This window comes from Citrus sinensis, chromosome 7 (genome assembly GCF_022201045.2).
Source record: "Citrus sinensis cultivar Valencia sweet orange chromosome 7, DVS_A1.0, whole genome shotgun sequence".
Lineage (NCBI taxonomy): Eukaryota > Viridiplantae > Streptophyta > Magnoliopsida > Sapindales > Rutaceae > Citrus > Citrus sinensis.
Window position 1 is genome coordinate 4,035,955 of NC_068562.1, and position 65,278 is coordinate 4,101,232.

The 65,278-nt window shown below is 33.7% G+C and overlaps 10 protein-coding genes across 24 annotated transcripts in view; 6 read left to right on the forward strand and 4 right to left on the reverse strand.

Annotated features, from left to right (window-relative positions):
* The window catches only part of LOC102622009 (probable indole-3-acetic acid-amido synthetase GH3.1), a 2,614-nt gene extending 2,221 nt beyond the window's left edge, over positions 1-393 (forward strand). The window contains exon 3 of the mRNA XM_006466464.3: positions 1-393. This exon is cut by the window's left edge and continues 1,453 nt beyond it. The gene's annotated coding sequence lies outside the window, so the exon portion shown is untranslated.
* Positions 394-1,553: 1,160 nt separating this feature from the next.
* LOC107178187 (agamous-like MADS-box protein AGL104) lies at positions 1,554-5,425 on the reverse strand. Its single transcript, XM_015533066.3, has 11 exons — positions 5,114-5,425; positions 4,907-4,960; positions 4,387-4,402; positions 4,230-4,300; positions 4,106-4,154; positions 3,949-4,010; positions 3,755-3,854; positions 3,613-3,660; positions 3,316-3,464; positions 3,011-3,203; positions 1,554-1,937 (listed from the first exon to the last, which is right to left on the reverse strand). The coding sequence occupies exons 1-11, from the start codon at positions 5,296-5,298 to the stop codon at positions 1,827-1,829; spliced, it is 1,038 nt and encodes a 345-aa protein (XP_015388552.3). The 5' UTR covers positions 5,299-5,425; the 3' UTR covers positions 1,554-1,826.
* Positions 5,426-19,077: 13,652 nt separating this feature from the next.
* On the forward strand, positions 19,078-22,544 carry LOC102621721 (metal transporter Nramp3). The gene is made up of 4 exons (XM_006466463.4): positions 19,078-19,719; positions 20,322-20,458; positions 20,569-21,221; positions 21,956-22,544. Exons 1-4 carry the CDS (start codon positions 19,184-19,186, stop codon positions 22,166-22,168), a joined length of 1,539 nt encoding a protein of 512 aa, XP_006466526.2. The 5' UTR covers positions 19,078-19,183; the 3' UTR covers positions 22,169-22,544.
* A 508-nt stretch (positions 22,545-23,052) lies between these two features.
* LOC102621235 (FRIGIDA-like protein 3) lies at positions 23,053-27,197 on the forward strand. 2 transcript variants are annotated; one of them, XM_006466461.4, is made up of 4 exons: positions 23,053-23,335; positions 24,894-25,962; positions 26,161-26,336; positions 26,433-27,197. In XM_006466461.4, the coding sequence occupies exons 2-4, from the start codon at positions 24,927-24,929 to the stop codon at positions 26,925-26,927; spliced, it is 1,707 nt and encodes a 568-aa protein (XP_006466524.2). In that variant the 5' UTR covers positions 23,053-23,335; positions 24,894-24,926; the 3' UTR covers positions 26,928-27,197. The 2 variants fall into 2 exon arrangements, with proteins under 2 accessions (XP_006466524.2, XP_052287511.1); XM_052431551.1 differs by lacking the exon at positions 23,053-23,335 and adding an exon at positions 23,346-23,497.
* A 564-nt stretch (positions 27,198-27,761) lies between these two features.
* LOC102620950 (aspartic proteinase 36-like) lies at positions 27,762-32,892 on the forward strand. Its single transcript, XM_006466460.4, has 12 exons — positions 27,762-28,516; positions 28,645-28,765; positions 29,040-29,467; positions 29,577-29,733; positions 30,023-30,105; positions 30,190-30,286; positions 30,441-30,513; positions 30,658-30,852; positions 31,456-31,580; positions 31,763-31,864; positions 31,949-32,046; positions 32,424-32,892. Exons 1-12 carry the CDS (start codon positions 28,266-28,268, stop codon positions 32,593-32,595), a joined length of 1,902 nt encoding a protein of 633 aa, XP_006466523.2. The 5' UTR covers positions 27,762-28,265; the 3' UTR covers positions 32,596-32,892.
* A 6,150-nt stretch (positions 32,893-39,042) lies between these two features.
* Positions 39,043-46,430, forward strand: LOC102619744 (U-box domain-containing protein 4). Of its 5 annotated transcripts, XM_052444575.1 has the most exons (8): positions 39,052-39,202; positions 39,493-39,578; positions 40,378-40,535; positions 41,214-41,381; positions 41,994-42,276; positions 43,218-43,334; positions 43,829-45,862; positions 45,970-46,430. In XM_052444575.1, exons 4-8 carry the CDS (start codon positions 41,371-41,373, stop codon positions 46,027-46,029), a joined length of 2,505 nt encoding a protein of 834 aa, XP_052300535.1. In that variant the 5' UTR covers positions 39,052-39,202; positions 39,493-39,578; positions 40,378-40,535; positions 41,214-41,370; the 3' UTR covers positions 46,030-46,430. The 5 variants fall into 5 exon arrangements, with proteins under 5 accessions (XP_052300536.1, XP_052300532.1, XP_052300535.1 ...); XM_052444573.1 differs by lacking the exon at positions 40,378-40,535; XM_052444574.1 differs by lacking the exon at positions 39,493-39,578 and having other exon boundaries at positions 39,069-39,202.
* Positions 46,431-47,104: 674 nt separating this feature from the next.
* LOC102619044 (uncharacterized) lies at positions 47,105-51,591 on the forward strand. 3 transcript variants are annotated; one of them, XM_006466452.4, is made up of 6 exons: positions 47,105-47,268; positions 47,930-48,394; positions 48,835-49,145; positions 49,235-49,291; positions 49,981-50,405; positions 51,147-51,591. In XM_006466452.4, exons 2-6 carry the CDS (start codon positions 47,982-47,984, stop codon positions 51,429-51,431), a joined length of 1,491 nt encoding a protein of 496 aa, XP_006466515.2. In that variant the 5' UTR covers positions 47,105-47,268; positions 47,930-47,981; the 3' UTR covers positions 51,432-51,591. The 3 variants fall into 3 exon arrangements, with proteins under 3 accessions (XP_006466515.2, XP_006466516.2, XP_052300537.1); XM_006466453.4 differs by lacking the exon at positions 47,105-47,268 and adding an exon at positions 47,282-47,431; XM_052444577.1 differs by lacking the exon at positions 47,105-47,268 and having other exon boundaries at positions 47,438-48,394.
* Positions 51,592-51,709: 118 nt separating this feature from the next.
* LOC102618565 (uncharacterized) lies at positions 51,710-52,877 on the reverse strand. The gene is made up of 4 exons (XM_006466449.4): positions 52,671-52,877; positions 52,378-52,492; positions 52,189-52,249; positions 51,710-52,110 (listed from the first exon to the last, which is right to left on the reverse strand). The coding sequence occupies exons 1-4, from the start codon at positions 52,699-52,701 to the stop codon at positions 51,814-51,816; spliced, it is 504 nt and encodes a 167-aa protein (XP_006466512.2). The 5' UTR covers positions 52,702-52,877; the 3' UTR covers positions 51,710-51,813.
* A 1,284-nt stretch (positions 52,878-54,161) lies between these two features.
* On the reverse strand, positions 54,162-60,514 carry LOC102618276 (protein DWD HYPERSENSITIVE TO UV-B 1-like). 8 transcript variants are annotated; one of them, XM_025098655.2, is made up of 12 exons: positions 60,493-60,514; positions 60,306-60,396; positions 59,907-59,973; positions 58,512-58,765; positions 57,841-58,151; positions 57,565-57,761; positions 56,603-57,244; positions 55,705-56,145; positions 55,184-55,378; positions 54,998-55,054; positions 54,601-54,663; positions 54,162-54,513 (listed from the first exon to the last, which is right to left on the reverse strand). In XM_025098655.2, exons 2-12 carry the CDS (start codon positions 60,335-60,337, stop codon positions 54,430-54,432), a joined length of 2,343 nt encoding a protein of 780 aa, XP_024954423.2. In that variant the 5' UTR covers positions 60,338-60,396; positions 60,493-60,514; the 3' UTR covers positions 54,162-54,429. The 8 variants fall into 8 exon arrangements, with proteins under 8 accessions (XP_024954423.2, XP_024954425.2, XP_024954424.2 ...); XM_025098657.2 differs by lacking the exon at positions 60,493-60,514 and having other exon boundaries at positions 57,565-57,722; positions 60,306-60,473; XM_025098656.2 differs by lacking the exon at positions 60,493-60,514 and having other exon boundaries at positions 57,565-57,749; positions 60,306-60,473.
* A 4,561-nt stretch (positions 60,515-65,075) lies between these two features.
* Positions 65,076-65,278, reverse strand: part of LOC102617997 (lysine-rich arabinogalactan protein 18) — a 1,529-nt gene continuing 1,326 nt past the window's right edge. Inside the window, exon 2 of the mRNA XM_006466447.4 lies at positions 65,076-65,269. Coding sequence (XP_006466510.2) covers positions 65,186-65,269 — 84 coding nt within the window. The 3' untranslated portion in view covers positions 65,076-65,185. The remainder of the gene's footprint in view (positions 65,270-65,278) is intronic.

Consider the following 65,278-nt stretch of genomic DNA (forward strand, 5'->3'; position numbering starts at 1 on the left):
CAAAAAGGTCCAGCTAGCAGCTTGAGGAGACCGAGATCAGATTCGGAGCAGCCTCTCTCTCTCTCTATGTCATCTCTTTGTTGTTAATTGAACTTTTAAAAGCGTCTTTTAGCTTCTTTTGAAATTTGATGGTAGTGTGTGTTTGTGCAATAAGTTCACATAATCTCCCTGTGCGCGTGATGTAAGTGTCTATGGAATGTCGATGGCATGTCGTTGTCGTCGTCGTGTCTCTTTTAATTTTCTTTCAGCTTTCTGAAAGTTGAGGAAAAGGGGTTGGAAGTGCTTGCCATGAACAGCTTTAGTTCCATGTCCTGTATTTAATTCTGGCAAATTTGTAATTAGATCCGGTGATGCTTTAAATTATTAATTAATGTATATTTTTCTTTTGTACTACTGTAGGCTTTATTTGCATGGATTTTTGCGCACATGCTAGTTATTCCTTTGTTGTTGTTATTAGGCTTTCATTTTGAAGTGACGAGTTCATTACCTCTTGCGCTTATTACTAGGTTTCTATTCACGTCTCTTTTGTTTGGAATCATATACATCACGTTACATATACTTGTGCTGCAATGGTTATTGCTCCTGTGGCTATGACAGCCTCATTCGGTGCCTCTCATTTCACATGAAATAAATAAAGAAGTTTATTCACTCAGTAAATATTTTTTTTTTAAAACAATTCATTCAATAAAAGAAAAAGATTCTCCAATAATTGCAAAAATTAAAAATATGACAAGCCAATAAGGTGACTTGGATCTGAAGGAATTTAATCAGTGACATCTCTTTATTCTTTTCTGAGTAATAACGAAGGTTACGAGAAGCACGGTGAGCGAAGATAAAATTATGAAATCCTGATCACAAAATTTGCTCAATTGGTGTAAAGATTGATGCTCAGTTCTTAGCTAATAAAATGTGGTATTTACTTTAACAAAATGTCTCATCCTAAAATTTATATGCTTGCACCATAGGCGCATATATTATGAGGGCATGTATTATCGCCTTAAACAAATACTGGGCGATAGAGAAATTAGGCCTCATTCCCTCTCGTCTCTACGTACATCAAGTACAAGTACAATAATATATACTGCATATAGATCGATTTCATTTTAATTAATCACTTGCCACCCGTACAAGTTACTTCATTAATTTATAACTAAAATTTCATAGAATTGGTCGTCTGAGGCATAAAGATTTCTCTTTGGCAATTTCTCGCCGGTAGGAAAATTAGAACTGCCATAAAGAACTTCGCGAGGGTCTCGAGGATAACTCAAATTCAAAAAAAAAAAAAAAAGTGTTTGCTGTAGCGCGGGGGAAATCACATGCTAATTCAGCTTTCTAATTACTTAAAAGCTTTCAAAATCCGGCTTTAACATGACAAGGCCGGTGGTCCTAAATTGGCTTACTTCTTAAAGTGACTTTAGTGCTTGCTTAAAGAATAAAAGTGAAACTTTGGGGGCGATAATGTTCCTCAAAGTGAAAATTTCCCTGTTAAAGTAAATCTTTGAATGTCACCCATGTCAGTTTAAACCCTAACAAAGAAATTCAGTCATCGCATATAAAGTTGGCACCATTTCCATCTAATGGTCTTGGTCTGAACACAGGTTGACTAAAAATACTAAATACAGAACTTAACTTTTAAATAATGAGTTGACCAACTCATTATTAGAAAGTATTATTTAGTTCCAACAATTGAGGCCACAAAAGCAACAGTATTTGTTTCAATTACCATATAATTATGATGATCAGGCGGCGCCTAAGGCAAACAATTAAAAGCTTTGATTATCGACAATGAATTGATCACCTTGTCTCCCTGGACCAAGACCTTGGTATCAATACGGAAAAGGCAAGCCACGATCACGGTACTGTGAACAACTGCCACGGCAGGCTAATGTGGCGTCGGCGACTTTGTTCTCTTCATGTTGATCAGCAGCCCTCCTTCCCTGTAGTCATTTAATTAATTTGGTCTCAGCATTATCAGGACCAAGATGAAGTACAGCTGGTTGCGTTAATTAATTAAGCCTAAGAGATTTGAAATTGTACGTCAGAAGTCCATGCATCCAATTTGGTAAAACCATATGCTTTATGATAACAATTTGCTAGTGTTAGGCATTGTAATCCACGGCACTAGTAATCTAATTAAGCAGTTTCCTTTATCATTGGAAATTAACATGCCTATGATATGATATATAAATATACATGTATGCGCGCACGACAAACTGTGCTAAAATAATAAAATAACAGATTTTATATCAATTCTCTTACAATAGAAAAATGAAAATAAAGAAAGCATTGAACGCATACATTGTCGAGATAATATAAGATCACTGTTATTTAAACAAGAAAAATTAAGTAAAAAGAAGACAAAATTAACTATGACACCATAGGTATAAGAGGAAAAATATAAAATAATCAATTAATGTTATGACTCCATGCGGTATTATATATAGTTCATTCTATCTTCTTTCAGTATCTTTAGTATTTTTCTAATAAAATGCTATATTGGTTCAATTAATGTGTCATATGATGTGACATTGTTATAAATTATCATGTGTTACTTTTTCATTTTATTATTGCATGGTGAATTGTATTAATTAGAATACAACTTTGTACATCAACTTTATAAGTATTGAATTATTCGAAGTCTTCAATGCTATATTAGGGATGACAATTTTTCCAGATTCAATCTAAAATAGATATTTGTATCTAGAAAGTAATCGTCACGAGGTGATACTTATAGATGTATACACTCTCTCGGTTGGATTATTTTCACATTTACCACTCAGTCAATTAGCTAAAAATCAAATACACAAATGACATGAATTCAGCAAAGAATGGAGTATACACTGGAAGTGCCAAGCACCCTCAGTGTTTTACTCAACTATTTTACTTCTTAACAGACTTCTGTAGCAAACATTAACACAATCCAATTCCAGTCATATATATATGATTAAGTGTCAAAAGGAAATAGCTAGTCAATCAGGAACATTAGTTAAATGAATGAAATCGGTTGTACCTGTTGAATATTATTCATCCCTTGAGAAAAATCAGCGTTATTGAAAAATTGGTCACGCGGCAGTTGGCGGATGTAGCCATTAGCCTCAGGCCTAGAACTGCTGCTCACTATATTCCCAGTTGGAAATCCAGTGCCATAAAGATTCGGCAATGCAGTTGGAAACACTTCAGCAAATGGTTGTGATGACTCATTTCTATAATTCAGAAAATTCGATGATATTGTAAAAGGTACATAAAAGTATTGAGGAACAAATAAATATTCAAATAGATGGTAATTTTGACTTGTTGAATGTAGAAATTAAGAACCTCAAGTGCTGAAATTGAGATGAATTAGAAAAATTTCTGGCATTCAGAAATCCAGCATCATACTGTTGTGGCCAATTACCCAGGCAATAATTTGAACTTCCCATCATGAAACCACTGGCAGCTGCACTTTGTGAATGCATTGGCCGTTTCTAATTGCCACAGCAAAGGAAAATGGTCAAATGTAATTTCTTTAATTATTTATGATAAAAAAATCATAGCAAAAAATTATATATGCCTTTTGATAAATTTCAATTTGGGAGATTGCCAGTTTCTTGCATTTAATTTTGTACTTCATACCTCTGAATTAGACGTTTCTTGGATGCTGTTATTAGTTTCCAAATTTTGCTGAGTTAACATAAAAATAGCAGTAAAATTATGTTAAAAAGATGCATTATCTGATATACAAATGTATTTTGTGGAAACTATAAATAGATCTTACCTTACGAATATAGACAAGTTTCAAGGTCTCTTCCAAGAAGCCCTCAAGAAATTCGGCCTCACTTGCTGATTTTATACAGCTTGGACTTTTTAAAAAATACCTGTGACAGTCAATTTTGCATTGATATTCTCAAAATTAAAGGTTATAATGCTTGGAAACTTAATGGTGCTGTGTGGTTGTAGTGATATGCATACTGCAATTGCTTCTCAACTTCTTCCAATTCGGCACAGAGCTTAGTGATTTCATTTTCAATTTCCTGAAATATTTCAAACATATTCATCAACTACTTCACCGCAGTGCTTCCTAAAATTAAATAAAAAATAAAATAAAGTGATTGACTCAGAAACCTACCTCTAACTCAGAATCAACACTCATTTTCCGGTCTCTGCCGCCGTTATTGCTAAATTTTTTAAAGATAAGAATTAGCGAAAAAATATTTTACAAATTCAAAGAACTAAATAATCAGATGACAAACCAATTAGTTGGAGCTAGGTGGTGGTGGAGCTCAGCTTCAAGACTCATCTGAGCAATAATCCGGCGGACCATCTGATTGTAATTTCACATTACGTCACATGTCTTATAAATGTCAAATTAGAATTTTTAAAATGTTACAGTAGTTTTGAGCTTGTTACCTCTTGATCACGCAGCCTTTTGTCATTGAGTGATTCAGGAAAAAGTATCAGTGGATTCAAGTTAAAATGAATTCAAAAAAAAAAGAAATAGACACATCAAAGTTAGTATCATGATCAATTATTTTTCACAATAACAATTTCATAAAAATTAATTACTTGACCTTGCGAGTATATACAATTTTACTTTTAAAATTATAAAAAATATCATATTATCCTTCTCCATTTAGTGCTTGTCACGTGGATATACATATTATCATGATTAGTTGAATAAAGCACATGGCAAGCACTAAATAGAAAAAGAGCAGTGCTCCAGGACCTCTCTAGACTTATCTCATAATTTTTTTGATATTCTACTTTACACATAAGAAACTACATCTTATTAGAAAAAAAAAAAAAAAAGGAATCTCAAGACATTGTATATCACATGTGCTTCAAATGATTAAATACTTTTATAAGTCAATTTTGGATTTTAAAGTAATATCATGAATGAACTAATAAGCCTCTGAAAATAATTGCTTACGCTGCACGTTGATGATGAGGAAGATCAATAAAATGCATAAGAATTTCGTCCAACCTTGATCATAAAATAGAGTAAAATTAGCGAAAGGACATCAAATAAGATTTCAGGGGGAACAAAAAAAAATCCTGAAATCTTATTTGGGCGTGATATACATCAAGAATTATAAATCGAATTAGAATATTGAAGGAAAAAAAAAACTAAGTGTACCTTTTCTTTCCATCAAACAGAATTAATTTTCCAGCTGGGGAAAAAATGATGAGAGCAACCTCTACATCACAAAGGGTTGAAATTTCATAAGCTTTCTTGACAAGCCCACTTTTTCTTTTGGCAAAGGTAATATGCCTATATGTTCTGTTTTCAATTTTCTTAATTTGTAGCCTAACTCTCCCCATTTTCTTTTCTTCTTTCTTCTGCCTCAAACTCACACTCACACGGGTTTTGCTTTTAATTAACCCTAATTTTCTCTCTTAATAAACCAACATATAGAATGCAGTTTGAGGATAGCAGGTCCACAAAATAATTAATGTTTCCACACTATCATTATCTTCATAGTTGTCGTCCTTCAATTACCATATGTGAACTAATTCGTGTAGATTTTCTATTAAGTAGCTATTATTAAAGACACAAAACCAGAGACTCAATTATCCAGATAATGCCAAATGGGAATTATACAACACTGACTTGTAATAATCATTTGTTTTTCCGCATCTTTCAGACCAGCAGTAAGCAAATACAAATATGAACACGATTTTAAAGCACGTGAGTATAGGAAGAGTATTATTGTAGTCTATATAAATTATCTGCTTGTATAGTAAAAAAAAATGAAAATATCAAGAATGACATTTCAAAAATATATGCATGCGTTAATTAATTTTTTGAAACGAAAAATCATTAAATGATTTTCCATAATAGAATTCAAATACTTTTTTATTTTTAGAAATATTTATATTGTTTTAGGTAGGTTGTTATTGAGGTTGATAGTTGTATCTTAAAAGTTATAATTTTAAAGTGTTTGTAAACATTAGGTGTTGTAAATCGAAAACTAAGTTGATTTGATCAACCACTTTTATGATGAAAAAATTATAATATTTTTACTATTTTTGACAAAATTATTGTTTAAAATTATGTTTACAGCATATTATTAACTTTTATTTTATATTTACAGTTTTTTTCCACAACAGGTATATCTAAAAATCTACACCACTTTAATACCAAATAAGATCTTGGTGAAACCAAGAAAAACAGATTCTTGCCAATGAAAGCTGTGGTCGAGTTGCACACAGTTTTTGGACAATGTTTTGGAAGTGTTTCATGCTTTCATTGCCAACTCAGTATATTGTTTTCACTCAAATCCAATGATATGTTAAGTTGTCACAAACAATATACATATTTATAGTTTTAAGTACCAATATAAAAGAGTTTTGGAAAATTTACCATTTAGCCACACTCTAACTTTCACTTCTAAAACAAAACACACACACACACACACACACACACAAACATCTCTATTTTTCTTATAGTATCAACCATTTACAAGGCAAAACTTAAAACAAACAAAACTCAACTAAAAACCCCAAACACAATAGCCATAATATGTCTTCACACTCTGACAAAACACTCTCCATTTTATCCATCTCACATTGATAAAAAAAAAATTATTATCCAAATATCACCCAACGTGGTTCCATTAAACTAGAATATTTATTTAAGTAATGACAACAAAATCAATCAATAATGTAAAGAACAACAAAACGTTAAGGTTATTAATTCTTCAATTTTTAACTTTTTTCATATGAGTTCATAGATTCATAAATTAGAAGAATTCCGACAAAATCCAATGAAATTGAGTGTTTAACAATATTGAAGATGAAAGCAGAATTTGGCCGACAAGTGTCTATCGCCCAGGCGATGCAAATGTCATCCAAACTGACAATTACCCCTTATTCGGGTGATCGGCAATTGTTGCCCAAATTATTCTATTGTATGTTAGGTGACTGGTGCCGCGTCGCCTAACACATAACTCAAGTTTGTAAACAATTAATTATTTAATTGATATAATAATAATAATGTTCAAAGTACTATTTCTGAAGTATTATTGTTGTCTTGCATCAAGTTTAATAGAGTCAATTGTCCTTAAGATGTATTTTGATGGAGTATGAGAGAATTTGACAGATGGTTCTATAGATTATGAGAATGGAAAAGTTACTACATTTTACTTCCCAAAAAATACAATATTTGAACAATGCTAATGGTTTTTTATAGCATATTTGAAATTTATCTTTTTTTTGGAACTTGTAATGTTGTTGATGGTAAAATACATATAATTTTGAATGACTTTAGGTAAGGACTTTTGGATAATTTATTATCATTATGTTGGTAATTAATGGTGTCTTGATACTGATTAAAAACCAAGTCGAAATTTAGTAATGAGAAGACGAAACAAGCAAGATGACAACTCTCGAAAACTCGGGTGATGTCCCTGTCATCTGAGCAACAGACATGTCGCCTAAGTGTCTTGAGCACAAGAAACATGGGCAACCGGTCTATCGCCTAGTTTTTTCGAGGGTTATCAATTACTTGATTTGGTGTTTGCTATATTTTTTATGCAACTCTTCCATTTGTTTTACTATGTCAGTTCCCTGTTATGACTCTAAAATTCATTTTGGAGCCTGGTAAGCTTGAATAGAAAGAATCAGGGCATTTTAAAATCAATCAATGATTTTTTCTATTCCAAAAGTGAATCACTTTTAAATGTTAGACAATTAAAATTCTCATTAATGTTTAAAAGTACGTCTTTCTATGCGATATCATATGTAAATCAATATTCTTCCTAAGCAATCTTCAAAATAACTAAAGCTCGAACTTTATTGTCATAGCTATCTCTTCTTGTTCGACATATCTAACAATTAAGCTAGGACAATAACTAAAGCTATAAAGATTTCCACGGTTTAGCCAAGGCTTAGCTCAAAACCCCACTACTCGTCATATTCGCACTTTCTTTTTCATTTAAAAAAAAAAATGAAAGTAATGAAAGGGGAGACAGCATGTTGTTGCTTATTTCATTATGGATAACAACATGTTGTCACCATAGGCTAATGCCCACGCCCACGCTTTTTGTTCACGCTGTTTGGACGGCACGGGGAGAAAAGCTTCAAATTCGAAGCAAAAATTCAAAACATTCACCAAAAATTCCAAACTTCAAGCTTCACATTTAGTTACACAGTTTAGCAATCTATATGTATATGCCATTTCACAAGCCCTAATCGTAAAGAATTTCGAAATTTTCATGCCTAAAACATATTTATGTCAACAATAATACACGACCAAGCAATTTACACAACAAATAAATGGACAAAACCCATGGAAATATTGATGAATATCATGAAGTGAAACCAAGCCATTGTAGAAAGAGGCTGTCAAATGTGTAGATCGCGTGAAATCACCATTGGAAGTGAAGAAAACTACTGTTGGAAGTGAAGCTGCTGCTTATGTGTGATTGGTCAAAGTGGGCGATGGGGCTTGGGGTTTGGATGAAGTAGGCGATTGGGTTTCAGGTTTGAGTGAAGTGAGATGATCGGTTTGGCTATTGCTTGGATATTGAGGTTTTTATTTTTTGGATAAAGTTTTAGGGGTATTTGGGTCCAAAATGCTTGAAAATTATTGATGCTGTAAGAAAAATGGAGGTGTGCCTTTTTTCAAAGTAAATTTTTCAAAAGTTTTAACTTATTGTTTTAAGTAGGTATAAGAATATTTGAACCCAACAAAATACTCATGGCATCTATTTTTAAATAAATTTTTTATCACTAATTAAAATTATTGTTATGGAAAACAAAAGATGTATATGAAACATTTTACTAGTTTTAAAAATAATTAACTATTCTCTATCTTCTTTTTGGTTAAGAGAGAGAAGTACATAAGAATTTCCGAAGCTCATTTTTTTGTATATTACTTTAAGGGGTTGTTTGATTTTTATCTAAAGTCTGAATTTTACTTATTTTCAAACATTTACAATTTTTAATTTGTTTGCTTTTTATCACTTATGTCGGATTTTAAGATGTATAGGTATAAATGAAAAAAGTTAAATATTCTAACTTTTATCTGAATGGCAAAACAACTTATTGGAACTTTAATATTCTCTCTCATTAATACTCTTATTAAATAAATTATTTCCTATTATATAAATCATTATTTTAGTACTTTCTATCAACTCTTTTTTTTTATTATATGCATATATTCAACTATTAATATTTTTTAAGTGAATGAGAATTTTAAACATAATAAAACTTTAGGTGAGCGTTTTTTATAATAGGTCGATCTCTTTATATTTATCTTTACTATTTTTATAATAGATTTTGAATCTTATTTAATACATTAATTTTAATTCAAATGATTAAACAATTCTCGATTGCCTTATGTAATTAATGAGGACAATTATCAATATAATATACCAAAAATAACATTATACGTACATATATTAATGTAAAAAAACACATGTATTAGATATATATTTTATTTTTTATGCTTTGTTAAGGTAAACATTATCTATTATTTTTAATAATCAAATAATTTATTTATAACTTTTCATGTGTTTAACCAATAAAATATAAGTATTGTTAATATTTATGAGGTTATATATGTTTTATTTTTGAAAAACAAACAACTTAACCCTTATATTCAAATTTTTTTAAAAAAATGTCATTTAAATATATGTATTCAGACCTATTCATACTTCAGTTAAATTCAAACCCATTTAGATTTTAAACTAAAAAAAAAATACACTACTTAAATTTTTTCTTCACTTTCTTTCTCTCTTGGACTGTTCATTCCTTTCCAATAGTTTGTTCTTGTATCTTATGCTTTCAATGTGTGGTATTATATATTTCAAGCTCCTCTTAATTGATGTCTCTTTTAAATTCATATATATATATATATATTCAGTTTTCCTTCATTTTTCAACAGATTTGCATTCTTGATAAAATCATAATATAATTAATTTATGTAGTAAATATTTTGATTTTTAAAAAAAAATGGCTTATGTTTAACAGATGAGGATGCTGGTTGAAGTGAAAGAATTGGAAATGAAATTCAGATTGGAATCAGCTGAAAACCCAATGAGAGTTATACTGTTAAGTTAAGCTTTTCCACATTCAACCAAAAATCTCTCCTGCTCAAGCTTGGACCAACGTTGTGAATTCTCTTGTGAATTAAAATTTTAAAATCTCGTATATATATTTTTCAGTTTTGGACCAACCTTGTGAATTCTGTGACTTTTAGAGTGGATTGTCGAGGGAGCCTAGGAGACAAACTTCAATGGGCTGGCCTGTCCAAAAGACGGAGACTCATTTTAAAATTGGTTTGATCTTTATTAATTATATATTTACTATATAATACATTAATGATTTATTTGCTTCTTGAACTAAAGAATGAGAATAATTCTTATTCTTAATTAATAGTATTTACTTACTAAAAATATAAATAAATGGAAATGAATTTTGGGCGGAGCCTACAAATTTGAAAATGAGGAATAGGAATCCTAGAGTATATTTGGGATTATTTTATATTATCAAATAATCCATTTTGGGATAGATTTTGAAATAATCAACTTTATAAATAATCTAACAAAATGTTTGGTAAATTAAGATTATATCATAATCACTTATCATATAATTCGACATGCACGTTTGGTAAACTAATCAAAAAAGGAAATGTGTAAATTGAAATGTTGAAAATGAACTAATGAATAGTTGGTTATATTAAAAAGAAATAAAATTTATTTCAAAGCAAATTACTCTAGGTAATTAATGTCTGTGTTCAACTAATAGGAACCTTTAAATTTAGCCACAAACGATTCAACTAATTAATTAATAGGAGCTCTTGGGCTGAACCAAAGTTGGTTGGTGTGAGAGGTTCGGCACTCTCACTCCTTAAGAGAGGTCAGGGGTTCAAGCCCCGCTCTCGTATGAAGTCACCACTTTGGCCAGCACTTTACCCCTTATGGGCTGACTCGATGCAAGCGAGGATTAGTCTAGGTTGTGGTATGAGCTTAAAGGTGCCTCTCACAGTTGGGATCCACTTAGAACCACCTTGTGGTTCAGAGAAAAAAAAAATAATAATAAACATATATACTTTTGACTTTGAGCAGAGACACAGTTAATCGTCGTACCAGATTACACGTATCTTTCCATCATACAATGCAAGTCCTCTGAATCTGATGAACTATTGCTGCCGCAATTTCCCGACTCCAAATCATTTTCACGGGTTCAGCCGCTGTTACTTGCATTTTCCATGCTCCTCTCGTCATCCAAATCCGCAGCGCATTTCAAAATTATGAAGAGTTGACAATTGAAATAATCTTGTTGACAATCTTATGCAGCATTGTTGGAAAATAAGACATTAAAGTCCTGGTTAGGCTGCTGTATGTCGAAGATTGATCCGCAGAGTTGCCGCATGCATTACATTATTTTCCCTCATTTTCTTACACGCACCCTTTTTTGATTTTAATAGACTTTGAAGCCAGGATTTCTCTTTACTCATGCCTGCATATGATGGCTCAGCGAGGAAATGGGAACAGCGGCTGCCCATTAATCTGATGGGAGCTAGAGGTACCCAAAGATTCATAGTGAACTTTGATGGGAGCTTCCCGCTGATTTAGCGTTTGGCGGGTGATAGGGCCAGTAGGAGAAATGGATTACCGGGGTGGGGACGAATTCCTGAAATTGCAAAACCCCTTCAACGCTTACTCGTCGTTTAGGGGGTCGGTCAGGAAGGCCTTCACCATATTTTTACATTTGTTATGATTATCTCTATTTTGGGTATTCAGGGAATCTTCCTTATTTGACGAAATGTTCCTATTACGTCAATGTCAATTGGATCAACGTTATTAGCTATGAATTCAAACTTTTAATGAGGTGATGAACTTGGAGATGTATTAATTAGACAAAAATAATGATCGATTGTAGTTTATGGCGATGATAGGAAGAGGATGATCTTGTTCAACAGTGTGTTGCATTGACTTATTTTGATAAAAAGGAAATTATTTTTACACCATCTTTCTGTTGTCATATTACATCTAACCACTATAAAATTTTGATACGTACTTTATACCACCTTTGTTTTTAAGTTTATATTAATCAACCACTTTGACACTAAAAAATAATTATTTTATCCCTAAATGAATTAAAAGACCATTTTATTATACCAAATTTTAAAAAATAAAAATTATAATTATAAGAATATCCCTAAGTTTAATAAAATAAATAAATCTTAAATTCAATATGTTAATTTTTTATAATTATAATTTCATTTAAAAATTATCATATTAATTTTTTGCAATCATAATTTCTTTGAATTTGTATGCAGAAGTTTCTCTTAATGTTAATTATAGGGAAGTTAACAATAATTATAGGGAGTTTTTCTCTTCACGTTAATTTTTGTAAACTTCCTTATACTTAATTTAATTACAAAAATTAAATAAAATTATAATTACAAGATGTTATTTTTATAATTATAATTTCATTTAAAAATTATCATCTTAGATTTTGATTTTTATTTATTGAATTTAGGGGTATTCTTATAATTATAGTTTTTTTATTTTTCAAAATTTTGTAAAATAAAATAGTCTTTTGATTTATTTAGGGGTAAAATGGTTATTTTTAATGTCAAAGTGGTTGATTGATACAAGTTTAAAAACAAAAGGTGGTGCAAAGTACATGTTAAGATTTTGTGGTGGTTAAATATACATATGACAGAAAAAAGGTGGTGCATAGATAATTTCTCTTGATATAATTTTTAGGTAATTGTTCTGGTTCTAGTTCGACTGCTATTGTTTTTGGGTGAGGGTGGGTAGATGACTTAGTCCTCTAATGGGAAGCTTATGTGGAAGAAGAGTAGAAGGGTGGTACAAAGATAATTCCCTTGATATAATTTTTAGGTAATTGTTCTGGTTCTAGCTCGGCTGATATTGTTTTTGAGTGAGGATGGGTAGATGACTCAGTCGTCTAATGGGAAGCTTCCGTGGAAGAAGAGTAGAAGGGGACCTACCCACCCTCAACCACCCAAAAAAGGAGAAAAAAGTATATTTGATAATTAAGTTAAACAACTAAATGTTGTCGGAAATTACATTATATCTTAATCTCTGGAAGTATGTAACCCAAGCCAGAAGATGAGAAGAATGGCATGCCCGGCGACCATCCTCGTGCTTCTGCAATGACGAGCAGGTTCCCACTCATACCAGGCCTAGCCCGTTTTAAATGTCTGAGTACATATTAACTATTTGAGTAATGCTCTTTACTCCCATTTAAAATCTTTATAAAATCTTTTTTTTAATCAATGATTGTTTTAATGGTAGAAGGTGGCCTTTATTTTTCTATATGAAATCTAAATAGATCTAATTAGTTGAAAGTCTGAATTTAAATAATATATTTATTTTTTTGTCTGAATCGCTTAAAAATAAATATTAAGTTGTTCGATCTTTTCAACTCAAAAAATTTGAAAACTAATATTTTTACATTTATGCCTTTACAAATTATAAATGTAAACAAATAATAAATATATCAAAGAATATAAATAAGGTAATATATTATCATAACATAAATCATATTCAATTGAATAGGTTTCTTTAATATTCTAATTTAGTATATGTTAATCAATTTTATCGTAGTTTATGATGATATAAGAAATATTTATAAAAAAAGATAAAAATAATAATAGTCTATTATTATATTATTACAAGTTATAGAGATAAGCAAAAGTATAATTATTAAATTTTATTTAGGTAATGATAATAATTAATTAATTAATTAGATAAGGATATTTTAGATAATAGCTTTTAATGATATCATTCAGACTTTTTAGATTAAGCAAAAAGATGAAAAAAAATGGTTTAATAACTTAATGACTGAAAATTTTCATTAAGTTGAAAAAGCAAACGGATTTAATAACTTAACTTATTGAAATTAAGGGATTGTTTGTTTTCTGTATAAAATCTGAATTTTACTTATTTTGAGAAATTTACAGTTTTTAATTTGTTTGTTTTCTATCACCTATGTCTAATTATAAGATGTTTAGGTTTGAAATGAAAAAATTAAATTATTCTTACTTTTATCTGAATGTGAAACATTTGAATGGAATTTTAATATTCTTTCTCATTAATATCCCTATGAAATAAATTTATTTCATATTATATAAATTATTCTTTTATTATTTTTTATTTATCCCTTACTTTTGTTATACGCGTGTATTCAACTATTATCAATTTTTTTTATGAATGAGAATTTTAAACATAATAGAGCTTTAGGTGAGTGTGTTTATAATATGTCCATCTCTTTGTATTTATATTTACTATTCTTATAATGGATTTTGAATTTTATTTAATACATTAATATTTTATTCAAATGATTAAATAATATTATAATTAAAAAATAAAAATATCAATATAATATACGAAAAATAACATTAGAAGCATCATAATTTAATAAAAATAACATTATAAGTATCATATATTAATATTAAAAAATACATGTGTTCGATATATATTTTATTTTTCATGCTTTGTTAAGGTAAAAATTATCATTTTTTTACTAATCAAATAATTTATTTATAACTTGTAATGTGTTTAACAAATAAAACATAAGTATTGTTAATATTTTTGAGGTTATATATGTCAAAACATCATATCTCATGTGCTTTATTTTTGAAAACTAAACAACTTAAAACTTGTATTTTGATATTAAAAAATTAAAGCAAACATTACATTCTAATATATGTATTCAGATTTTAAATAAATTCATACCTATTAAGATTTCAGAACAAAAAAAATAAAATTACGTCGTCTAAGTCAATTAAGTCATTTAGTCAAAAAAAAAAAATCAAGCAGCTTCTAAAAGTTACATAAAAGAACAAATATGAAATTTAATTAAACTAATAGCATTGCATTTCTAAATCATGAACCTTAGTATCTTACTATCTTTGAATCTTCACATATGATAGAACTAATTTTTTTCAGTAAACTCAAAAATATTTTGAAACAATTATGGATTAAATTCACGAAAGCGGGGTTTCATAAGAAATCTAAAGGGGTGCTAATTGCTTAACGCTAGATGTTCAGTTAATATATGGATTTGCTTACTTTTATGCCTATTACCATTACCGAAACTGAGCCTACAAGGGGACTTGCTACTTCGAATCCGTTTTGCCCCACTCCATGAGGTGAACCAAACTATATGGGCCAAAATCCTAATCGATCTAGCGTACCACAAGGGTGGCTGTATTTGAAATGTCCCCACATTTAGTGTAATCACACCCCAGTCAGTCCGAATAATTAAATCAAGGTCCTTAATTTTTTTATGCTTTAAAATATCTCTCTTGTTTACTGAATTAAAACAAACCAAAGAAAACGAATTCTACAAGCACAAGTATTGTTTTGCTCATGCACAATATACTTCATGATTTTGAACGGATTTGTTCCTTAATTGCTATTTAAATTATTTGCTTCATGGATTTTACATTGGGCATGAAAATTTGAAAATTTTAAAAAATCATATTTTGTAAAATATCACACATTATGCATTCATTAAAATGCCTCTGAGATTAAGTTTGTTGAGCGTGCCTCTAATCATACACTTATGAGTACCAAAAGCACCTACTAACAGTGAGAGAAAGAGATAAAATTAGTATATCATTGTTTGCATTGGTTGCATCTAGGCGATGGATGCCATCGCTTGCGAGAGGTGTTTCAAAGGCCATCACCTAGGATTTGGTTTTTCTCTATTAGATTGTAAAACACAAAATTTAATGGATTTTACTTGATTTATGGACGCACACAAGTAAATATCTATCTGCATTGTAATAAAAATAACAAACACATTTGTTTGTACCAAACTCACTCAATTTTATAATCTAAAATTAAGAACATTAACCTTAATTTCTTCATGATCTTTTTTATTTATTTATTTGTTGTTAATGAATTTTATCTTTAATGCTTGGCGACAATTGTTGTTTGATGCATGCGAGTTGAGAAGTGAAATGGAGAAAGTTTTGTCAAGCAGAGTGTTTAGTTGTTGTAGGGAGTTTTGGATAATATAGATTGTGTTGCCTTAGATTTGTTTGATTTATCTTAAGAGTAATTTAGTTTGAAATCGGCGTATGTAGTTATTATGATACGAAATTTTGTTATAATAATGAATGTACGAAAGTAGCTAGAAAGGTAATTATCATTTATTTTAATCGAAGAAAAGTGCGGGTCATCACTCATCACAAATATAATTCACAAGCGCACAAATCTTCAAACCTATAATAAAAACATTATCATCGGCACACTAGAGTAGAAATTGGGAGACAGTGGGGGTCGTTTTCCCTTGTTACGAATACGAGGAAGGGAGAGGGGACGCCACCGCATGCATTTAAGCCGAGTTGCTGTTAGCCATTGCCGTCAATCAAACCAAATGAATAGATACGGATTGGCGGTCTCGGCAATAACCAATGGTGGCTATAGGGTAATAAATGCTTTATTAACAATAGAACCCCACCGATAAACGAGGGTTAGAATTCTCTCTTATGATTTCTCATGATCTGATTTTTTAAAATACAATTTATTAAATAATTAAAAAATAAAAAATAATTGAATCTTAATCATACATGAATATTAAGTATATGTAACATAATATTGTAAAATATTAAAAAAAAAAAATCGGATCAGGAACCATTTTTCATTGTTACTGTTCATGTGGTTGGTGTCGACATAATGACAACTGAGCCCAAGAAAAGAATAAACAAATTCAAAGAACTAAAGTTGCCATAACACTATCGGCCACTAGTTTCTATTTTTCTCCGGAAGAAAAAACTGTTTAATAAACACATTGGATGAGTTAAAAAGTTTACAGCCGTCCCTCAAATGTCAAGGGATAGGAAGTGGACAAGATTCGCGGGAGCGTGCGTGCAACCACGAGGCATCCACGACAAAGACGTCGACCCACTCGTTGTCCCCACACACTTGGCACCATCTTTCTCGTCTTTCCTCGCGCCTTCCTCCTCCCTCGTCACTCTGAAAAGGCTCTCACTGCCGCAACTGATGCCACGTCGTTGTTTCCACGTGGATTTTATTTATCCTACAGAACCCGATACCGTCCCCATCTCTAGTTTTGACAATATACCATCAGTATTTTTCAAAAAAAGGCTGATATTAGTTTATGTTCAAGCTTCCTGCCCAATAATTGAAGCCACGGGTCTATTTTTTTGTGCATACTTCGCAAAAGGTTACGTGGCTGACGAGTAGTTAGTTTAATATTTGATATGCATATCTGTTTAATATTTGAGATTTATTAAAAATCTTTGGTGAATTTTACAACCAATAAAATATATCATTAATTCCGATCAAAATTATACACTATGTCAAAAGGAGAAAGACATGTTAAACCTTTCCCTCAAGCTAAATCAATACAATATTTCCGAGCAAATCATACAATATTGTTCACTTTTGGGCAAAGCTTCCAAAATTATGATTTATTGGAGATAACGCTAATTCTCCACTCAGCTACAAAGGATAAAGAATGTAAGACTGTGGGCCCACGTAATCAAATTATCTTAAATATATTCAATTCATTCATATCTTTAGACTTAAAGCGTCAATGACCATTCAATCCTACTCTCCTAAAAAAAAGTAATCACCCCTAACTTATACTAAAATTTACGAATACGTCTACGGAAGGAATTACCACGTGTTACGATCTACCGCGAAATTTGGAGAATCACACGACGTGCAATAAACCCCCCAGCAGAGTAAAAATGTGAAGTAATAACATCCGAATCCCGTAGTTTGTATATACTCCAATAAGAATATAGTTTTCCATCTCTATCAAATAGGTCCTCAACCGCTATCATACGGTCCAAAATAGTATTTTAAAAATTGGATTTTAAGTGATGGGTACTTTTTTCCTTTTAAAGTTTGGACGGAGATAAAAAAAAAAATCTCGGCCATTAAATAGTGATTTTGTTCTGTATTATAATTCAAACTCATATAATTGCGAATGGAACATATTATATATATATGTAGCTAATATTAAGATTTTTAAGAAGCAACTTAGTTGTTTTTTCTCTTGTCATCAAAATAAAAGACAAAGTGATGCAAGTGATTGTTTTCCTCTTCTACTAATCTTATACAAAAGTATTCTAAAATTATATTTTGTGCTCAAGATGATACGTAGGGCTCGTTTGTGATTGCTTTTGAAAGTTCAAAAGTGATTTTGAAAAATTAATTTTAGTGTTTGATACATTTTTTTTAGAAATTACATTTGGCAAAAGTGATTTTAAAGCAAATTTTGAAAAATAGGAAGGATAACTTTTCAAAACATAATTTTAAGAATGACTTTTATACTTATTAGTATTTCATATATATTCTCATATATATTATAAAGATAAAAAATTATCCTTATTAATTAGAAAATAAAATCATTAGCTTTGAAGAGATTATTATTATTATTATTATCAATTATGTTGAGATAACAAAACAAAAAATAAAATTAATAATATAAAAATATTTATTTTAGCCAATTATTATATGTACACAATTAAAAAAAATTATATACATGTTTATAAATTATATTTAATATTGCATCTAATTTAGTCATAACAGTAAGATTTATCAAATACATACATTTACTTTAAATACTCACAACACTTTTAAAAATAAATTTTACTAAACATTTAATCGATTCTCTTTACAGCTAATTAATTTTACAGCATATCTAATAACAATTATTTAAAAAAAAACTACGGTATTACAAACTAGTCCTTAGTGGGTGTATGAATTAAAAATAAAAATATAATATTTCAGTTATTTTAAAGTCAAAACTACTAGCAACAACGATGTTATTGATATGGACAATAGTTTTGTAAGAACGTATTATAAAAAAAAAAGAAAATTGTTTAAATGTGGAGGACAATAAAATTCACTTGTCACAAACACACACATATTATTTTTCTCTTTTTTCTCCCTTAACAATTTTGTCAAACAATTTTATTTAGACTTTATCTTCTCCTACCTAAGTTGAAAACCTATTAATAAATTTATGAAATACGTCTATATTTAAGAAATCATAAAAACGAAGGGACCGAGATGTTATTACTCAAGAATTACACCCAACATATAGATGGAGAGCATAAATAAAGGCACTCGAAGCCTTAGTTCTCATTTTACAAGTTGCTTCGCCTTAAGCTCTTTAGAAACCGATAAAACCAGACGGAAAAGCAAAGAAGACTCCCTTTGTTTATTGATTTACAGCCATGCCACCGCAGCAGCACGAGCAGGAACAAGACCATCTTCTACCGCTGTTAGCAGACGACAGGGAAGAAAGAGCGTACGACCCAACCGAAAAAGTCGTTGTAATCGGACTCGACGACGGGGACCTCGACAACTTGTCCACAGCGCCACCGTTTTCATGGAAGAAGCTCTGGCTGTTTACGGGTCCAGGATTCTTAATGAGCATCGCATTTCTGGATCCGGGGAACTTGGAGGGGGATCTGCAGTCAGGGGCGATTGCGGGGTACTCGCTGTTGTGGCTGCTGTTGTGGGCTACGGCTGTAGGATTGCTGGTTCAGCTCTTGTCGGCTCGGCTGGGCGTGGCGACTGGGCGCCATTTGGCTGAGCTGTGTCGTGAGGAGTACCCCTCGTGGGCCCGCATGGTGCTGTGGGTCATGGCTGAGCTGGCGCTCATTGGGTCTGATATTCAGGAGGTTATCGGGAGTGCTATTGCGATTAAGATTTTGAGTAATGGGATTTTGCCCCTTTGGTCTGGTGTTGTTATTACTGCTCTCGATTGGTAAGTCTTTTGTTTTGTTTTGTTTTGTTTTAAACTTTTTAAAGCTTGGTTTTTAACATTTTAGTTTGAAAGATAAACCCACCCCACAAAAAAAAAGCAAAAAAAAAAAAGGACTGGCTCTCTTGAGGCTGTCGATATGTTAGTTTCAATAATTTATGTGCATGTTAGTTCAGTTGATTAGAATTTATTTTACATATGCTCATTGTACTAAGGATTAAAGTCACTATCTCTGTATGATGGACTTTAATTAAATACAGCAAGGCTGATTGCTCGGTTCCCTGAAATGGCGTAAGCTCAGTATTCTATAATAAAAATATAAAATGTATTATGAATTTGTTTGTTAGCCTTTGTACTGGCGGAAAAGAACGAACTTTGGCGTTAACTTAATTTTTTGGTATTCAAAATATCAATCATTTTTCTTTTTCTTTCTTTCTCTTTTTTAAAAAGAGGATTCAAAATGTTAAATTCAGTTTTCCATGATTCTTTTTTATTTTTTCAGTGACTGAGCAGAGCATGTTTCCTTTTTTTTTGTTTCAACAAGATTTTCGTTCATTTTTTTACTAGTATTGACTTGATTCTCTCTTTCATTGTTCTTTATACAGTTTTATCTTTCTATTTCTTGAGAACTATGGTGTCAGAAAATTGGAAGCTGTTTTTGCAGTTCTCATTGCAACAATGGCACTTTCGTTTGCCTGGATGTTTGGTGAGACCAAGCCAAGTGGCTCTGAGCTTCTTATTGGTAGGACGTCTGCTTTGCTGATTTAAATTTTTTTGTTAATGTTCTAATTTGTATAAGAACAAGAATGCTCATTTCATCTAATGTGTAGTGAAATGCATTATCTGTTGCAGGCATTTTGGTTCCAAAACTCAGTTCCAAAACAATACAGCAGGCTGTTGGAGTTGTGGGCTGTATTATCATGCCTCATAATGTGTTTTTGCACTCCGCTCTTGTGCAATCAAGAGATATTGATAACAGTAAGAAAGGCCGTGTCCAAGAAGCTCTCAGATACTATTCCATTGAGTCTACTATTGCCCTTGTTGTTTCATTCATGATCAATCTTTTTGTTACAACTGTTTTTGCAAAGGGGTTTTATGGTACTGAACAGGCCAATAACATTGGCCTCGTAAATGCTGGCCAGTACCTTCAAGAGAAGTACGGAGGTGGACTTTTCCCAATTTTATATATCTGGGGTATTGGGTTATTAGCAGCTGGACAGAGTAGCACCATTACCGGCACTTATGCTGGGCAGTTTATCATGGGAGGTTTCCTAAATTTGAGGTTGAAAAAATGGATGAGGGCACTGATAACACGGAGCTGTGCCATTGTCCCAACTATTATTGTTGCACTTGTTTTTGATACCTCTGAAGACATGTTAGATGTTTTAAATGAATGGCTAAATGTGCTACAGTCAGTTCAGATCCCTTTTGCTCTTATCCCACTTTTATATTTGGTCTCCCAGGAGCATATCATGGGCACTTTCAAAATTGGCCCTATATTAAAGGTATGTTTAATAATTGCTTTGTTCTACATCTTACTCTAACTGTTGCAGATAGTCGAGTTTCATTTTCAGCTTTAGTTAGATGTAACAGTAGCTGCTGAATTTGTTGTTTTATCTCGTTCTTTCTTTCAATGCCTTACCTGGTCAATATAGTGTGTCTGAAGTATCCAACTTTTCTGAATTAAAGTCCATATTTTGCGTGTTTCTTGAGTATTAAAGCAATTTTGCATTTTTCCGGCATAGATATAGTTTACCTTCATCTCAATCATATTGGTAGTGTTGCCATTGGCATCAACTCGTGTCTACACAGACAAGTTGAATTATTTTAACAATAGCAGTCCTAGTTCTCAATCTGTTCATGAGTTATCATTCTGCTGTACATAATTTTTTTTTTCCTCTGCCTCATTATTTACCTTGCTAAAGAGAATTAAGGAAAGAGAGGAAAAATAATTCTAGTGAGACGACTGCTATAGCCCTATCCAAAGTTAAAGCTACAAAATATAAATCGTTCTAGTGGTCAATTTGCTTCCTATGTGGACGTTCATCTTTAGCTTATCGCGGGCAGATCCTGGTGGAGCTTAATTTCTGAGGTTTCCAGTTTCTTCTGTAGTGCAGAATAGAATCACTTAATCCATTATTATTATTTATATTGTGATTTTTAGCAATCTATTAAGCATTAGTGAATATTTGTATATCTACTCATGCTTTTCTCATTTTAAACTTCTCTCCATCTGCAGATGGTTTCATGGCTTGTGGCTGTCCTGGTGATACTGATCAATGGGTATCTTTTGCTGGAGTTTTTCTCCTCTGAAGCGAATGGCGTGTTGATTGCTACTGTTATTGGTGTTTTCACTACTGGATATGTGGCTTTTATAATTTACCTTGTTTCCCGGGGCATTACCTTTTCTAGTTGGCGTGCTCATCCGAAACTGGTACCGGGAACTGAGTAATTATTCTTTAACGCCGTGCCAAGCAGAATATTTGAACTATGCAATACTTTATTGCAGTTCTGGGAGATTGTCAACTACATTTACAAATTTTTTTTGGCTCTTATGTAAGTGTAGCCATTGATGTTTGTTACATGCATAGTTGTGATCTAGCCATGTACAGTGTTGAACTGAATGGCTACATCTCCATGCTGACTTGGAACAGCATAGGGTAGTTGCTTCTGTATAATAGAAGAACTTGTGTGCTACTTTATGTTGTATACTAGTAAACCAGCTGAATATGCAATTGAAACTATGTAGCTTTCGGGAATATGTAATGGAGCTGTGCAAGTAGTTTCTAGTAAAATTATTAACTATGCCAGTTGGCATTTTCCTGTTCTTTTCAGGCCTTTTCCTTTTCACGCAGTTCTGTTATTAATCACCATCATCATCATCATCATCATTAATTCAATCCTGAAAGAGTGGTGTGTTGTTATTCTATTGCTTGCATTGAGCACCTGGCAAACACGTACAAGGTTTTAAGGGTTCTGTGCGGATAAGATTTCTAAAAGTTTGTAACTTAGAGGTGTCTAAGAAACTGACGACGAGGGTACAGAATGAAGTCAATGAACCAATGGCATGTCGTATGATATCCACTAAAATTCCAGACCAATTAGCAATTTTATTAAAAAGTATGATTTTGTCCGCTTGATTTAAACAGTAGATCGCAGTTAGTTCTACTTCTGAAGTTAGCAGTAATTTTGTTAATTTTATAAGATAAGATAAATAAGTTTTTTTTTTAATTATATTATCATTAATTAAGGATAATCATGACATTGCGAGTTACTGTTGTCCAAAATATAAATCTAGTTTCATTTTATTCTCAGTACAATATCATAAAGCGAGTGAGCATAATCCCAAAAAAGGCCCACAATCTCTTATTACAGTCGGATAGCAAAAGTTAAGCTCCTGAAAAAATTGGGCATCAAGATGCAGGGTTCATACTTCGTCCAAGAACTAGAACAAAAGAAGCTTCAGTGACCAGTGTCTATATATATATTTCAAACAATAATATTTTTTTTTTAATTGCTAAATTGTCAGCCACCGTTCCTCGTATTCCCATTAATTTTCTTCTTCTGCCCACAACCTTCACAAACACCAGGCCCAGGGTTTTGTATTCTCTGCATTGAGGTACGCTGTATACCTTTATTCATTTTCTCTTTTAAAAAAATCAATTTGTAGGGTTTACTAATTTTTATTTTTATTTTTCGTCGAGCATGGTTCTCTGTGCGGCATTTGTATGGAATTTTGGTGGGTATTAGAGACTAAGTATGGAAGTTGTTCCAATGGCAGGTGGATAGCTGGTTTTTGCATGAATTCAGTTCAGTTATAAATTTGTTTCTGTGTTATTTAAACATTTTTTGGCATTAAGTTCTAGGAGAAATCTTTTGATTGCTTTGTTTAAATAATATAATTTAGTGAGATGTGTTGAAGGTTTCCTTTCTTGCTACTTGGTCTTGATGATGTGTGTTTTGTGTTATTGATGTTTAGCAAACGGATGGTTTCCTCTCTATAGGTTAGGATTAATTTTATTTATGTCCAGTATGGTTATTAGGTTCCTTGTGTTTAGTTAGATGAAATAGTGATGAGGAATTGCTTCAAATATTAGTATAGTGGAACCACAACTATCGCTTTGTGCCTTTTTGTTGCTGTATTTTCAGTTAGGTAATTACAGTTGCTAGGTGACTCCGCAGAGGCATCTGAATTTTATCCAGCTGAATATTTAGCTTACCTACCTGACATGCCTAGTTATATTTGAAAAGGCTAATAAAGCTTGGCTGGAATTCCAACCGAGCATTGTTATGCCTGCTCAACATGGGCATGGCTTACCATATGCGCTATTTCTCTCTTAACTGCCAGATTTAACTGAGTGAAGTGTGGAGAAATAGGAGCAAACACCGACACTGAATTTTATTTCTCTTTGCGTTTCCTTATTACTTCTACTTCCCTATTAATTATTTTTCGTGCACACTCCCAGGGGTTGTATGGGTAAAAAAAGTCTCTTTTATAATTTAATTCTAAGCCCACGGTGTGATGTATGTTCATTTTGATTCGAATGTATAACTGTGATTCTAACCATTAATAATGCCAAAAGGGAGAAGATTAATATCAATACTTTCACATTTGATATGAGAGTGTCTGGTATTTTCATTTCCTTTTGTACTAAAGCTTGATGTACATTGAAAAAAATAAGCAAAGAGACTGATAGGGTGGGATGTTCAAAGTTTTCCAAATAGCTACGCTACCTCTGCATCTTGCATATTTGTTAAAAGTAGAGGTTCAACAGGGGTTCTATCACGAAACCAAGGAGGATCCAATTGGTTTGCATCCAAAAATGGAGCACATTTTAATCCTCACTTGCTGTTAGCTTACTGGTCATAATCTAATCATTGATTAAAATATTGGTTTGCCTAATGTTGTAATAAATTAGCACTCAAGAGACCCAGCAAAATGTTGTGAGGGAACTGTTCTACAAAAACATTTTGAGGTGACTGTGAGAGAGAGTAATTTGTTCTGACTGAAAGTTTCTCTCTAAAAGTTTAACAGAGGCTTCAAAAAAAGGTTTTAACTCTAAATTGAAAAAGGGGAGGTACTATTTTGCTCCATATTTTGTTGGGTGGACTTGCTTTGTATCTGTTAGTCTATATTGACCCTTTTTTTATTTTTAATTTCCCAATGGCTTGTGTAGAATTGCTCTGGCGCAGTGGAACTTTTCATAACCATGGATAGTACGGAACAAATTTTGGAAATTGATACTGCCTCCTCTCTGATAGAACAGCTTGGTAAGGCGCTGGTTGAACTTGAGGCCCTGAAGAATGCACCTTTTGACAAGGTTCAGTGGAAGGAGATTGAAGAACATTTCTACAATCTTGAGACAACGCTGAAAAGAAAATCTGAAGAGCTAGAAGCTAGGGAGAAGGAATATGAGGAGAAAGAATCCAAAACTCATGCATTGCTTGCTGAAAGAGAGGCAGCCGTTGCTGCTAAAGAGCAAGACTTCATAGATCGAGTGCAGGAGCTTAAAGATGCTGCTGTTGCTGCCATTGGAGATGCACGTGGAAATTATCAACCAACATCTTTCGATCCTGTTGATGAGGGAGACAATCAAGACAGTAAGGTAAGCAGCTCTCTTGGTGATAACAAATCCCCAGAAGAGGACTTTCCTCATGAGATGAGTGAAAATGATAAAGGCGTGAATGTTAAGCCACGTCCAGAGCTAACACAATTTTGCAAGCAGATGGATGCGAAAGGGCTTCTGAATTTTATCATCGAGAATAGAAAAAATCTATATGCCATTCGTGAGGAACTTCCTGTTGCATTAGAAAGTGCAACAGAACCAGCCCATTTGGTGCTGGATCTACTGGAGGGATTTTACCTTCCTGATGAAACTAACCAACCATTGGATGAAAGGAATGCGGCCCTTCAGGGTATGCGCAAATCCTGTACTATGATTATAGAAGCCACGGCCGCCTTATTGGCAAGAATTGACCCAGGTGCTGATCACCTTCTGAACCCTGAAACCAAGCAGCAAGCCAAGGCAATTGCCGATGAGTGGAAGCCTAAGTTGGCTAATGCGGGCATTGATGCTGCTGATGCAAATTCATTGGAAGCACTGGCATTTTTGCAGCTTCTTGCAACCTTTAGGATTGCTTCAGAGTTTGATGAAGAAGAACTCTGCAAGCTTGTTCTTGTAGTTCCTCATTGCAGGCAGGCACCTGAGCTCTGCCATTCTCTTGGGTTAGCACATAAAGTACCAGGTTGGTGTTTTTTAATCTAACCTGATGGTGTCTGGGGACTGGACCTGCATTTCCCATAAGATGTCTCTCACAGTCATAGGGCATGGCAGTGTGTTTTCAGAGAAATCTGTTACACTGCTTGGTATAATAATTCTGCAATACAGGGATTGTTTATCTTTACATGACGTGGAATTTGCTAAGCCTTTATTATTTATGCAGGGATTATCGAGATTTTGGTAAACAATGCGAAGCAAATTGATGCTGTACATTTGATTCATGCTTTCCAGCTTACTGAAAACTTTCCTCCTGTGCCCCTCCTGAAGACGTACTTGAAGGATTTGAGGAGAAATTCACAAGGAAAGGGTGGGAATTCAGGCGGCGCTACTGGTGCACAGGTTTGTTTTGCATCCTTTAGCAAATTGACATGGTAGGAACTCTGTAACTTGACAGGGACTCAGAAATTTTTTTTTTTTTTTTCTGTTTATGTACAGAATGATGCAAACGCACAAGAACTTGCAGCTCTTAAGGCTGTCATCAGTTGTATTGAACGGTACAAGCTTGAAGCTGAGTACCCACTTGATCCACTTCAGAAAAGGGTTGCTCAGCTGGAGAGGTCCAAATCTGATAAGAAGAGGGGTAGAGATTTTAGTAAACATCAACAGTCCAAGAAGCACAGAGCCAACGGAGGATATCGTGGATTCCGTGCTTCTGGTGGCAATGCTGCTTCCAGCAGGCAGGCTCCACCTGTTTATGCTGACAGGACTGCTTATGGAGCAATGCCAGCAAGGTATCATCAGGCTGCTTCAAATCATTATGATTATCAAGTTCCTGGTCAGTCTGCATACGCTCAACAAATAAATGATCAAAGATTATACTACTATCCCCAAGATGATAGGGTTGCTCCGAACTCATACAATGCGGCTCCAGCTAATTATAACTGTTATGCAGGTAGTGGATTGCAGCCTTCTCACCAGCCATATATGTAGCTATCAAAGACCTTTTTTAACGAGGACATCCTCACTTTGTTTGTTAAAGTGAGGATGTCATTAAAATATTAAAAAAATACTGATTTTAATGCATTAGAGACCCTTTTTTTTGTTTATTAATATATTGAAATCTGTATTTTTTTTTAAATTTATTAGTGGCATCCTTAATTAAAATGAGAATATTTTCACTAGAGAATTATTTGTACCGCTATAATATGCAAGTTTTGTGGAGTTTAGTGAATATGTAAGATATTTTTTTCTTTCTTTTTCCGAAGGTGCTATTATTATTATATTTTTTTTGTTCGGTATCCTTTTGCTCAAATGTCTTAAAGATAAGTGTATTGCAAGGTAGCGTCTTCCTTCATTAAAGATACAAACTTTTGTAACTCAATTTTGTAAACATATTTAATTAGTCTTTTTGCTAGTGGACTTGCGGCTCATTAGTGGGCTGGGCTGGTGGTCTTAACAATATTTTTGACGCGAAAAATGGGCTGGTGGTCTTACAAGATTCTAAGTTTGCCTAAGAGTCAACAACAGACCTGTCTCTTTCTTTAGTAAATAATGACAATTAATCCATCTATTGTTAAGAGGACAAGGAGGGTTAGAATATTAATTACGAGGCACAAAAGCTCTCTAATCATACTCTAAATCAGCCTCTTTATTAGAATGTGTAGTTATGATCGGCATACAAACGACGACACGCGACCAAGACAGAGAAGCGGAAAGCCCATCCTGTTGGTCATGTAGCAGAGCTGAACTAAATGAATCTATGATCTGTTTGATGATATTATTTGAATAATATGATTATTTATATTTTAGAGAGGCCGTGAACCAACAGGAAACAGAAATATTATGAAAGTTGAAAGGTAGCAAGCGACTTGCCCAAAAGATTTTATTAAATAATGTTTTTGGATTACATTTCCAAACAGTAATATAAATATCTTGGAGCCTACGATTAGCATTTGAAAATAAATATTTAATGTTGCGGTGGTTGCCAGTTAGCGAGTCTTTGTCCTTCGGGGGGTTGCAGGGTCGTTTTAGTTTGGTGTTGAACGAAATCGAAGGATAACCCTCCATTTTTACGAGAGAGGTTACTGTATGCAACTTGGCTATACGGCGTCGTTTCACGTCGTTTACAAAGAAAATATAGAAGGAACATACACGTCAACCCGGTTGTGACGAAGGCTGGTGCGAAGTTTTAATTTCCCCTGACGCTTGCTCGCTCTTGAAGGAAGAAGAGAGAGTGAGATAGAAAGAGCAGTGGTATTTTTTTTTTTCATATTCACTCACATTCTGGTTCCTTCCTCGTCTGTCTCGATTGGCAACAAGTGAATTCAAATGGCACGGGCATCGATTCCACTGCTTACCACCATTGTCGCCTTCGTTTACGTCATCCAATCAAATCCCGCCACCTCCACTGCCACTATCCTCCACGGTCGGACCCGTCCCGCCATGGTGCTCCCGCTCTACCTTTCTCAGCCAAATATCTCCAGAAGCATCTCCATTTCTCGTCGGCACCTCCAGAGATCCCACCCGAATTCCCACCCTAACGCTCGCATGCGCCTCTACGACGATCTCCTCCTCAACGGGTAAGCCAAAACCCAAAAGAAAAATAATAATAATAAACAAAATCATTTTACGTCGTTTCAAGTTTGGTTTAGTTAGATCTCTTTGATTTCGTCGCTGAGTGTTTGTGTTGCGCAATTTGGCGTCGAAGGTATTACACGACGCGGCTCTGGATCGGGACGCCACCTCAGACTTTTGCGCTTATTGTTGATACGGGGAGTACTGTTACCTATGTGCCTTGCGCTACTTGCGAGCACTGTGGCGACCACCAGGTCGACATTTTTTCCCCAAAAAAAAAGGATAATAATAATTTGTCATTATTCACTGATAAAATTATGTATATATGCTGCTTCTTGCTAAGAATATTAAATTACACCCATATATTTGCCTAATTGACCAAAAAAAAAATATATTGTTAAGTTCCAATGCTATATCCTAAATCATAGTTGATTTTTATTTATTTATTTTGTAACTTATTACAAATATGCAAGAAAAATTTGGTTACGTAATTGATTGGAAGAATGTGTTGATGTTTGGCTTTACCAGGATCCGAAATTTGAGCCTGATTTGTCAAGCACCTACCAACCTGTAAAATGCAATTTGTATTGCAATTGTGACCGCGAGAGGGCACAATGTGTTTATGAGAGGAAATACGCGGAAATGAGTTCTAGCAGTGGCGTCCTGGGTGAGGATATTATATCCTTCGGCAATGAAAGTGACCTTAAACCCCAGCGTGCTGTTTTTGGTTGTGAAAATGTTGAAACTGGTGACCTTTATAGTCAGCATGCTGATGGCATTATAGGATTGGGCCGTGGTGATCTCAGTGTTGTAGACCAACTTGTTGAGAAAGGTGTGATTAGTGATTCATTCTCATTATGCTATGGTGGGATGGATGTTGGTGGGGGTGCAATGGTTCTTGGTGGGATTTCTCCTCCCAAAGACATGGTGTTTACCCATTCGGACCCCGTACGCAGGTATGTTTAAAAAATGGTTTTATCTCTTAGATAAAATCCATCATGCACTTGCCCGACAAATATATTTGATACATTTCACACATTTACTCTAGTTTCGGGATGGCAACAGTCCATACTACAACATTGATTTGAAGGTGATACATGTTGCGGGGAAGCCTCTACCTCTTAACCCAAAGGTATTTGATGGGAAACATGGAACTGTTCTGGACAGTGGTACAACATATGCTTACCTGCCAGAAGCAGCATTTCTGGCATTTAAGGATGCGGTAAGATGCTGATTCTCTAACTTTCATCATTGATTGCAGTCACTAGACTCATTTGTCCTCGTGCAAAATTGCATGATGAGGTTCAAGGGCTTGAATATTTTGAGTTCTTTCTAAAACATGTTAACGGAGGGGCTTAGTTTGACTGATATCTATCTTTACTGTTTACTGATGGTCTGAGTTGTTATTGTCATTGTAGCTATTGACTTGCAGTCTGATATTTTAGAGACTGTGATTATTGTCTTCTCTCTTTCTTCTTTTTACTTTGACAATGAACTTGTTCCTTTTGCAGATTATGAGTGAACTTCAATCCTTAAAGCAGATTCGCGGTCCTGATCCAAATTATAATGATATTTGTTTTTCTGGTGCTCCTAGGTATTTTCTGTAGAATAAGGATTCAAATGATGATTGAATGCTTTTTTCTACTGCAGTTAACATTTGATTGATTTTCTTTGTCAGTGATGTCTCCCAACTCTCAGATACCTTTCCAGCAGTTGAGATGGCATTCGGCAATGGGCAAAAGTTGTTGCTATCACCTGAAAATTATTTATTCCGGGTAAGTAGTTGATAGTGAGTCTTTTTCTTTGGAGAAACAAAATCCTAATTTCGCTGTAACTTTCATTGATCTCTTTTGGCTGTCACCCTCATATTGGATATGTATTGACTGATTATGGGCTTTCTGTTGTATTTTACACAAAATATTTATAAAGCATTCAAAGGTGCGTGGTGCATATTGCCTGGGGATTTTTCAGAATGGAAGAGATCCAACTACTCTCCTAGGAGGTATATCCGGCCTTACTGAACTTCTTTCAGTAGCTATTCATCGTGTTATGCCCTACTACTCTTGTTGAACAACAAAACTTGGCCCACCATAATCCTTATTTTTATTAGTAATTTTTAAAGATTGTCAAAATATGATTGTAACAGGAATTATTGTTCGCAATACTCTTGTTATGTATGACCGTGAACATTCAAAAATTGGTTTTTGGAAGACTAATTGTTCTGAGTTATGGGAAAGACTGCACATAACTGGTGCTCTGTCGCCAATTCCTTCTTCTTCAGAGGGAAAGAACTCATCTACAGACTTATCCCCCAGTGAGCCACCAAATTATGTTCTTCCAGGTACCGTATGCTGCAGCTCATCAAGTAATCATATATGTTTTTTTCTACAACTCCTTCGTATATGGACACTTGTTGTGGCCCACACTATATTGGATGTGAAAGATCACTATTGTAGTGGCTAATTAGCTATTTAGCATCATTGCTTGTGGAAGGTCTTAAAATCAAATTTTTATTATGTGCATGAGATTGGAGAGATTGCTTAGGGTTTCTGAGTTTTTTGTTTTGCATGGATAGCTATACTACATACGTAAAAATTGGGCTTGAAGTTAGGGCATGGTATGATAGAATAAGAAAAATGTGTGATGAATTGTAATCTAAAAAGTGAAGAGCAAGGCGCATATTCTATCATGTTACTTAAAAACAGCGGCATTTTCCCATTGTGCATTTTTCAATTATTTTGGCCATGTTGATTTTTGTGTCAAGAAAGAATATTTTGCCACCAGAATTTGTATATATGTTTCACTACTGACATTTCATCTTCACCAAATATAGCTAGTATTATCCTTTGTTGAATATTTTGTGTTATATCATCATTTTTCAAATTTATTTAACTTGAGTTTGATGTTCTCTGATGATATTTTCTTCATTAAACCTGGATTACAGGGGATCTGCAAATTGGCCGTATAACATTTGACATGTTTTTGAGCATCAACTACTCGGATCTGAGACCACACATCCCTGAACTAGCTGATTCTATTGCTCAGGAGTTGGATGTTAATACTTCTCAGGTTAGAAAATGTTTTTGTTGCAATGCTGGAATATTTGTTGTAGTTTAGGATTGAACTTCTTGACGAACTATGACAGTTTGAAGCTTTACACTATCCTAGTACTTTGTATGATCATTTTTTTTTTCTTTTGGGTGTGGTCCATATAACTTTACAATGCCACTGATTATTGTAAGTGATTTCAGGTCCATTTATTGAATTTTATGTCCAAAGGAAATAATTCTTTCATTGCATGGGCCGTATTCCCTTCAGGATCTGCTAACTACATTTCTAATGCCACTGCACTGGTAAGTTTGCTTTCTTTTATGAAGCGGAGAATATGTGTGCATATATTTGCAATTTTTTGCTTGACCATTTTGTTCTGCCTGCAGAGAATAATTTCTCGGCTTGCCGAACATCGCGTGCACATCCCCGACACCTTTGGAAATTATAAGTTGCTTCAATGGAATATTGAGCCTCAAGTAAAGAGGTAGACCACTGTTTCGCTATGTGGGATTCTTCTGTTGTATTTTACTTCAAAGTTATCCTTTAACATTTTGGCTTAGATTTCTATTATTATCTCCCCCCCTCCCCCCCCTTTTCTCGTGAGAAGTTAAGAGTTCTATTGTTTAGTATTCAGTTTAACAAGGCCTCTCTCTGTGCGACACATATGTTTACCCAACCACAAAAATATATGGATGACAAACAAACAAGATGTAATTTCAAATTCCAGATATGGTTATATATCATACATGCTTATGACGAGCGACCTTAGGAGTAACCATTGACCTGGATTTCCATTTTTTGTTACCAATACATATCATTTTCTTTACCTTTATTTATGAAGTGTGATCTTCTGTTATGTAGGACATGGTGGCAAGAACATTTTCTGATGGTGGTCTTAGCCATTACCATTATGATGGTTGTGGGGTTATCAGTGTTTGGAATATTGTTTATTTTGAGGCGGAGACACCAATCCGTGAATTCATACAAACCAGTTGATGCAGCCTTGCCGGAACAAGAGCTCCAGCCTTTATAATCGGGTGATACATGCAGAATTACATCATGGTAGCGTTTTTGACTTGTTAGTTAACAGCCGTGGAGTTGACAGTTTTAGCATTCACAGCTGAAGGAATTTTTCTTGGGTAACAGGGTCCGTCTTTTCCAACGCCTTATTATATATGTTATTCAGTTTTTCATTAAAGAAAATAGAGGTTTAGGGAAAAGGTTGGTGGTTGCATTTAATTTGTATGTGAATATTGTAAGATATAATGGAGTGAATCAAAAAGCATGTTCAATGAAAAGTCATTTCCCAAATGTCTTGTTTTCTAAATCATCAGCGGTCGCCCGTGGTTGCCTCCATGGTTTTGCATTTTGTTTTCGTGTGAGATTGAGGAAAGTTGGCTATGACTACCATGCGCGGATGCACGAGATCTATTGGTAGATCCCATTTAATAAAATATTCAATTATTTTTATTAATTCCAAACTCAATTAAAACAGCCATTACAACTTTAGTTTCAATTGTAATTCTAATTACAATAACAATTGTAATCGTAATTCCATCAACAGTTACAATTGTTATTATAATAATATTTAATAAAAACTACAATAACAATAGCAATAATAAAATTATAGTTGTAGCAATAACTAATTGTATTTACAATTTTGTTATAGCAATAACTAACTGTATTTACAATTTTGTTATAGCAATAACTAATTGTATTTACAATTTTGTTATAGCAATAACTAACTGTATTTACAATTTTGTTATAGCAATAACTAATTGTATTTACAATTTTGTTAAAGACACAATTCTAATTACAACTGCAATTACGATCATAATTATAATTGTATTATTAATTGTAATTAAAACAACAAATACAGTCGCAATTGACAAGAACAACTATAACAACGGTAACCATTGCAATTACAACTCCTTTTACATCGATAATTACAATTATAACTGCAATTATAGTTCCTATCACAATTATAATTCCAATTACAGTTACAATTAAAATTACTATTACTATTACAATTACAATTACAATTCCAAATTTCCAATCACAATGTTAATGACAGTTCCCATTATAGTTATAGTTGTCATTTCACTTCAATGACAATTACAACCGCGGACTAATTCCAATTTGGACAACAATTTGTATTAAAATAATAATTACAATTTGCATTACAATTGTAGTTATAGATTTTTCTATGACGCTGTATGATTTTTTATATACTGGGATTATAATTCTTTTTTTCCTTCTTTTAATTTGTAAGAAATCATTTTAACCGATTTGTTAACTAGTTACAATATTTTTAAAGGATTTATATTTTTTATTAATATAAATATTTTTTGCTGTTGATCAAATCTACTAATGCACATTTGTTATATTTAATTATTTTTTCAAGATTTACTTATATTACTTGATTGAACCAAGTCTTCCCTAATCTAAAATACTAGCTTAATCTAGAATATATCTGAAAAAAAATCATGTTATTATATTGCATTAATCTTAAATTAAATACACTAAAAGTATAAATATTGGGTGAGTTTCTTTCTTAATAAACTTGCGGCTAGTAGTTGAGAGAGACAACAATAGACGGACAAGTACCTATGAGTCTATGACACATGGACTAAATTGTTTGGGACATTAACAAGCAAGCAGTTGAGACAATAAGAGACCGACACCGACTCCAAAACTTATGACGCCAAGTTAACTAACAAATAAACAAAAAAATAAATTGTAATTTCAACCGTAATAAGCGGTTACTTTTTAATCAATATTACACACGTGTAACAATTGTGTTGGCTGCGCGTCATGTCAAAGCGAAGCATGCAAACACCAGACGCATGGTAGGCGGACGGGAGTTATGAGAAGTTTGACATCAATCCTTTGAAAGTGGATGCAGAACGAAGAGCAGAGTAAATCGATTGACCGAGCCGAACTTATCTGACGTTTCCTCACCAGGAGACTTTTCAATCACGATTTTAAACTCTTCTGTGAATAAAGAATAAAAATACTGACAGTCAAAGATGCCCCGTTGGATCCCATATAAGCCAAAATCGTAAATTCCGTCTATTATTGCTACGGTTGATGACCTTTCTTCCCCTCTTTCTTTAATATTCTATGATAACAAATCGACTAGCAAGTGCATGTATTTTAATATGTATATGACAGTCGAAGCAAACTGCTCGCCGAGACGTTCTGTCCCGATTCAACTTTCAAACGAAGAGTAATAACTACAGCCTCGAATACAGAGTGATTACACAAAGGAATTGATCGAGAAGTGGTTAATTATATAGTCTCTGTGATATTTATTTAACAAATTACTTAACGCCAAATCATTTGTACAGTATTTGCGACTTATCTTATTGTTAAACAAATATTGAGGGAAAATACCCACCTTACTCTCTCTCTCTCTCTTTTTTTTTTTAAGTGCCTTCTCAAAAAGACAAAAATTGACATTTATCCTATGATTTCGTTTGCCATAAGACATTCATGTCCATCTAGTTTTCTGGAGTAAATTCAATGGTGAAAATGGTTAGGAATGACCAAATCTTCCATTAGTTTAAAATTTCATAAGGTCTCACTGTGAATAAGATTAATTTTGATAAGTTTTTTAGAAATATATAGGAAATAAAAGAAAAAAAGTTCTTCAAATTCTTAAAGATATGGGGTTTGGTTTTATACTTTTTACCCCAATCCTCACATGCATATAAGTATGTATATTTTTACTTATTATTTATCTAAATATATATGATTCAAGATATTATTCCAATACTTTGAAGATATTTTTCTGTTTTTAATAAAATAAGTACTTTACAATATGATAGTGATAGTTTTTTTGAGTTATTTTAATATTTATTTCACCAAAATTGTACATGAATATCTACAAATAAAATAGGTACATGAATAGGGAACTTGTGGCCATGGGCAAAGTGGTTCCCATATGAAAATTCTCCATGTGTACCTTCATAAATGTATTAGGAAATAAGGTGGATTCTAAATAGGGGTGGGAATGAAGAAGGCCTTCCACCCTTATCCCACTCCATTGCCATGTATTTTATTATAAACCATATGATTTTTCTTTTGAACACTTTAGGTAAACAGTTATTAAAAAAAAAAAAAACAAGTCAATTGATAAGATAATAGTTGTATGCACTTTGTATGCTAAGTAAGATTAATTGTTATCCTTTGCACTTGAGAAATTCTATGTAAGGACTCTCCTAATCTAATTTTTCCTTAATTTTATGCAAGATTTGAGCATATGTCATTTAAAAGTTCAAAGATTGGGTTTTAATTTATTTACAATTTTCTTTAATAAATACCAAGCTCTAACGTTCTTATGCTTAACTGGTAGTAGACGTAGATTGATAGGATAGTTAAGCACTCGATATCTTTCTAACACCTGACCAAGCTTACGCGATTAGGTATGTTCTAATCGAATTGTGATTAAATCTTACCATAACCCAAATGACTAAATAAAAATTTAATAATACTTTCGGTGAGATTAGATAACGTTCCAATTCAAATGACTTTATAAGAGATATTTTTATTAATTAAAATATTTTATTAAAACAATGACAAGATCTCTCTATTTATAATAGGATAAACCTACTTTCCTACATTAATGCAAAATAAAAATTAAATCATAAGATGTAGCTATTCGCATTTTAAAAATTACTTCGAATACTCTAATTTTAATAAAAGTTTTATTACAAAAAATCCATCATTTGTATTATTTTTAAAGACAATTTATTATAAATCAATATTACATAATTATTTTGAACACTCGTATATTGCACTCGTTATTTTATTTATAATTCTCATACCTTAAGCCTTAAAAACTTTATTTCCAACATTTTAATCAATATTTAGATGAACAATGAAAAAATAATATTTTGAAAAGAATTTGGCTACAAATATGTCTGATACTTTTTTTTTTATTTTTCAAAAATAAATGAAAACAAAAGAATTACAAAATATCCTTGTTTTTTCCTTTTTGCTTTTGACTCTTCTTGTTCTTGTTCTTCGTCTTTTTCTCTTTTTTTTTATAGTATTTATAGAATTGTTTTATTATTACATTCTTATTGTAAATGTTTTTGGACGCCTTATAAAAAAATATTTTAGATGCAAAATCCAATATTGAACAAAAAATAAACAAAAATTAGTAACTAAAATTTTGTTAAATAATTTGTTTACAAGTCGTTCGTTATATTACTATAAGTATGTCTTAAATCTCTTAAAATTGGGGTGCGGAATAGTTTTATTGCTATTTCAAGTAAACACAACTACTTAATTAAAATAATTTAGTAATTTTTTTTTAAATTTTAAAGAGCATGCAAAGTAAAACTTTTTTTTTTTAATTTAGGAAATGAATGTACAAATTAAAAGTGTTCAAAGTAATTTACAAAGTGCAAATTAAAGACTAAATACCTATCATAATTGACTCCAATTAAAATAAAAAAATAACAAATAAACCCAAAATAATTAAAATCTTGAAATCTTCTAATAACGTCGGACATCATTAACCAAATTTTACAAACTAACAGAATTCAAAACTCTCGTGATAAACTACAATTATACATTCTTTCTCTACTTGTCTATTCCCTTCTTCACACACACCTCAGTTAAATTTCTGTAATAAATATTAGGCAAGAAAAATAATGACATAGAAAAAATTTCAAGAAAAGACAAAATCTTGTTAGATTATTATTTTGTCTTCTTTCCCTTTTCTCTTTTAATTTCAATTGATTCTCCATTATTCATTCTTTGTTTGATCTTATCATTCCGTGATTGTTGTAGAAATTGACCTGGTCAATTTGTTTCAGAAACTTAAGACTCTTATTAACTACGAGAAGAAGAAAGGGGAGAAAATTTTGTTAGATTTAATTCTTATATTTGTTTAAGGAATAATGATATAGCCACAAATTTTTGTATAAATTTATTTTGTACAAACAGATGTGGTGTTAATTCATTAGTTGAATTAAATATCTCTTGGTCCACATGATTTATTTTTGTTATTTTATATTTTCATTTAACTAATGAATTAATATCATATCAGTTTGTACAAGATAAATTTATACAAAAATTTGTGGTTGTATCATCACTCTTGTTTAAGATACAAAGATGACACACAAATCCCTTAATTAGTTTTGAAAAGCATCAAATTTTGGATGACTAACAAGGTAAATTGTATATAAATTAAATTTTATCCTTAAAATTTTAGAAATACCAGATGTCAAAATCTTCCCCAAGAATTAGGAAAAATTAAGTTAGGAGAGGATCCAAATTTGAAAAGAATAAATGTTTTTTTTCTTTTGCTTATAAAGAAGTAATTTACCTTCTTTCTTTACTTGGCTAAACAACAAAAAGAGAAATTAACGGAAATGAAAAGTATCTATCACTAATCAAAATTTCGTTTCGGAAAATGATTAGTTATTTAATATTTTGCTTAGTAGTAGATTTATTTATTTTTTTTACAATAGCATTCGAAATTTAATGTTTGTAAATATTTAGGGCTAGTTTGGTAGTATTCAAACAATTGATGTCAATTGTGTTGTTGAAATTTTAATTGTGAATAGAATCAATTAAATATTTGCTAAAATTTCTTTCCAAGCATACTATGAATTTTAAAAGCAATTGCATGTGTTTAGTAAATAATTATTGTTGAATTAGTATAAGAGTGCAAATAACTAAAGTGAACATAAGGTTAAATATGGACATAGTGTTGAATATATATATATATATATATATGCATGTATGTATATGTATATTATTTTATAGTGTATATTGATAATTGATAATTAAAATATTTTTTTTTTAAAATTTTGTTATCTCAATATAATTATCATTTGGTAATAGCAACATTCTCTTTAAGTTTAGTAATTATATTTTCTAAGTAAATAAGGATAATTTTGAATTGTCATAATATATGTGAGTATATAAATACAAAAACATTTCTCAAAATGAGATTTTGTAAAACTACTCAATATCTCCTTTGTAAATTTTACTATAAGATAGGATAATTTTATGAAAAGTAATTTATAAAAAAACTTTACTAAACAAAAAATTAAGTTTTAACTTTTTAAAATTATTTTTAAACATGTTAAAAATAATCCCAAATAAGCCCCTAATCTATCATTTTCTTTGCCCTTAATCTATCGTTGTATTTGAATTATATCCTACATAATATTGTTAGTAACTATTCACAATTCTTCCTTGTAATTTTTACATAAAAAATTATGTTTCCATTTTAAGTGAAGATTTATTTTATTATTTATACAAAAATCATTATATATTCGCTAACGGCCCTTGAGAAATTTTGGCAATCGGCTATTTTGGCGGCTATCTTTCTCTAACTCCAAGAACTCTCGAATTCCAGTCAACCAATACCAATAATTTTTTCATTAACTTATCAAATTAAACAGTACTAAATATGCAATGACGAGAATGTCCCACTCTTCAACTATGCAAATACTATTAAAAAAAAAAAACAACCAATATTCACAAATAACGTACAAAAAAAAAAAAAGCCCAACCAAAAAAAAAAAAAAAAAAATTGAAATCTGAGTCCTCCCTCAGAGACGGAGAGAACCGAAAACTGAAAAACCTCATCGTTTTCGTCATTTTGCTGCATTCAGGTTCCGTTTCTTTAATTTGATCTATCTAGGGTTTCATCTCTTTTTTTTTTTTTTGGTTTCTGTTATTTTCTTCTTAGACTATTGTCTGCAAAATATTTAAGGCTTTAAGTTTATTTATTTATTCATTTATTATGTACGAGAGAAGAATCGTTAGGCAGAGGTCTTAGACTTTGAAATTGATAAAATTTGTTACAATTGCTTTCTAGTTGATTTCTTTAGCTTTTGCGTTTACCGTTAAGCTGATAATTTGCTTTCTCGGAATTATCAATTCTGGATTTGATGAATATCAGAGTCAGTCGATCTGAATATATGTCACTTGCATTTCATGACCGTGGTCTAGCTGGTCTGCACGACAGCTCAGCATATGCTTCTTGAGGTAGTTTATATTTCAGTGTTTCAGTTGTTTAATTTGTAATTATCAAATAAGACAGCAGAAAATTTGAGTTTTTTGGGTTTTTTTAAATTAATTGGAAGGTTTTTACATGGTAATTATTAGTGGATTTCGCTGATCCTATAAACAGTACAAAGGTTTAAATGTGTTTAAAATATCACAATTTGTATTGTGGAAGTAAAAGAAAGTTTTATTGATGATTTAGGACCGTGTGTTATTGTCTCATACAGCCGTTGTAGCAATTGGACAATAGAGAAAGTAGGGATTAGCAGTCTTAGTGATTTTGTAGGTTTCTGCATACTGCTTGCTGGGATTTACTGTAGTAGAGAATGTGTAGTGCATAAACTGAGAACGCAACAGAGGAATTATCATATCCATGTTAGTCTAAAAGGCTTGTGAATGTTTGAAGCAGCGCTGTCTAATTGTCCTTGGATCATAATTTGGTATGAGAAAATGTGAGGTTCAGTCATAAATTTAATTTAAAATTCCATTTTTCGTCATTGTAAGTATGGTTCTTACACTTATGGTTGACTGGCTTTTCTCTATGCTGAATTGTAATGAATTGGTTTTATGCATTTGAAGAACAATTTATGAGTGTTATGGATGAGTTTGAAATCTTTTCCAAGCTTTCCAATTGTCCGCTCATTTCTTTACCCTTCTTTATTTGACCAAAAAAAAAAATAGTGGCTGAGTAAGCATTTGATAAGAAGGGCAAACAACATGATTAACTTGTGTAAAAAATGTGGTCTGGGATTGTTAAAATTGATTGTGTTATGCTTCACAGGTACTAAGTTAGAGAGGAATACTATGTTGGATATAAACAAGTGAGAATCTAAAACACGTTTTATGTCACAAGAATTCAGTGAGATCCTATTAATGCATCATTTATGGAATAAACTATAAAGCCACCTGGAGCACATTCATCTGGAAAAGGAAGACTTGGTATAATAAATGCTTAAATGTTGGCAATACTTAATTCTACCTCAATAACAAATTCGACTGGTCCAATTATGTGAATTCAGGGTCCCATTAGCTGTTAATCTACTGAACTACTACAGCTCTTGTTCATCTGGGCTTAGGACTTGCTGTGCAAGGGTGTGATATTGAATGCAACACATGCAGAGATTATTGCTGACAATAAATAGCTGAAAGATTTAGGTGTCTGTCTAATTTATAAATTTGGTTTATTATATGCTAATGAAGAACTCAAATGTTAAAAAATAAGTGAATGCATTTGCTCATCAATTTTCTAGGTGCTTGTATTTGAATGTAGATGCAAACTTTGGAAATTGATGGAGTTCTTTTAGATGGCATAATTCAATTGAGCTAGATAAGCGTAAAATCATGGTTTTTGTGAAATTATGTGTATATGCATTGGAAAGGATCTCGCAGCTGAATTTAGGTGAAGGATCTGACATGCCAAACTCTGCTGGCAGTAGTATAGTACTAAGGAAAATTGGATCATAAATTTACATCCTTCCATATTTTCTTTTTTTATCACACATTATATTTTTAAGTTATTGGAATATATATAATGAATTTTGAACGAAGTTTTTGTTTAAGAGATCTGCTGCCAAAAGTTTCATTCTCTACATTAATGTTTGATTTCCTTTTTCCCAGTTCTTTGAAGTTTAGAGATTGTGATACCAGTTCTTGGACCTGCACAGAGTATTGCCAGTGGAAGAATTTCGATTCCTGCAAACGTTGCGTTGGATTCAATTTCTTCATGGTCTGGTTGCATAGATTTTGTCAGTGGGTGTGAGAAAGGTGGCTTAGAATGGTTACCCAAGGAAAGTAACGTGAGAAAGATTATTTTGGTGTTTGAAATTGCAATTTTTTGGTTAAGAAGGTGCATTCCATTCCCTTTCTGGCACCATCTTTGACTGCTGATGTGATCCTTTAGTAACTTAATTTTGGACCAATGCAAAATGTAAAAATGTGCAAGGCAGCTGAGAATGCTTCAAGTTCTTTTCTTCAAAAATCTTGATGGGTTTGCATGTACTTATGCGTCTATATTAACAAGTGTCAGAAGTCAAATAGGATGACATGGTCTGATTGAATTTAAGACTAGTGTTATTAAATTGAAAAATTGGGGGGAAATTGGAAGTAGTCAATCTCTAAATTGGTTTGAATCTTATGATGTCGAATATGCTTAGTTCAATTCATGGGCATAACCGGATAAATTGGTATGAGATTCACCTAATGTTACTTTGAGGTCAATAACTAGATAATTATTTTCTGGCTTTATTTTGCCATAATTTAGTACTTTTGGGGATTAATTGTTTCAGTGGAAAAATTTATGATATCCTCCTATGTTTGATGGCACATCTATTTTTATATGTTGTAATTGTTACTCTTCATTTTCCTTTTTGGGACTGTTTACAGTGTTTTCATTGATGCAGGTGGAATGGAGATATCGTTGTTGAAAGTGCTTCTTAAAAAAATCTCTTCATTCTTACATTTATCATCTTTTGACAGCATAAAGTTGGACATAGTTAAGAAATATTATCAGAGGGCTGAAGATATATTAAAGTTGTTGAAGCCAATACTTGATGCCATTGTTGATTCTGATCTAGCTTCTGATGAGGTTCTTTACAAGGCATTTGAAGAGTTTGGCCAATCTATTGACGAGTTGAGGGAGCTCATTGAAAACTGGCAACCATTGTTGAGTAGGGTTTATTTTGTAAGTTACAAACAGCTTTTGCAATTTTGAATTGATTTATCTTGTGCATCAAATTAAGGGGAAATCCCTATGTTGAACTTGTAGAAGTAACATTGTCATGATCACCAGTTGCTTGATAAATACAATTATTATCCCATGGTATGTGGTTGCTTTTTTAGCTTAGTCTCTTGTAATCGGACAAGAGCTATTGGGACAGATTACACTGACATGAGGATTGGTGTGAGATTTAGTTAATCTCTTGTTTGCAAAAAGTTACTTTGCGTGAGAGGACACTGACACACTGCCATGAGTGGCAACTGTAGGCGAGCCCTCCTTGGAGCAGGGCAGCTCACTCATTCTCTTTCTGGTATCCATCCTCATTAATGCAAGAGCATCAATCTTCCCGGGGGTTTAAGGGGTGTAGGGAAGTGAGTTAATAAATATCTGAATCTAAGATCCTCCCATCGAATATTTTGTCAGGCGTAGTGTGGATATTTAGGCTTTATTACCATAGCATTGAAGAGGTGAGGTGTGCTCTAGCAATGACCTTTTTAGTCCTTGTTCTCAGGTCTTCTCTCTTTTTTCGTATGCTGTAGATGTATGAAAGATTCAGTTTTTTCCTGTTCTTCGTCTATTGTTGTTCCATGTTTATCCTTTCCCTCAAATTAGTTGCTCTTTTCACATTTTTTCATGCCATCAATTAGTATTTTGATACTTCATATTATGTAAGTTTCTCTCTGTTCAGTTTGAATTTCTAATTTTGCTTCTTATTCTTAAGTTAGGGAGGAATAACTTGTGACACTCCTAATGATATTAGTTGTGAGCAGTTTTATGATTTTTGGAGTCTTCTCTTCATAAATGCCTAATGTTTTGGGTTATTTAAAAGAAGAAATAAAGTACATAAACAAAGAAAAATGCTTGTTGCATGAAATAATTATTTTTCATGTCGTCATGATATCCAGGTTCTGCAAGTTGAATCATTGATGTCAAAGATACGGACTTCTGGCTTGGATATTATGCTACAGCTAAAGTCTTCTCTTCAGTATCTCCCTGGTGAACTGAGTTCAACATCGCTTGAGGTACTTCACGACAGGAAATCAGATTTAAAGTTTTTATGTAGAGAGCATAGTCCTTCGGTTTTCTGATTCATGAAGTCCGGTTAATTTTATGAGAAGGCATTTGTTACATGATTGAATTATTATTATTATTTTTTTATAATTTTTGGGTATGAACGAGTCAGTTGCTTAGTTGCTAGTGGTTTGATTGGTTACAGTGGAGATAGTTAGATTGCATTAATATGGACCTTAGGGATTGGCCTGACTGACTATTCAACTTGGGTTCAGATGCCTTGCAAAATATCAGCCTAGTTCAATCATGCCACCAACTTGGGATATCCCCAGGGATATTGGTTGGGCAACTGCCCTTTGCATCTGGAATGAGGGGCCTTGCATGTGCCTGGGACTAATTTGGTGAAAAACTTGTTATCAGAAAATGAAAATAAAAATAAAAATAAAAATAATAATAAAAAAGATTTCTATACATGCTGTCTAACAATTGAGATGACCAATTGCAGCTCTGCTCCCAGAAAATTAAGCATATGGAGTATGAACAAACATCTTCCCTCATTAAAGAAGCTATAAGGGATCAAGTGGATGGTGTTGCACCCAGCTCAGAGATCCTGGTAAAAGTTGCTGAGAGCCTGAGCTTGAGATCAAACCAGGAGATTCTGATCGAGGCTGTAGCCCTTGAAAAATTGAAGGAGAATGCTGAACAGGCTGAGAAGGCTGGCGAAGCTGAGTTTATGGATCAAATGATTTCTCTTGTAACCCGCATGCATGATCGCCTTGTTATGATAAAACAGTCGCAGATCTGTAGCCCAGTCCCAATACCCTCTGATTTCTGCTGTCCCCTCTCACTTGAGCTGATGACAGATCCTGTTATTGTAGCATCTGGGCAAACCTACGAGCGGGCTTTCATCAAGAAATGGATTGATCTTGGCCTCTTTGTTTGTCCTAAGACACGTCAGACACTAGCTCATACTACTCTAATACCTAATTATACTGTAAAGGCACTAATTGCAAACTGGTGTGAATTAAACAATGTGAAGTTGCCTGATCCTACAAAGACTGTGAGCTTAAACCAGCCCTCGCCTCTTTTTGTGCATGCCGATTCTAATGCACCAAGGGATTCACATATATTTCCTCACACCAGAGGCAGCCAACAGATAATGCCCGAGTCAACTCGGTCTACAAATTCGCCTGCTAAGAACTTAGTTTCGTCGAACAATACAAGGGAGGGAGGCTCTCCATTACATCCCCATTCTACCTCAGAGACTTCCTATTCAGGTATTGCTGGAAATGGGCCAGGTTTGGATACTGCTAGAATATCGCTTACAAGTTCTGAAGACAGGTTTTCGAACTCAGAAGAGAGGAGTATGGAGTTAATTGGCCAACCCTCTATGTCAAAATCTATAAAAGAATTTCCTGCTACTATTGATACTTCAGAACAGTCATCTCACATCCATAATAGGACTGCCTCAGCCTCCAGCGTGCTTTCTAATTTGAATCTCTCGCAAGGAGATGCCAATGAGACTTCAGAGTTGTCAAATCACAGTGACGCTTCTGGAGAGGGGAAATTAGAATCCCAGCCTGCTACTACCATGAGGAGAGAACCTGAATTCCCATCCCGTGTGATGGAAACACGGTCTCGGAGCCAAGTGATATGGCGGCGCCCATCAGAGAGGTTTGTTCCAAGAATAGTTTCTACTTCTGGTGCGGAAACAAGAGCCGATCTCTCTGGCATTGAAACCCAAGTGCGGAAGCTGGTTGAGGACTTGAAGAGCACATCACTTGATACTCAAAGAGAGGCAACGGCTGAACTTCGATTACTTGCCAAGCACAACATGGATAATAGGATGGTAATAGCAAATTGTGGGGCCATCAATATATTAGTTGATTTGCTCCACTCAAGTGAAATAAAGATTCAGGAAAATGCTGTTACAGCACTTCTTAACTTATCCATTAATGATAACAACAAAAGTGCAATTGCCAATGCCAATGCAATTGAACCTCTGATTCATGTCCTTCAGACAGGGAGCCCGGAAGCTAGGGAGAACGCAGCGGCAACTCTCTTTAGTCTTTCTGTGATTGAGGACAACAAGATCAAGATTGGGAGATCTGGGGCAATTGGACCTCTAGTTGATCTACTGGGAAACGGAACTCCAAGGGGGAAGAAAGATGCAGCTACAGCTTTGTTTAACTTATCAATATATCATGAAAACAAGGCCCGAATTGTGCAAGCTGGTGCAGTGAAGCACCTTGTGGATTTGATGGACCCAGCAGCTGGGATGGTTGATAAGGCAGTTGCTGTTTTAGCAAATCTTGCTACTATTCCCGACGGAAGGGTTGCAATAGGTCAGGAGAATGGGATCCCAGTTTTGGTTGAGGTTGTTGAATTGGGTTCCGCAAGAGGCAAAGAAAATGCAGCTGCTGCCCTTTTACAGCTTTGCACAAACAGTAGTAGGTTTTGCAGTATGGTGCTCCAAGAAGGAGCTGTCCCACCATTGGTGGCATTATCACAATCGGGCACTCCAAGGGCCAAAGAAAAGGTACACCTCTTGCTTAAATACACCTCTCTCTCTCTCTCTCTCTCTCTCTCTCTCTCTCTCGCTCTCTTCATTTGAAAGTTATGAAACAAGCCTTCATTTTGCTGCAGGCACAAGCACTTCTTAGCTACTTCAGAAACCAACGACATGGTAATGCTGGGAGGGGCTGATATTAGAGGCAGAACCTTCAGTGCCATTCGAAAGTTTTGATTTTGTTCCATACAAAGTGTGTAAATTTGATTTTGGGAATAATTTTTATGAAGGTTTTTCTGTTGGGTTTTACATGATTTGTAGAGAGAATCCCCCTCTTCTTCCTCCCCCCCCCAACAAAAAAAAAAAAGAAAAAAAAAGAAGAAGAGAGATTGCGGGGAGGATTTGATTTGAGTCCTCTTGCGAAGTACTTGTGAATGTGGGAAAAAAGTCTTTGCGTTGAGCTTGATGGCCCGTGAATAAGCTGTTTTATTTGGTTTTATGTCGTTTATTTTCTCGCTCCAGCTGTGCTTGTTTATTTGTTTGAACAGATATAGTTAAATTTAATGGTGGGAGAGGGGCTGATATTTTTTAAGTACAACTCTCGGTGTCATGCAACGTTTTGAGCCATATTGTGCATGTCTGATCCACAAATCACTGATATCAAGATTTTGCATTTTTGCTGCCTGGATTGTACTTGCTTTCAGGTGGAAAACAAATTTTTTTTTTTTAATTTTTCATGTTGAGGGATAATAATTCAAGCTGTTTTTATTTTTCAAGTACGAGATGGATAATAATTCTTGATGCCGCCTTTACCTGATTTTCACATTCATTTGTGCTGAAAAACTTTTTAGTCAGTGTAACTATTATTTCATTATATTTATGATGAATTACATAAATTTGCTCCGATACATATCAGACATAATTGTGAAACTGATTAAAATTTTCCACACATTTTAATAAGGATTTAAAATCAAATTTTATTTTATTTTATATTGAAATTGTGAACATGTAAAGTATTATGTTCACAAATATAAGCGATATTTATAATTGGAAGCCATAATAAAGCTTGCATTCATTACTTTCCAGATGTATTTCTGAAGTAAAAGTACAGTATTAGTATTACAAAAACTTTTAAATTAAATAATTAACCCAAAAAAGAAAAAAGAAAAATACCTTTGATTTTTTTTTTTACCCTCACTTTTCAACCAAAATATCATTGACCAAAAGATAGACCTGAGCAAAGCGCACGCGCAAAACGAAACAACGGATGGATCATGGATCCTACTTTTGGTGGACAGTACGTCACCGTATTGATTGCGTCTACAACAAAACTTCATCAAGCAGTCACCGGCTGGGATTACGCACCGGTGGTGACCCTTCGCTCACGCCCCTACCAATCAAAAAATTCGACAACACAGCCTCTTGACCATACCTTGGTAAAGTCAATTTTCTTGGTCCTCTCTTCTGATTTTAGAGTTTTTACCGTTTCTTAAAATTTAGGTTTTACTTTTATTTTTTCTTTACCCGCGAGCCAGCTTTTTAGAAGTTTACTTTTCGTGGGTTTTCTTCAATTCCTTTTTTTAAAACCTCTTTCCTTTCGTAAGTGTAACATTGTTGATATTATTATTGTTCTGGTTTTTGGTTTTCAATAAATTATAAATATTGGCAAACTGTCACTAGAAAGATATAGTGTTAGAAGAATCCGTAGTTTCTGTTATCAGTCTGTTAAGTATATTATGTTTGTTGGAAGATTGGTGTTTAGTTCCAGTAATAAAGCTAGGCTCTTTGTTGGCTCTTTCGGAACCTTAGTTGAAATTTTCATTTTCGATTTTAAAGATATCCGTTTGACCAGCCATAGGTTTGTTAGCGTAAAAGTTTACTTGGTGTTAGGTTGGAATAAATTTGTGCGTAAAATTCATTTGTAAGTTGCTAAAGATATGTTTTGGATTCCTTCTGGTTGGAGGTTTAGAAGTAGTATGTTAGTTATGAGTATTAATTTAGGATTTTGACTGGACCTGTTTACTATTTTGTTGTTTAATTTCAAATTATATGGTCATGATATTTGCCTTCAATTTGAGTGATAGTTTAATTTTATAGGTGTTGTATGGTAATTGCTTAAAAGAATGGACGGATTTTGCGTAATATTGATATGGCCCCCAACTTAGAGATGGAAGGGAAGTCAAGTACTGTGACAGAAGTTTCTGCTACTGAGCCGAACAGTGGAAGTGCATCCCAAGATCCAGAAAATATGCTTATTAATTGTGTGAGTAATGTCGGTGACAACACCTTTCAAGTGGGAGCCCTTCTTGATGGGAAAGCTAAGGTGCAGAATGGAAGTGAGGGTGTGGAGGTTGATATTATTGGGTGTACTAAATCTGGTGACAACGAGCTGGTTGAAGCAGAATGCCAGAGCACAACTGAGAATTCAAGTTCTTTTGGTGCTACCTTGTCTGGGACTGAGAATGTCTCAACTTTGAATGAAGTTGAAGTTGAGTCACCATTTTTGGGTGACAACGTGTTGACGTCAGCATTCGATGTATACAATGGGGCATTGCCTTTGAGGTTTGGTCTTATATTAGAAATTAATGAATTTGAGATTATCATTTTTAAAACAAGCTTTGAATATGTTTGTTGCCTTGGAATACGATTGCGAGTATTTTGCTCTGTCATAAACAAGTCTCAGCCTTAGGTTGCAAATATTTTTCCATTCTAATTAACTTAACTGGGAACTACTCTATCTGGTAGCTTGGAGTAGCATACAAAGAGTTAGGCTAGGGTAAACTATGGTTCCTACTTTTAACAGAAAATCTGAAAAATTATCTGTTTATTTTTTGATTTAGGATTTTCAAATCATTGGCAATTTTTTGTTAATAGCCCATCATTCCATTTTGATGTATAATTGAAGTTCTGATTTTATTGCTTTCTGGGTGTATATTCTTGCTTGATCTTTGAGTTATCTTTTATAGATGCACTTAATTTATGTCTTTTTCTGATCTTTTTAGGAAGCAGAAGTTGACAGATCATTGGCGAAAATTTATACATCCAATTATGTGGCGATGTAAATGGACAGAACTTCAAATTAAGGAACTTCAGTCTCGGGCACTGACGTATGATAGAGAACTTGCAGAATATGATCTGAGAAAGCAGGTCGAACTTGAGGAGTCAACATTAGGAGATTTTGATTCAAAGTCACAACCATTTTATTGTCAAAGTCGAAGAAATCAAATCATGAAGAGGAAAAGGAGAAAACGAGTTGAAGAGACGACTGATCTAGCATCATTCATGTCATGCCATAATCTGTTCTCCTATCATGGTCTGACATTCACATCTTTATTTAATGCAATATTTATTTGTCAATTATTAGTTTAATAGGTTCCTTATTTATTTTCTTTTTTCTCCCAGAATATAAGAAGTCCATTGCTGATGGTGCATGTATGGACATTGAATTCAGGAATTTAGGTAAGGAGCAAGAATTTTGTCTTGAACTTCAGCTTTAGTGATTGTATAGCTTATTGGAAAAACATGTAATAAACAAATAACTCATACTAGCAAGCATCTTATCTTTTTGAAATCGATATCTTGAAACTTGACTATTCAGCCAAACTACTATCCTTGAGGTGATTTGATTTTTTAATCTGGAATACAGATCTGTTATGCTCTGCTATAATTTGCTTCTGAGCTTAGCCAATGAAATTCCTAACACCTTCTCACAGTATAGAAAGTGTTCTCAATGGGTTCTCCAAAATTTGGAAGGTATTTGTCAACAAAGACAATGGTGTACTTTTCACAAGTTTTTGTTGCCTACGTTGGCATTGGTGTAGATTTTTTAACCGCATCCAGTTTTTTTATGATTTTAGAAAATGAAAATAATGGTTTATGGACAGAACTGATGAATTTTATCTCTGCAGATCTTGACACGAATATAGTATTTGTTGCATTTGTCAAATATTTGGCTAATGTTCCTTTTGGATGATTTAAATTCAAGATTTTTTCTCTCTGTTTTCTTAAAAACAAAAAAAGAAAAAAATTGTGCTTTACGAACCAGCTGGGTTACCTGGACATGTTACAATTTGAGATGTGTTACTGTGAAATTGACTCTTCTGACATTACTTAACTCACACTCTTCTGTCCTGCGGTGAATTCTGCAGATAATAAGACTGTCAATGGCAATGATGGCTTTGGGGTTAATGAAGAATGGCCATTTCTCAAGTTCAGAGATGTTGAAAATTCTATGGGGCAAATGCTTTCAAAGATTGAATTGGTACAGTCACAAGTTCGCGAATTGAAAACTCGAATTGACAAGGTAGTGAATGAAAATTCTGGAAAGTTCTCTTCCATTAATAGTTTGAGCTTGCTTGTACCATGTGATGCATTGACCAGTTCTGATGGAAATGCTGCTTCTCCTCCCAAAAGTGGAAATGAAATGCCAGATAGATCTCTGTATATAGCTTCTAAACATTTATCTGATTGTACCATGGGAGATCTTGTTATGCCTGGTAGTGAAGAGGCGACCCTTCCTCCTGATATGATCAGAAGTCCAAGTCAGCCCGGGGTTGGGGATTCATGTGAGCCTGTAAGTTTTTCTTCTCTCCATAGTCAAATCACTATTTCTCCCTTCTGCTGTAAGACACCAGTAACAATTGTGATTGTTTAAGCCCTTGTTCACAAAGAAATTCATTGATGCCATGGACTGTCTGATAAGGAAATCTTTCTTGTCACTATCTACATCAAACCCCAATCTTTCTTGATGCCATGAATGATCTGTTGACACCTTCTGCAAGAGGTTTTGCCCCACTTCTGCAAGAGATTTTACCCCTTGCTGGGATTGTTGACCGGTCATTTTAATTTTGCTGGTGGTCTTGCTTTGATCTTTCCATGTTCTGCTTTTGCTTGCTGTAAAAGAAGCTCAGCTAGTGTGAGCAGGTGTGTTTGTGAATTGATTTAAGCCCTGTTTCGTGTTGAGGTTGGGCAATGCCTAAAAGTGTTGGGTAAACATTAGCTGTTGTAGCTTGAAAGATAAGTCGATTTGATAAACCACTTTTATGATGAAAAAATCTATAATATTTTTACTATCTTTGTTAAATTTATTGTTTAAAAGTCATATTTATTACACATTATTAACTTTTACTTCATAATTATAATTTTTTTTTTCATAGCAACTACAGCTTAAAAGATAAAACACATCAATACCAAACAGGACCTTCATTTTGGGAACATTGGAACTTCTAAATATTATACTGGCTTAATTAAACTAAAAAACGGAGTTGCTTTTCCTTATTCATTTATTTATAATGGAATTGGTCACCCTTCACAGGTACAGCAAAAGGACAATGGACTCCTGATACATAATCAAGCATCGGACAAAGAGTTGCATAACTTTGAAAGGATTATAAGTCAGCTGGCTGAGAGGCCTCAGGGGTCAACAAGAAAGCCGGACGCTGTTCCTCCACTGAAGTCTCCAAAAGCCAACACGCCAATTAAAACTTTTGAATCCCATGGTCAACTTTCAACATCAAGGTCCGATGTGCGTAATAGTAGGAGGAAGTGGGGGAGTCGAAGATCACGCTCTGGCAGGTGGAAGTGCAGATCCTCAGGTTAGCTGGATGTGGATGTGTAAGATTCCTCTTACTGATTTATTCAACGAAAGTTTCAAGAAGCGAAGCCATCAACTGGATGTGAATGTTAATGTAAATGCCGTTTATTCTGTTGTATATATATACACTGCCATTTGCATAGAATGAAATATAATTTTAGATGTATCTGCTTTAGTGAAAATCTGTGCATGCTTTTCCTATTCTGCCAGGTGCCAATGTGCATCAAACCCCAATCAGGATTGCATGTTTTATGTTTTAACCATTGTGTATTTAGAACTAATAGTTGAAGAGTCCCAATGTCGGATGCAGTTTAATCCGCGTTAAGACTCTGCAGAGAAGTAAGAAACATATTTATGCACATAATAAGTCTTGTATACAAGTCGGCATTCAAGTTGCTGACTTTCCCATTGTTCCCTGGATCATCTTTCTGGAAATCTTGGCTGAAATTAGGGCCAGCACTGTAACGGAGGGCACAAAAATGACATCCGGGATGGCTTTGATAATGTTTATCTGGGGCACATTCTCTGCAGCTTTCTTAGCAGCCATGGCAGCGGGAGGTGTCACTATACCGGTGATCACAGTGTAGTTGTCTAGCTTGCTAAGAGTAACTGTGTGTTTCATGAACTCGACGAACGCATCCTTTCTTTCTGCCTCCGCAGACGCTTGCCACTCTGCAAAAAAATCCTGCAATTTGGAAATTTGGATTGGAATTTGATATGGGAAGCGCATGCTAAGATTTGATTTCAACCAACGTTGACTGACCTCTATTTCTTCACGCGATGGTACGTCGTAGTGTTTGCCTGGCAATGCCGAGTTGATGACGCTGAATAAGAAAGATGGAGGAAAAATCAGAGGCTAATATGAAACACTAATATTATTGCCATTGGATTAGGTGTGTGGAAGTAAAAAACTATAACTGGTCAAAAGACATTGCAAATAAAATTTTATTACTTGAACATGTCAAGAATAGCACGGTGGAAGTCGTCAAAGTTCTTGACATCTTTCTCTATGAACGTAGTGTAGAGTGCGCCCGTTAGCGCACTAAGCATCTGCCCGGATGGCACTCCTATCAAATCATATCATATCATGTAAACAATCCAAATATGGCAAGTAATGTTAAAGAAATGAATTTCCCAAAAGAAAAAGGAGGAGCAAAATGTATCAGTTTAACATAAATTAGAGAAATTAAAGAAGCAATCGAATAATTAAGCACGAGAATGGTTTAAAAAAAAAAAGACAGAAACCTTTCCCCATTAAACTCATCATCATCCCCATTATGCAAAGACGACTTGGTCACACGACAAGTATGTTCAATGACAATGTATATAAACAATATAGGAAACAGAGAGATAAAGAAAAGCAGAGACACAGACAGAAAGAATGGCTTTGCTTGTTATTGTTAGTTGGTCAGTTTGGTTAATCAAAGAAAGGAATCAATTGTCGATCGACTTGCATAATTTTCTCATCTCAATTCTGATTCCCTACTTGGACATCGGAATTAACACGTGTTTCAAGCCACAAGATAACGTGTACCAGCTGGACTGGAGGAACTTCACTGTCAAGGGTTAATGCATTTATATCCATTTTTAATAAATTTGTATTAATTGGTTGAAAATTTGCAGGTGCCCCAAAATAGGAAACCGTGCATTGAAGGAATTGAGACTTGAGAGCATTACCCCGGGAAACAAGTAGTAAAGTTGACAATAAAACCAGCTTCATTTTCTCTTGAATATGTACGTGTTTGTGCAAGTATTCAATGACCCAGTAAATAGTTTACAAGCACATTTGTTATTTTTATTCTTTTCAGCGAGCTTATGTTGGCATTAATAGCTGCTAACTTCTTGATCTCTGAGAGAAATGGCTAGTCATAGCTCATTTTTGGAATAGGACCATGAATGATGATGCTATCCATATCTTATTCTCTGGGAAGAAATTGGCTTGGTGATCGAAGTAAAAAATAAAACAATTATGTTGTAGGATTGCGTTCAAAACTGTTTCTAAAACACTTAAATATGATTTTGGTATCTTTCATTTTCGAATAAAGAAATAATAAATACTACACGGATGCCAGATCAAGCAGGTGCTTAAGCAGAACACATTTCCTTTTTTTTTTTTAGAATTTATTTTACTGGGTTCTGTTTTCTCTTTAATTCCTCAATCTTTTGTTGTTTGATCTCACAAGATCTATTAAAGTAACTATTGTTCTCAGTTCATGCTAATATTACTTTATTAACTGTATAAAACTTTTCAATGGAGGCATTTATTTTTTCGTATATAAGTACGATGGTTGAGAATGAATTACAGCGTAAGAATTCGACATATAAATTGGTGAACCTTGGATTGATAGTGAAATAATTGTATATTTGTATTTGTGTGGTAAATGGGCGTCCAGAATAATATGATATTTAGTTATTGAAAAATGTTCTTTATAGTAAATTTGATCATGGGTGTTCTAGTGAGTTAAAACTCTAACGTTCAAAAACACTTTTTAGAAGCATAAGAGACTCGCCTGTACGGTGTACATGTATATTTCTCCTTTTCACGTTCATGTAAAAAGCACACCAACAGCACCCATATTTTGTCACTGTAAGGGAATTGAGGAAATTGTGTGTCATTTCTTTCTCCGTTTTTTCACATTCTCATGGGGTTTCATTGTCAGCTTACACATAATAATATCACAATTCACAACCTTACAATGTTATATTAGCAATTTGACATTAAAGAACAACAATACATCTACTACAATTAATGGTGAATTATATATTGATTCAATGATGTCACAAAGACCAAAAATCTCAAAAGGGCAAAAAAAAAAAAAAACAATTATGATACAAGAACATGACAAAGAACATGGCAAACGCGCGACTTCCCTATTTAAATTTGTTTTCTTTCCTTGGTATTCCTTTGGACACTTGCCGTTCAATTCTCTGATAAACTACTAAGATGCATTTACATATAGCAAACCTTACAAATTCTTGTACACTCATATGAAAGATATGGACATCAACCTCCCAGACTGTGGGAAGAACAGATTGGTTGACCATAAGAATATTTTTCAGCACGTGGACTTGAGCTAAGTAAATTCACCTGCAAAAACAAACTCTTGCTATTTCAGCTACCCAGATGAACTTTAACGCTCAACAAGAAGCAAAAAGAAAGAGCCAGAAAAAATACCTTGATGATCTCCCACTTTGAGCTTGGACGCATGGACACAGCCAAGACACTCATGTGAAAATCCTAATTTGAAGAATAAATGTCATATAATTTTATCCGAGGGCATTACATAACATTGTCAGGATTGTAAAAGCATTAAAGCAGAGGGAATTTTCTAGTACAAACATTTTGTTTCGTTTTAATTTTTCTTCATGTTACTGGTACTTATAAACCAAATAAGTAAGGAATTCGATAGATTGAAGAAATTGAGACCATAATGTTGAGATCTGATTTCTGACTCAATAAACCACACGGACTGTTATTATTTGGTGCATGACTCATTTCAATCTTACAATTATTCCTTTGAAAATAGCACCAATAATAGTATGTTTGTATTATCAATCACATATAAGCTTACCCTGAACGGGTCTCCCCTTAAGGACTGCACAAACATAGATTTTCCTGAGTCACTATCCTGCAAAGGAATGAAAAACAATTGAGATCTTGAATCAATTGGCCGCTCTTGGGTTGGAATTGTACTTAGACTGGAGACAATATACCAATATTGTAGAGTGACATTAACAGATCTCATAAAAGAGCATACCTCCACGTGAACATCCCTAAGTCGCCTTCCAGTTTGAGCACAGCAGATACGGACAACATGTTCATCACAACTGCCACTGATAATATAGTCCCTCCCATTCATGTAATATGAACGGGTATAGTTATAAGCACTTCCTGTTGAAGTTATGTCAAAATCCATGTGCAACCTCCCGTCTACAGCCAAAAGTTGCTTAACCTGACATCAGTTAATAGTTATTCAATATCCTGAAGCCATGAAAGAACACCAAAGTTCATTATTACTAAATAAAGAAGGCAAACGCACAGACAAGAGCAGGCTTTTACAATGTCATATACAGCATGACACATGGAAAGTGCATGAATATCTATCAAATATCCAGGCCAAAATTTTGCCAGATATGGCTTTGAAATACAATGGACAATCATATCCATTTGGTTAGACAATTCTGAAGACTATGCAATCACATATACACCTCATCAAGTTTTATCTTGTGAATTTTATTACGACGATAGACCATAACTATCATATTTGTATAACAGTACCTCATTGTCAACTGCTGAAACAAGCAGATAGAGGTCATCAGGAGAAAAGCAAACCATCACGTTTCCTCTTGAGCTTGAAGCTGTATAGCAAGGCTGAACTGGCTTCTGCCTCAGATCCCACATCTTGACATCGTGGTCAAATGAAGAAGTAGCAAACATAAAGGGGGAATGATGGGAAAATTTAGCAACATTAATGGGTTCTCGATGCATATCGGTGAACAGTTGCAATGGTTTTTCAGTGTTAATGTCATAAAGAGCAACATTTTTTGAGTATCCACTGGCAAGAAACTGATCATCTGTCGAATTGACATGTACAGACGTCAATTGCTCGAAATCATAATAAGTGGCCACACTAGAATTTCCGCGTGCATCTGCAACTTTGGGTGGGATATGATTGAGGTCAAACAACCTCACACATCCACTATCTGAACCTGCAACAAGCTGACAGTTCGCACATAGAAAGCCATCAGTGGCTGCCATTGTTAGACAAGGACCAAATGCAGATAGCAAATATGAGTTCTTAGGCATTTCATATCAATTTTCCTGAGATCATCTGCTATCAGCTATTACTTTATAAAGCAATTACTAGTAATCTTCACCTGATGAAAACTTTTTCAGACTAGCATGGCCATAGAATACATGTAAAATGAAAAAAACTTTTAGTTAATGTCAATCACACACGATCATTACACAGTTCAACTAAATGGGTTAAGCATTTCAAACAAGCTCTTAAATTAGAGACCCTAGGGACCACAAAACTAAAGCTCACTTATAACATCTCCACTCTTCTATATCTAAATTCTAAATTATGATACTAGAATCCCTAAAATCAAACAGTTAAATTATGCAAGCTATTATAAACAGCTAAAATTCTAGAGTATCTCAGTGTGGAGTTTACCTTGGATGGATACTTCTTCAGCCAACAGAGACCTAAAACACTGTTTGTTCCTCCTATAGATGGGATATAACAAGCAACATTCCCATTTTCATGGTTGATAACAATTACTTCACCATCTAGTGTTCCAAAAGCCATGAGACTAGGATTCGATGGATTATACTCAAACTGCCTTGGGCGAACCCTCTTGTTTCCTTCTTTATATATGTGGCTAAAGCTTGACACTGGATGTAAAAGTGGCCACGCAGAAGACCCAAGCTTTGCAGCACTAAGTGACCTTGAGAAGAAATGCTGTGTCCTATGTATATTTGGCTGCTTTGGCTTTGAAGAATTTTGGTAATTGCCACTTGTTCCCATTTCACGCTTCTGCAAAAGACTAACAACACTTTCTTTGTGTTTTCTTTTATATGGTAAGTGCTCAAAGTATCTTGCAAAAACAGACTTGGCGATTTCCCTGTCCAACCTTCCAATAGGAAGATTATCTAAAACTTCCAACTGCGGCAATGATGCAATCATGTATTCCCTATAGTGTTTCTCAAAGCATATGGGTGAAGGATGGTGTGAAATATACTTCTTCAGCTTAACATTAGCATCCATCAAGTCCTGCTTATGGGCACCTCCAGGAAACTCATTGCTGTCATTAACCTACAATTTCACCCCCCAAAAACCAGAACCAATAAATAATAAGGTAAACATATATATATATATGTGTGTGTGTATAAAATCATTTTCAGGTACGGGCACCCTCATTTTTTTTGTTTAATACCGACAAGCTATTAAGCTGTGCGACTTAATAAAGTTAATATTTAATACACTATAAAGCTGTGCATTTTAATAACATTAAAAACTTACTTTACTAAACTCCATAACTTAAAGTGTGTCCGCATGGAGAGACAAGAAAATAAGGGCGTCCGCACTTGAGAAGGACTATATATATATATATCATGTGTATATTATGTACTTACCTCATCTAACATTTCAGCATGTCCATTCAGATTGGGAGACAAACAAGATGATAATTCCATCAAATTCATTGTGCGAAGATATTTTGGAAGTTCTACTTCATCAGCGTCTCTAAATTTTTTGCATACAATTTGATCTTCATTATCCTTTACTCTGTCATCTGCACCAGAAGCCTGATTTTTAGCATCTGCATTAATAACTAATGCTGTATCACTGAATGAATTCATACTTTACGAGCTGAATCACTTCTTTCACACAAGAAACTGTTTACTTCTTACCTAATGACGCACGACATGGCCCAGTGTCCTTGCAACACAAACACATTTGGAACCGCAGTTCCATTAGGTAAGGAAGTTTTGATATGGCAGCAGTAGTTGTCCAGAGATTAACAATTCTTGTCTCACACATCGAAAGACACATCAGATATGGCATGCAAGAAAAACAATCCTCATGCAAACTAGCAAGGGAAGAGCAAAAATCCAAGCTTAGGGTGTTTAAATGCATAAATCTCCCAACCATGTTGAGCTTCCTGATATTGGTTGCCCTCAAGATTAGAACATGGCATGATGAGCCAACCTGGCAAAGATCCCTGTATAGAAGCCAAAGACAACGAGGTCAAAATATAATTCTATTGAGCAGTAACTCACTGCTTCTTAGTATCTAGTGGTCAATATATATATATATATATTCTATGAAAACAAAGATATAAGCATGAACTTCATCCATCAAGGAAACATTGGAATGGGAGTACCATTGAACTAACTTTGATACTTCAAAGTAGAAATTAGCTGTGAATTTTCCAAGAGAAATATCATTACTTCAAAAACTATTAAGAACTAACGCACGCAAGAGCAGTTTCCAGTACTAATGCAATAGGGCAATAACCAAATTATAAATAAGTAAATAGAGCATATTTAACAACGATACGTAGGAAAGAAGGTATACAGACAGCAAAATATCGTTCCTCAGTGTAATGTTGCTAAGATCAACAACTCGGAGCTTTTGATCGATTGCATGCATCAAAGACATGATATATTCTTCTTTCAAGAAACAAGGTCTTTTACTAAGTATATCAACTGCCTCAATATCGAAAGAGTCCATTTCAGTGAACACATCAATTAACGGATAGATATCAGCATTCTTTAACTGGTCCAGATAAACCAAAATGCTACACTTTTCATTGTTGGGATTTTGAATCTTTGCCTGAACAATGACAAGAAAAGTTGTAATAAGTAAACTTTTCTGCTCTAACAGAAAATAATGCAAGTCAAAAGACACTTAAAGACTTCTATTCAAACAATGAAAGCAGATAAGAAAGGGAAAAAATGCAGCAACAACAACACTCCAAGCGTAAGAAGTGCTCCATCCATGGCATGTAAATATATTGAAGCATTCAAAGAACAAGATGTACACTACAGTTTTGCAAGAATGCTGTCCAAGGAAATCCATAATATAAAAGTCAGACTGCCCTTTATTCATTGCTGTATAGAAAGACTAAAATTCAAATCAGCCTTTCCTTGTGATGCCTTGACCAAAATCATTTGAAGCAGAATCCACTACTGAGTGATACAAAAATATGTTGATCTATAATCCCAGCAAACAGGTTGATGAGTTCGTACTTAAAGACACCTTTGCTGCAGAATGTGCTGATTCATTTTTCAGTAAGTAATATTACTGCAGAGTAGTCATCTGAATTTTTTTTTTTTTTCTCTCTTTTAAAATGTAGGAGAGTGGACAAAGCCTAAATCAATCTTTTAGCCCCTACCTCCCCCAGGACTCGAACTCAAGTGGCCAGCAAAATAAAACTGCTTAAAAAACACTAGGTCAAGCACCCCTGGGGCAGTAGTCATCTGAAAACTCTTCAGAAGCTTTTAGGTATAAAATAGCAGTAGAATCCGGTCAACATCACCAGAGTTACTACAGGACCACTGTTTATTCTGTTGCTGCTGGGCCTCAATCACCATTAACACACTACTACTAGGACAATGATATGAACGCAACCACTTCAACAATGGTACTACTAAACCAGCACCATGAAGCTCAATCCTCACAAGCACCTCACGCCCACCACATCCACTAACACACAAACACACTAACCATCTATGTATGAGAGAGAGGCCCTTTACTGCACACAAAGACCATCCAAATGTTTTCACAACGGCAACAGCAAGCTTTCCTATCCATCCATAATAATGTGTTTCCTTTCATTAAACCCCCCATCCATCCCGGAAGGAAAAAGCATTTTACAAAGGGGAACAAAATGTTTAAGTAAACAAGTTTATTTTAATGACTAATGTGATGGTCAGTGAAAAAGAAAATGAGCACAAGTTTATACTTAAATGACCTCAGAAAACCATGATAGTACTGAAGAGTTGGGCTGCGTCTCACGTCTCCTGCAAGAGTCAAGGTACCTGGCACCAAAACAGAACAATTTGCGAGTTAAGAAACCTGAAACGGAACCTGAGGAAGCAAGGAAAAAAAAAAAAGGTCCTTGTTCGGCTTTTGCATGTAGGAAACAGAGCATGCATCAAGAAATCAATTGTAACTAATATACAGAATTTGAATCTGTGGTTCCGTTACTTGACACTGGCAGACTGCAGTTTCATGTAAAACATTTCTTTTACTTACTTATTATCATTATTTTGGAAAAAAATTTAGCCCACCATTCCACTTCCAGAAAACCAAATTGCACAGCTTTGGCTTTGAATATATAAAAACAACAAAAACAGAGAGAGAGAGATACCGAGCTTCTAAGGTGGACATATCCATGGCCATGATTCTTTCAAAATCAATGCTTGACCTCCGTTGTTGGTTCTTCACATTTGAAGCAAAACCTGAAGTTGAAGTGAGTCCGAGTATGATAAGACTTGTGAAGAGTTAAGACTTGTGAAGAGTTAAAATGAACATGATTGTCAGAAATAGAGACAAACAAAAAAGTAGTGGCTGTTGTGGTGTTGCTATTATTAAGTGGAAGTGCCTTTTTCACATGCGTCATAGGATAAACAATCCCACTGCTCACTTGCTCATGCAGTCATCCATGTCAATTGTCATTTCTAACTTGTCTGCATTATAGGCTTCGTTGGCGTGGCGCTAGCTCTTATTCAATTTAACAACACCACCACCACATCAAACCCGAGACCCGAGCCATATTAAAATAAGAAGTAAAAAGAACGTAAAGGTCTATATTAAAAATTAACATATTCCATTCGGATGGGTTACCCGTCTACCAGCATTTTTGACTCAATTTTCATGTCATAATCATCTTCTTTTATCGCTGATCCTATCACTACGATTAGGCGCCTAAATCTAACATTAAATTAAATTTTCTTAAAAATAAAATTAGTCTTTAAATTGTGAGTCTTCTGGTGAATTTATAACACATTAACACGTTTTAAAAACCGATAGAAGTAGGTAAGAATTAGAAAGATGGAATAATTAATTAAAAGTAAAGAAACAAAGTTGAAAACGTAATGGATTTGGGAGATTGGGACAAAATCTTCTTGGGAGTTGGTAGGGACTTAAGTAGGTAAGGCACGTCTTGGAAGAGCATTGAAAGATTTGTAAGAGTAGGCGGAGTGCTGGAGGCAGTCACGACTTAAAGTTTATTTTATGAGGTTATGGGATAAGAGCATTTGGGTCCCCATTTAATGTTCAACATTTTTGTTAAATTTATTTATTTTGTGTCAAAAAACGTTTATGGTCCCTACTAAAATGACCAAACTCTCCTTATATTCATTTTTTAGAATCTATACGCAGGTTTTAATGCCAACCCATTTGATGCTAAAAGCCACCAATTTAGAAGAAAAGTCTATCCCACCGACATTAATGGAGGCAATAATCACTCCCATTTAATTTTTAAATTGACAGGAAAATAATGCCTAAGCATATGATCGGACTAAAACCCGTGTAATAATGAACTCTTATACCATTGACTTGCCATCTCCAATTAGTTTAACAAAATATTGACAATGTTTTTCAAACATGATTTGTATTTGATTATATTTTTGTGTGCATACGTAGGAAATAACGTTGCTAGTATGGAATTGGGAATGTTGGTCGCCATTACATACGGTGTGAGTACATGTATCCGGTAAACAGGTTCATGCATATTTATTGTTTAACAAACTCTATCATAATCAAATATGGTCTTGAATTCAAAAAGTAATTTTATCATAATCAAGCAAAATAAGAAAAATGATCTTTCGTATATTTAATTTAATTAAGTATATAAGAAAAAAATATCAACACTTTTTCATTCAAAGAAATGATCGTAGAGACTCCCTATTTTTAAGAATGGTCATATAAATCTTTTTTAGGACACACACATATCTATATGATTTTGTAGCCATATTTGAACACAAATAACGTATCTCAAAAAAGATTTGTATTGCCATTTCTAAAAACTATAAAGGATTTGTGTATCTAAAAAAATTCATCTGCGTGACCATTTCTAAAAATATGGGAGTTTCCTTGATTATTTCCTCAAAATTGAGGGAGTATTAGTGTCATTCTCTTTTATAAAAATGGTATAGATGTAATTTTAGTTCATCAAATTAGACGCGCATTGTTTTTCTTCCTTTTCTTTTAAAAAAAGAAAAAATTGGACTTGCGGTAGGAACACGTGTAAATATACTGTTCAAGCGGCTGCCCAAAAATTTCAATCATGACAATAAGAGCTATTCAGCATCTTTCTTAGAAAAATGAAACCAGTATCCTTTCACCAATACATTAATTAAATCAGAGAGGCGGACCCCAAAAAAAAAAAAAAAAAGAGTTAGTGTACCAATTTGAGTTACCATTAAGATAAAGAAATTAGTAGTAATTTTCAGCTATCAAGTTGGGTTAGTTTCGGTAGGATAAAAACCATGAGCCGCCCTAATAGCCACTATCAAATTCTTGGCTTTGTCTCCTTATTGAAAATCGATTCTGCCCTGATGCCTTGTTACAACATCACTTGCACTTGCCGGCCATCTATTAACATTATCCACAGTCCATGCCACGCTCGACAAAACCAAATAAAGGCCAATTTCACTCAGCCTATTTTCTTTTCACAATTAAATTGGGTTTCAAAATTATTCTGCATTGGGCTTCTTGGAGGAAATAAGAGTCCATGGTGATGTTGACACCAGGACCTATCTCTTTACTTCTGCTTTTTAATTAATTTTAATTACTTTTTAAAAAATAAATTTTAATTTACTCTAGATAAATGATAATCTTTAATTTATAAAACTTCAATTTATTTTCATTTATTATTAAGAATATTAAAAAAAATAATTAGTGCACCTCTCATTTACCAAACAAAAAAAAAGAAATAAATTGAAGCATTGATACTTTTTAGAGATCAATGCACCTCTCATTCATCAAATAAAAAAAGAAATAAATTGAAGCATTAATACTTTTGAGAGATAAATAGAAGATTATTAATACTTTTTAGAGATAAATAGAAGATTATCATTCTACTTATGACCTTTTTCCGAACTACCCTCTCTTAAATAATTAGTTAACTTCAAATTATACCCATAAAATACGACATCCATCACATTGAACCTAATTCCAACTCCGTTAAAACTCATTAACATGAGAGAATTAAAATGATGATTTTGTCCCACAAGTAGTAAACTTGTTAATAAAAAAATTTATAAAATCAAATTAAGTAATAATTCCAATTAAACTTGGAAAAAAAAAAGAGTAAACTATAACAAGAGAGAAAGAAATAAACTTTAATGAGTAAAAAAGGAGAAAAAGAAAATGGAGCACCTGAATTATAATTCCAGGAAAGGTGAAGCGTTCATGTCAGCTTATGCTTCAACGCCTTTGAGGAGAAAGTAATAATGTGCCGACAAAAGAGAAAATCACTGTAACTTCATGGGTCTCCTCCTAAAAGTTGTTGCCATAGAAGATAGAAATCAAAATCAAAATTTTGAAGCAGTTGGAAAATCATTCTATTTATTTAATGAGAAAAAGAGGCAACTATATATATAGTATGGAGGAAATGAAAGCCAAGATGTGTAGATACGTATATGGTGAGCAATTGAAAAAGTTTTATAGTGAGGGAAGGAACTATGTAACACGGCGTAGATGAGACCATGATCGTACACATATTTTTATTTGTTTAATCAATTGTGGTGGTAGAAAGAAAATTCTCAATTATTGGTGACTAGAGTTGTAGCAGTTGTGGAATCATATCGAAGAATTAAAAATTCCAGCTGACCAAACAATTTCCAAGCATCAAAGCAGCAACCAACAAGCACGCCTACCTCCTCTTAACGGATGCTATAAGGTGAATGTTGATGTTGCCGTCAGATCGATCTTCAAATCAGACAGCAGGGGTGAGAGTGGTTATTAGAGACTCTAGGGGCAAAAGGTGTAACAGCAGTAGATCAGAGGGTTCCTTTATTAAAAGAATGTGGCTTGCATGGAAGCTGAAGTAGTAAGCTAAGTATTTTTGCTAAGTGTTTGCCCATGATCGTTGAATTAGATTCGAAAGAAGTAGTTGATCTCTTTTGCAATAGGAAGGGGGAACAAAGACAGAAATATTTTGAACAATAGCCAGCCACAATTCAAGCTAGTGTTCTAAGAGCTTGCAAAAAATACTACTCCTCATGCCTTAGCAAAAATAGCTTCGGAGAATAATACTCCTGTTGTATGGCTAGGGAAGTTTCCAGTCGAATTTATGATGTTATTTTCTGATTTACATTTACTTTCCATTTTATTTTTTTTAAAAAAAAAAAATCAGTTGTGGTGGTGGTGGTAGAGTAGTAGTAGTATTTTCCTACATTCTTTTCACATGCATATTTACATGCCGGGTTTGGGTTCCTAACCTGCGTGGAACAAGATTAAATAGTTAAAAAGTTAAAGCCCAATCTTTTTCATGGTACAAACTCTGCCTTTCGGCCCTTTAATTTGCATTGATCGATGGAGCCTGATCTCGTTCTCTCGGCATTAAATTTATTTTTGACAAATTCACTATTTTCTTGCTTATTCAATTGTGGGTGATGATAGAATAAAATAAAATAAACTTAAAATAAGGCCAGAATTAATGGGAGAGTGAAGGAAGAGGAAAGAAAATAATAGAATAGAAACAAACAAACAAAAGGGAAAGATCAAAGAAGTAACCTAACCTATATGAGTCCAAAAAAGTTATTAAAAAGAATCATAATATAAGTATCCCAATAGTTTTAATCTAAGTAAGTCATAATTGATGATAATTAAATAATTTTACAAACTATAAAATTCATCATTTAATAAATGAATAAAATTTAAATTTAAATATTAAAATTTCTAACATTATTAGTATACATGATTGTACTAAGAATAATCAACAAAAATACTAGTCTCCCTCAACTTTCATTCAGTGAAAGAATACAAAAGCAAATGTGGGTGAAGGTTGTGGAGTAATCACCAGCTCAGCAATGATTGTGAAACCATCATCATCTCCAGACATCAAAATTCATCAATACTAGATATTATTACTATTAATAATAACAGTGCTAATAATAATTAAACAAACAAATGGAAGCAAATTAAAAAAATATATATATCAAATGTGTAATAACAGAGTGAACATGAGGGGTAAAAAATGAACAAAGAAGATCAAAATAATAACGACGGTAACATCTCTCTCTAGATGATCAAAGCTAGCAGACCCCATCCCAATGCCAACCCGCCCATCATCTTCTGCACACTCTGGATCGTTTCTGCGCCGCTCTGTTCAAT

Bases quoted from the DNA above. Each gene is read 5' to 3' on its own strand.
- LOC107178187 (XM_015533066.3), bottom strand. From the start codon at position 5,298: ATGGGGAGAGTTAGGCTACAAATTAAGAAAATTGAAAACAGAACATAT. The intron at 4,155-4,229 runs GTTTGTCATCTG...TAAAAAATTTAG, and splicing joins CACCTAGCTCCAACTAATTG to CAATAACGGCGGCAGAGACC. The intron at 1,938-3,010 runs GTACAACCGATT...AAATGACTACAG, and splicing joins GGATGAATAATATTCAACAG to GGAAGGAGGGCTGCTGATCA.
- LOC102621721 (XM_006466463.4), top strand. From the start codon at position 19,184: ATGCCACCGCAGCAGCACGAGCAGGAACAAGACCATCTTCTACCGCTG. The intron at 19,720-20,321 runs GTAAGTCTTTTG...TTCTTTATACAG, and splicing joins GTTATTACTGCTCTCGATTG to TTTTATCTTTCTATTTCTTG. The intron at 21,222-21,955 runs GTATGTTTAATA...CTCCATCTGCAG, and splicing joins AAATTGGCCCTATATTAAAG to ATGGTTTCATGGCTTGTGGC.
- LOC102621235 (XM_006466461.4), top strand. From the start codon at position 24,927: ATGGATAGTACGGAACAAATTTTGGAAATTGATACTGCCTCCTCTCTG. The intron at 25,963-26,160 runs GTTGGTGTTTTT...TTATTTATGCAG, and splicing joins GTTAGCACATAAAGTACCAG to GGATTATCGAGATTTTGGTA. The intron at 26,337-26,432 runs GTTTGTTTTGCA...GTTTATGTACAG, and splicing joins GCGGCGCTACTGGTGCACAG to AATGATGCAAACGCACAAGA.
- LOC102620950 (XM_006466460.4), top strand. From the start codon at position 28,266: ATGGCACGGGCATCGATTCCACTGCTTACCACCATTGTCGCCTTCGTT. The intron at 28,766-29,039 runs GTCGACATTTTT...TGGCTTTACCAG, and splicing joins AGCACTGTGGCGACCACCAG to GATCCGAAATTTGAGCCTGA. The intron at 31,865-31,948 runs GTAAGTTTGCTT...TTCTGCCTGCAG, and splicing joins TTTCTAATGCCACTGCACTG to AGAATAATTTCTCGGCTTGC.
- LOC102619744 (XM_052444572.1), top strand. The intron at 42,277-43,217 runs GTAAGTTACAAA...CATGATATCCAG, and splicing joins TGTTGAGTAGGGTTTATTTT to GTTCTGCAAGTTGAATCATT. The intron at 45,863-45,969 runs GTACACCTCTTG...ATTTTGCTGCAG, and splicing joins CTCCAAGGGCCAAAGAAAAG to GCACAAGCACTTCTTAGCTA.
- LOC102619044 (XM_006466452.4), top strand. From the start codon at position 47,982: ATGGCCCCCAACTTAGAGATGGAAGGGAAGTCAAGTACTGTGACAGAA. The intron at 49,146-49,234 runs GTCTGACATTCA...TTTTTCTCCCAG, and splicing joins TAATCTGTTCTCCTATCATG to AATATAAGAAGTCCATTGCT. The intron at 49,292-49,980 runs GTAAGGAGCAAG...TGAATTCTGCAG, and splicing joins CATTGAATTCAGGAATTTAG to ATAATAAGACTGTCAATGGC.
- LOC102618565 (XM_006466449.4), bottom strand. From the start codon at position 52,701: ATGGGGATGATGATGAGTTTAATGGGGAAAG. The intron at 52,493-52,670 runs GTTTCTGTCTTT...ATGATTTGATAG, and splicing joins GATGAGTTTAATGGGGAAAG to GAGTGCCATCCGGGCAGATG. The intron at 52,111-52,188 runs GTCAGTCAACGT...TCCAAATTGCAG, and splicing joins CATCGCGTGAAGAAATAGAG to GATTTTTTTGCAGAGTGGCA.
- LOC102618276 (XM_025098655.2), bottom strand. From the start codon at position 60,337: ATGGCCATGGATATGTCCACCTTAGAAGCTCG. The intron at 55,379-55,704 runs GTACTGTTATAC...AACTGATGTCAG, and splicing joins TTTCAGCAGTTGACAATGAG to GTTAAGCAACTTTTGGCTGT. The intron at 54,664-54,997 runs GTAAGCTTATAT...TCTTCAAATTAG, and splicing joins TAAGGGGAGACCCGTTCAGG to GATTTTCACATGAGTGTCTT.